General features: G+C 43.8%; 1 protein-coding gene across 1 annotated transcript; it reads right to left on the bottom strand.

The window, feature by feature from the left end:
• Positions 1-24199: 24199 nt before the first annotated feature.
• LOC136996621 (double-stranded RNA-specific editase 1-like) lies at positions 24200-53663 on the bottom strand. The gene is made up of 6 exons (XM_067317508.1): positions 53593-53663; positions 43854-44788; positions 29799-29913; positions 25483-25651; positions 24984-25132; positions 24200-24372 (listed from the first exon to the last, which is right to left on the bottom strand). The coding sequence occupies exons 1-6, from the start codon at positions 53618-53620 to the stop codon at positions 24200-24202; spliced, it is 1569 nt and encodes a 522-aa protein (XP_067173609.1). The 5' UTR covers positions 53621-53663.
• Positions 53664-72089: the final 18426 nt, after the last annotated feature.

Genomic DNA, 72089 nt, shown 5'->3' with positions numbered 1-72089 from the left:
ACGGAAGATGAAATTCATTCTAGATAAATATAAGGTAATACACAAGGTAAAAAACAATCAATTTTACATAAAAAGTGCTGGACTTGGAGCTGGTTATTAGCATTCAGGAACCAGGCTTTGGTTTCTAATACTCAGTTCTATCAAAATGTCAGGTCAAAAATCAACAGCAATCAAAAAAGGCAAAGAAAATGTTAGGAATAATTATTAAAGGAATACAGAACGGAACAGAACATCACGATGTCACCATAGAAATCAGTACTGCTGCCTTATCTCGATTATCAGGTGCTCTCTAGCTCAAAAAGACTACAGAGAAATGGAAAGGATGATCCTTATGTGGAATGGTTTCCATACAAGGAACAAAAAAGTGCAAGAAGACTCTATCTGGGAAAAAAGATGACTAAGTTGGAACATCATAGAGGTCTAGAAAACTGAGTGGCATGATGAAAGTGATATGGAAAAACTGCTTATTGCCTATTTTGAGCAAAGAACTAAGAAGCATCTAATTATATTAGCAGAAAGTAAATTCCATTGCACAAATCTTTACACATCCTATGGACTGCCTTACTGAAGATGCTTGGATGCTAAAAAGTTTACACTAATCCAACAAGCAAATACAGGAGTCGATGAGTGAAAGATCCATTAAGAATTTTTAAATACAAAGACTCTTCACCCCTGACTCGGAAAGTCCCTGAGCCACAGATTACTACTGCTGTTCTCTGGAAGCATCTCTACGGGCTTACCATTTACTCCTACTTTTCGCTGCGTAATTACCAGTGGGAGAATAGTACTAGGCTAGACGGACCTTACCCTAAGACCTCAGTCTTATTTAAAACCGTTTTTATGCTGGTGACAGGTAATTGGAAGATGTGACACTGCTCCAGGATGTTTTATCCAAGAAACAAAACAGAGGAAGACCATGTCAGTACCATGAGGAATTGGTCAAAACCCCCAACAACTTCATTTCTGACAATACGCTGGTAAAAAACAGGAGACCATACACAAACTAAAGCGTAACACTAGACGTCAAAACAGGGAGAAGGTAGGCTGTGTTAAATGTTTTATTCAAAGTTAAGAAAAAATGCACTGTCCAGAAAAGCAGAGACTACTGCAGGGTTTGGCTTAGTAGCCCTCACAGAAAGAAGGGAATGACGGACACCAGCAATGGGAACCATAAAGACAGATGTTTAATGAACTTCTCTTCATACTAATTGCCTCTGCTAAAGAAGAGCTTGCCTTTTATATGTAATGCCTTCTCTTTTATATTTAATGACTTCTTCTAACAAGGATTTTCAAGGACTGTTTTTCTAAATGGCATATTTGCTGAGTTTTTGTTACTCTGCTTTTTGCACTCGGTAACTCCTTCATGCTAATCTCCATCAATGACTCCAGAAAGAATCTGTGCAGATTCCCTTGCACACTGGCAGTCTGTTATCTGCTCCCACTCTCAAAGCTTGATCGAGAAATTGGTCCCTTTTCAGATTACTCTAGAAATTCACAACCTCTCTTCTCTCAAACTGAAAAGCCCAATTTTTTTGTGAGAGCTCATGGTCCCTCCGTGCCATGGCGCTAACGGCATGCTGAAAGGTTGGCTCCTTGAATCAAGAATCCCGGGAGCTGATATTGGGTGGGAGTATTCTACCAACATATGGGTTTCTTGCACTCACTGACTGCAAAGCAGCTGCTCTGATATGCATGTTTGCATTTAACTAGCTTAAAAAAAAAAGGAAGTATAAGCAGAAAATCTTTTATGGAGAAAGAAAGAACATTTGATGCAAAGACAGTTTTGAACGGTACAGTAGATAACAATAACTCAGTCTGACTTCAACTTAATGCAACTGTCCCTGCAGACAAAAAAAATCATCTTATAAGAGGAAAAAAACCTCAGTGTTTAGTGCTTTCTCAGATAAATAGGTGAGACAGTGGGGAAATACGGAATGCCATAACTCAACAGATGTTATTTTATTTCATATCCCGGTTAGAAATGAGCAATCATTATAGAATTGCATATGCAGGATCAGGAGGAACATAGAATTGGGGACAGTTATTTCTGTCGTGCTTCAGCAGTATTTCCAAATAGGAATCCACTGTAAAAGGCGTGAATCAAAGAATAAATCTGTAGCTACAAAAGTGCCCCAGCTGAATCCAATAGCATGGATCAAAACACAGGCTTTGAAGACTAATCCTCTCAGTTAAAAAAAATAATAATAATAAGAAGAATTTTCCTCCTTTCTCCCTCCCAAACAAGCTTCTTGTACATTCTGAGATGTGTGTATTTTCACAAAAACTTAACAGTTGAGAACATTTCTGAATTCTCTCTACTGCTCAGTGAGTTCTGGCTGAACTCGTAAAACAGATGGTGCTATTTCCTACCAAATAGATGAACACAATATTTCAGCTTTTGGCTTTTAAGAAGCCAAGGTGCTGTCACACGTTCTGAAAATAACAACACAAAAACTGTCCCCCCCGCAACCTGCTGTTTTGAAGAATTGATAAAAATCCCCAGAAATCAGGCAGCAACAGTCCATGCATCTGCTACTATGCTCATAAACCAGTTATATATTTGGAATTATGAGTGCTATAACTCTTACTTACATGCTAATACATGGACAAATCCATCACTTAACATTTTAGTATGTCCTGGTTCAGGGAATCCTTACTAATTAGCTTTCTTTTCTAAAGAATTGCTGGTTGTTTGATACACCTTCTCCCCATTCCCTACATCTATTTGTAAAATTCATGTCATACTTTAAACATGCTTTAAAATACTGATCTTTCTTTCCTGGAAAATAAACAGACACATGCCAGAAGCCAAGCTCTACAGAACAAAGCAGTGCACACAATGATAGGGAGGATAAGAGATTTCACTTTTAAAACTTTCACCACATTACCGTAACTAGCAGTTTAAGTTTTTTTGGGGGGGGGGTGTTTGTTTTTTGGTTTTTTTAGTATTTTAGAACTTTCCTTTAAGTCACGGCTCAATCAGAAGTTAAGACCTGTTAATTCAAACGCTGCCATTCCTCTTAGCACCACTAGATTCTAAGATCAACACAAAACTAAAGAACAGGACTTAAAGGTTCAATAGCAGCTGCAGAAGACAACCGCTCACTGCGCCTGCTGGGGATTGCTGTATTGCTGTCTGTCAGAGGTATCTAATACTCTACAAGAACATTCCTAAAGGACGTGCCACCAGGCTCTGAATGCAGCATTAAACTACAAAGTGGAAATGAAAGTATTATGATAATCGGATCATGCAAACAAGTTGGGTGCCATGCTAATTAAAGCCAATGCTGCATCCAACAGAGATTGATGACAGAAAGAAAATACAACCAATGGCAGCTGAGAAGTTCTCTCCATCCATTTTTAGGTGGTTATTGATCTAGAAATTGTGACCCAAATGTGTGTATCTTGGCACACTGCTAAAAGATGCAGCCGTTCAACACATATCTGCAATGGCAAGAGAAGTAACAGTGAGATCTAACGCTATTGTAAGGATGGGAAGAGATTTTACCAAGCCCAGGCTTTCAACTTGCCTCACGTATCGCTAGGGCACATTCCAGACAGCAATTGCGTGAAACCACATTAAAAGGATCACACCCCATTTCTTACTGGGACCTTTTAACTCATGAAGGCTCCTTGCTCTGGTATTTCTGACTGAATATCTGATTTAGGTTTAGACTGGAACTTCTGTGTTGTAACCACAAAGCAATTTACTCACAGTACATAATTCACAAGGTTTTTGAGAATTGCAAAATCACAATGCTACTGGAACAGACTTAGTTACCGGTACAGCCTTCTCCATTAGATACTTGCCACTAAGTAAAGGTCTGTTGAGTGTATAAAGAGGTGGCAGATCTTCTATCTCTGCTACCCTCTGGTATACGGCTCTGGATAGATGATCCCCATGATATAAACTCCCCAAGATGATGCTAGAGAAGTAAATTGGCTCCACAAAGAGGCTAAGTAAGGCTCCTTGAATACCCAATACGTTCCACCTAAGAGGGAGGGAAAAACAAAACAAAAAAACAAAAAAACCACTTTCTTTTTAATGGAACAAGTAACATCTGCCAGACATAATAGCAGTCAATCACAATGGACTAGACTTCAAACTCTTCCTCATGCCTAGAGTGTGACTATGGTAGCATAGCTGTGACACCTGAGAGAATTTTAGAGATCAGCTTATGGGATGCTCAATGGTATCCTGAGTAAGATGACCCTTACCAACAGGTCTACAGTCAGCATCAATATCAGGAGCAGATTCCATAACTTCACCTCCCCACTAATGTATCTGGTGATGCATTTTCGAAGCCTCCTAGGGTCAGACATGGACGGGATCACTCAGTCAGAGAAAGAGCCAAACTGCAAGATCCTCAGCCAGAAACAGCAGCTAATGCCTCCAAAACACACCTGGCAGTGGGCAAACTGTCTTTCCCAGAATACAAGAAGGATTGGGTCTGCAAGGCCTCATCATCACAAGAGAATGTTTTTCCTTTACATCCTAGCCAAGCGGTCCACATGCTGCTGCCGCCAAAAAAGATATTTGTCATTGCTTGCAATATCCACAGGCAGAGAGAAAACTGAATCTCCAGAAATCCAGGTGCATATATTCTTTGCTCACTTTAGCCATTTCATAGATTCCAACCATAAATCCCTGCCTGCACCGTTACAGCCTACACTGGTACAGGTTCAGTGTAGGCACCTAGCCTGTACAGGAGCAAAATGATGAATGGGTTTAGTAGCTCTGCTCATTTGATCGAGTTTCAACTCTTAATCTGTACGTGACGATCATGAAACACTTTGTTGAACCTCAAAGCCTACTGCAGGGTATTTCCACTGTCCTCTTTTTTGAGGTATACTTGCAAACAGTTTTGCACAATTAACACAGCATATCTGAGTATAACTGCAACACCTAGACAACTGGGTGCACAAGCAGCAGGAAAATGTCTTTTGGTGCTTGAAAAAAAGAAAAATTAGCACAATGGAAGATCTTGTACTCATACGAAATGGTCATCATTAGCAAAAGCCCCATCCTAATACGGATGCAAAGTTCCCCTACAAAAAGAGAGGGAAATCCGACCCTTGCTAACAGTGTTTCTCGGAGCTTGGGCAGGGATGACACAGCTCCACCTCACCATCAGCTCAGGCTAGAAACTGTGTAGCACAACTGCTTAGCTACTGCTAGAAACTGGACTACATATTTTGACCGGCTACAAGATTTGAAAAAGGTTTAAAAAAAAATTGCAGCCCAAGTAAACAACTTATTTGCAAACCTTTACTGAGTATGAAAATGGAGGCAATGTGCATTAGCTTACTCACCTGTCATTAAAAAAGTTGGGTTTAATGAACGAGTAGAAATTCTGTACTAATAAAATTTAAGGCATAGTTTACATTGAATAAAGGCATATTTTGTATAACACTGAAAATGCAATCAACAGCCAAACAATAAGAAACCATCAGATTAAAAGTATCAGGTGAAAAATTATTGCTTACCAGGGCCTAGATGCCTTTCTAAGGACTTTATCATGACTAGAATTTTGTAAGCACAGTCACGTATTTCAAGTGCCAAATAAATCTCAATGGTATTTTCTTGTTATTTGCAGTATTACCTACATCAAGAATAGAGAAGCATATGGACTACTACAGTTACAGATAATATTACGGAAGAAACATCTGGAAAGAATTCAAGTCTAAGCATTGCAAATTGTGGTCTTACAACCGTATCTGAAACTTGCAGACACACAAATTAAGCTTCCTCAAGTTAAGCCTATTTCATTTTACTTTTCAGGAACAGTACTTGAGCGATGGACAGATATTTTACAGAAGGCCAAAGTGCTCCTCCGGCAACCCCTAGTTCCCCAAAGAAAACCTTTGTAAGCTTTGCAGGGCCTTTTTATTGATACCAATTGCAATATTTCTAGAGCTTGTGTTTTGCTGGTTTTCCCACACACACCTCCCAAACTTGGTACCCTTCCCTGGCACAGAAAATGAAAGATGAAGCTTGTCCTGGTAAAATTATATTGATTAACTCAAAAAGAAGAGCTTGGACAGCTGAATAAGCATCTGCAGGACAAACTGTAGGAGCTTGCATTACAACATCACCACTCTGCAGTAACTGCCCAACACGTGCTGGTTTTGCCAAGGTCACTTGTGTCGCATTCACCATTTGAAGGACATGCTCGTGGGCACTGGGTTCGGAGCAGCTGGCTCTCTGCAAGCACAGGGTTTGCAGAATCCATTTACATGACCAAAACCTCACGCTCTTAAAATTGCTTAGGCAGGGTCGGATGGTTGTTAGGCTTTTAAAATCAGGTTTAAATTTCAAATGCTACAATAAGATTACATACAGTTATCCACAGGAAAATATACCTATATCAGAAATCACCTGCAGACGTACTGCAAAGTTAAGTTAGTTTTGTATCATAATGTTTTGCAGTAACTCAGAGAGAAACATAAAACCCAGTGAAGATCTGTAGATTGTAACTGAGTCAGAGAGGCAGGATTACACAGAGACTTTTCTTGTTGTTCCTTTCTACACTATACTTCCTCCTGGCTAAACGACAGTTTCTCACCTCCATTAGCACAAGTACTAGAAATCAGGCTGATGGATATGAACTGAAAAGAAACTATATCAACACCATGTATCAATTTTCAAAAGGCCAAAAACATTGTTTAGTGAAATCACAACCTATTTTGAAGTTAGCGGGCCAAGTTCTGTATAGGTTCACTACAAACTGAGGTGCACAGCAGGGAGCAAAATTTATTCCAGAAAATTTTAATAAAGTCTGTGCTGCCTTTTGAGTCAAGCCAGTGAAAAAAACTGAGTAAAAGCTTTTTTCTTCACATTAATACATAAAGTAATAGCAGAAAGGGTTAAGTAACTGAAGTGACTTAAGTCTAGTACAAATTCCAATCTCCCAGTTCTCAGACTGAGTTTATAACACAGAAATGAACCTTTCCACTGCAATGCCACGCTGTAGCAGAGCATGCAGACTCCAGCCAAGGTGTAACACTTATTTCGGAGCACTTGATGTCCCAAGAAAGCGATAATGGAAGACAACTCTGTCATCTCCAATTCAGCAATTAAAACCTTTCACCCCTGTGGAGGAAAAAGGATGAGCAGGGAGGCACTGCGGGGCGGAACATGGGAAGGTCGTAACGGGCGGAGCACTGCTGCCGGAGAAGAAGGCGGGGCTTTACAGCATTATAAAAGAGCAGGACACGCTTCATTAAACGCCATTTTGCCACTCCTCATATTGGTGTCTGTGTGGTGATGGTCCGGGGTCTGGGGAGAAGGCCCCGTGCCTCCTCAGTAAGAACGAGAACGGTAACAAGTGGTGACCCCGACGTGATACCGAGGAGGCGGCTCGGCCGGCGCAGGCGCTGGGAGCGTGAGGAAGGGATCCGGATCCGGAACCATGGAGGCCATATGTAAGGTAGTGATGGCCTGCGCCAAGGAATGGCGGGCGCCGCTGAAGGCGAGCGCGATACGAGCGTGTGTAGAGAGGCTCGTAAAGGAGGGAGCGATTACTTCTCCTATGGAGATTCTGCGGGAGGAACTGTGGCTGCAATGCACAGCAGCGCTGGCGGAGTTCCCGATGGACGGGGGATCCGCGAGGGAGTTAAAGGTGTGGGGGCTGATAAGAATGCTCCTGCGGAGCACGAGGGAGGCCCCGGCGAAAGAACGGGAGAGTGGGGGCGGGGAGGTTCCAGTGATCCTACCAGTGGAATCCCAGGAGCCGCCTCCGGTGTATCCCTGGCAAGATCTCGCACAAGACAGAGAGGGATGGGGGGTCGACAGGACCGAACCCGAGGATTGCGTGCCTGGCGCAGTTTTGAGGAAGACGCTTAGTGCGGAAGATAGGACCCTGCTGCCGTGGGCCCCGGCAGAGGAGGGTGCTGTAGGCGGGGAGAGTCAGGCACTGCAGCGAGGGAGGAAGGGTAACGGCCAGTCAGAGCGGAGAGACCAGAGTTCGACCTTGAAAGGAGGGAGGAAGGTTCAGGTGAGATTGCCGGTTGAGGAGGAGAGCGGAGAAGATAGCAGCGACGAGGAAGGCGGGGGCTTGCGAGAAGTTACGCGCAGGCTGCGGGGGTGTGCAATAGGAGAGACACAGCCGAAAGGGAAGCCGAAGGGCGGAGAAGAAGTAACAACATCCCCGGTCGACACCCTATTGCGTGCATTAGAGGAAATAAGGCGGGAGGTCGAAAAACAGAGGGACCTGCTCAGCGGAGCAAAAAGGGGAGCGGCCCCTGCCAAGTCCATACCACTCACTGACTGGCAGCTAATAGCCGACCAGATGAGAAAGGGACCACAGCGTTGCTTCTCTTGTGGATATCACAGGGAAGAGGGTATGCTGCGGAAAAACGGGAGGAGCAGATAAGATGGGTTCCAATGAAATGCATAAAACCTGACCTAAATGCACGTACGGGAGGGTCTGGGGTGTAACTAATCATTCTTGGTGAGATTCCATCCTGAACAGGGCGACGCCAGACGGGATGCTGCTGCATGGCTGCATTGATGTTTATCGCCGGCTTCATGATTCCGGGGACCGCAGAGTTATACTGGAGGAGATGAGCACAGAGCAGCTCACTACTGCATCCCTAGAAATGGCTTATAACACTAGGCTTGATAGCACTCACAGTAGTAATAGCGATATGCTGCGGCTTGCTAATTCTGAACTATTGCTTACGGCATGTACGGCTTAACTGCTTGATAGACATGAGCATAGAGTATATCAATTAATAGTACAGGAAAAAGAGGTTCTAGACAAGATATTTGCATGAGAAGCAGTAGACTAGGCGTAGCGGAAGATCACGCGGTGTGACGCGCAGCCTAGGGGTGGAAACGAAGTGCACCTGTATGTAAGCTTGCACGCAGCCCACAATAAACGCCATTAGACGAATGGCTAACTAACCTGTTTGGCAATCTACCACAGTGGCTAACAGGACTGCTCGCTGAAGGCTTGCGCATTGTGCTAATCCTCATAATTATAGGCTTATGCTTGTGTGTAATACTGAGCTGCGTTAAGAAAGCCTTGCTGAAAGTAGCGGGCCAAGTCTGGATTGCTCGAAAACAAGAAGGAGAACTTCTGGAGGAATGGCTGGGCTTTGGGGGGGGGCTATAGTCTGTTGGAACTGAGCAATCCCGCCTATGGCCGCTGAACCGATGAAGACAAGGACACCGCCTGCGTTAAGAAGCGGAAGAAGGGGAGGCAGCACACAGCTCCGCTCACGAAGCTACTAATGCAAGGAACCACCCGATGGCGGTCCCGTCGAGACACACTGCACTTCCGCGTGTTTTGTTGCGTCCCGCTCGATATAACGAAACAACATTGATGGGAGAGGGGGAGATGTGGAGGAAAAAGGATGAGCAGGGAGGCACTGCGGGGCGGAACATGGGAAGGTCGTAACGGGCGGAGCACTGCTGCCGGAGAAGAAGGCAGGGCTTTACAGCATTATAAAAGAGCAGGACACGCTTCATTAAACGCCATTTTGCCACTCCTCATATTGGTGTCTGTGTGGTGATGGTCCGGGGCCTGGGGAGAAGGCCCCGTGCCTCCTCGGTAAGAACGAGAACGGTAACACACCCCAGCCATAGGCAAAAATCCAGAACTCCCATGTACGACCTCGTGGCAGGTCCGACCATAATGGGCAGCCCACCAAAGCACGGAACAGACTGGACCCATGCAACACCTTTTCTCACTGTCAAAACAGGAAAACGGCATTGAGTTTGCATCGGAGAAAAGCGCTATACCACAAGCTTAAGCAGAACACAGGACCGGTGCATTCATGCCAATGGGAATATTCAAATGCCTCAAGGAAGACGCATAGTCAAGAGCTTTGCTGCAGAGGAGAAGAGCTTCCACAGGTAGGGAGAAATCCTCCAACGTGAAACTTTTCACCGGAAAAAAATGACACACTAGTCTAGCAGAGCATAAAACCGATGCCTCTTATCACTGTTTTACTTATCCTCAGCGTTCGGGTTTTAAGTTACTGCAAGAATCAAGCGATTTCCTTTCACAACCACTTGTAAAACTTCAAACTAAAGCTGCCATTTTAAATATGACCTTTCATGGTGATACTAAGCACCAGGCGCAGGACCTAGTTCCAGACTGCTGACCCTTAAATACATGTCCCTGCATTTGAGTTGTGTGTCCAGGCCCAATTCCAGTTAACGGTGATTTACTCAGGATGCCTAGTCTGAAGATGACCATGTTTTTTCAGCTGAAGAGCTCTCATCAACGAGACGACCGTCTAACGTAACGGAAGCTTCGACTCCTCGTGCGGGTGGGAATACCTGCAGCCGAGTCCCTGCCGGCGAGCTCTCCTCCCGTGGCTTCAACTTCGCAGCTCTGTGAGCCACGTGCCAGCAAGGAAAGGTGCTCCAAAGCGATGCTAGAAAGCTCTGCCTTCAGACAGTGGCTTATTGACTTGCCCTGAAAGGATTCAGAACCAATTTTCTTAACCTCAGAGCAGCCTTTCATGGTACAGAAGCTCAGTCAGCCAGGAGTCCTCGAGCAGGTTCTTCCTGGGGCTCATCAAGGTTATGTTTAAGCACAACTCCGAGGAGGCGACAGAATTTCTAAAGCTCTTTAGTAGCCATTAGAAAAGTACTTAAGCAAGGGAAGGGAAACAGAAGCAGCTACTAAATCAAAACTACAGCCCTCCTTTTTTCTCAAGGCAGCAGACATACCACAATGGCCCTTACTAGCAACTGTGTTAAGGTTTTCAGTGTTATTATTATTATTACCTGTATTAGCTACTGCTGCTTTTCTTGGACAAGGAACTAGAAATGATAAATTTAGCCACTATCTGGCTACTGTTGCAACAGTTAACAAACACTAGGAGGGCTCCAGGCAAAGGATACTGTAACCTGCTGCTGTTACTCAGTGTGAAGTTGCACCCTGTCATTTCCTCAAGACGAAGCCTGACATAAGAGGACGCATCTACTGCAGCTCACCGCCTTGATCCTCCTCAGTCCACTAATTCAATTGCTTGTATGGCTCTCTGTAAAGTCAGATCAGTGAAATGATCCAAATTAAAAAATAATAAAAAATTGAAAAAGGGGCAAGGAGGAGGAGATGCTCGCCGCTGGAAATACCGTGATACAAAAAGCACCATCAGGTCCTGCCCCTGCATGCTGGCTTGCCCCAGCTGTGCTGCAAATCACGTCAGTGAAATCATCAAGGTTTTGTGTTTTAAAATGGCAGTTTTGCTGGTCCACACTGGCTCAGAGCTCCCCAACCAGCTGCATCGTCACAGCTGAGAGGCAGGGAACTGCAGTGTGCAGGCAGCAGCTGGGCACGGGCGACAGCAGTCTCCTAAAACAGTTTTGCCATCAGAGAATAAACTACTGGAAGCACATTTGCCAGCCCAGCTTAAGGTTAGCTTGCTTTTAGAAATGAAGTAAGCAGTGAAAAAACGATACTTTTTCCTGTGGATAATTTCACTGAGTTCAGTGGGACCACCCTGCTGAGCAAAATGATGTAGGATGGAGCAAACTGTAAGAGGAGCAACAAATTAGATCTGATCTGATCTGATCATGTATAAAATGCATCCTTTTCATTAACCCCGTTATTATTTATCTCTAGACTCTTGATTATTTTATAAATTCATATATTCATTGTTTGCTATGAAGAAGAAATCATGTATGATTACATACAGTCTCTCACTGGGTATCAGGTTTATAATTTTTTTTTTGAAGATTTTCCATCAAAACTGTACCAACAGATCTTCTTTTCTGATGAAGTATTTTTTGCATAAAATTCTGCTTTCCATGGAGTGTTTTTCATGAAAAACTCAAGCACTTGAAAAAAATGCAGGTGCAACCCCAAAACTACTCTGATTCAGAAATGCTGCTGAGATGTCTCACTAGGGGTGAGGCTCAGAGTGCCTTGTGTCCCTGCTTACTTACCAGACTTAGCTACAGTCAGACCAAATATTTTCCCTGTCACCAAGACTCTGCCATATCTGCCACCTCCTCTGAAAAGTAATCTTGTGTTCAAGGGTCCGGAGAAACTTTCCTTTCCGCTGCTACATCTCACCGCCTTTAAGGACACCCTTTAGACACCAATGAGAGCCACTGTCCATCTGCACATTTCCAATTTAAGTCTCAGCATCACTTCACTTAATATTTGCTACACAACTGCCTGTTCCTTGTGGTGGATCTTGGGAAACTGCATAGACAAGATATTTGCATGAGAAGCGGTAGACTAGGCGTAGCGGAAGATCACGTGGTGTGACGCGCAGCCTAGGGGTGGAAACGAAGTGCACCTGTATGTAAGCTTGCACGCAGCCCACAATAAACGCCATTTTAGCATCTCTCACATTGAGGTCTGTGCTTTGTGACCCTGCAGTAGAGGAGGCTGCAGCGCTCCCCTGGTGGCACCGTGGGTCCGGGCGAGAGCACGGCAACAAATGGTGACCCCAACGTGATTCGGCAGGACCGACACGTCTCGCCGTGAGACCCAGGGGGTGCGGGCCGTCTCCAGAGGGAGAGCGGCGGCTGCGACGGCGAGCAGCGGGCGATAGCTGAGAGTCCGGACGATATGGAGGCATTGATAAAGGTAGTTGTGTTCCTAGCTAAGACATGGGGAGCTTCTGTGAAGCCAAAAGATATTACACTATGTGTAGAGCGGCTCCAGAAAGAAGGAGTCATAAATAAGCCGGGGGACTGCTTGCAGCCGGAATTCTGGCCGCGATGCACTACGGTGCTGGCGGAGCGAGCTATGTCCACAAACAAGGCTAAAGATCTCAAGACGTGGGGAGTTATACTCCGTCTTTTGAAGCGGTCGCGGGAGGAATTACAGACTTGGAAGGCCGCCCGCGACGCGTTGCTTCATCAGGAGAAGGCTGAGACGGAAACGGAGGAGAAGCCTAGTGATGGGGGCGGGGAGGCCCCGGTGAAAGAACAGGAGAGCGGGGGCGGGGAGGCCCCGGCGAAAGAACGGGAGAGCGGGGGCGGGGAGGTTCCAGTGATCCTACCGGTGGAATCCCAGGAGCCGCCTCCGGTGTATCCCTGGCAAGATCTCGCACAAGACAGAGAGGGATGGGGGGTCGACGGGACCGAACCCGAGGATTGCGTGCCTGGCGCAGTTTTGAGGAAGACGCTTAGCGAGGAAGATAGGACCCTGCTGCCGTGGGCCCCGGCAGAGGAGGGTGCTGTAGGTGGGGAGAGTCAGGCAGTGCAGCGAGGGAGGAAGGGTAACGGCCAATCAGAGCGGAGAGACCAGAGTTCGACCTTGAAAGGAGGGAGGAAGGTTCAGGTGAGATTGCCGGTTGAGGAGGAGAGCGGAGAAGATAGCAGCGACGAGGAAGGCGGGGGCTTGCGAGAAGTTACGCGCAGGCTGCGGGGGTGTGCAATAGGAGAGACACAGCCGAAAGGGAAGCCGAAGGGCGGAGAAGAAGTAACAACATCCCCAGTCGACACCCTATTGCGTGCATTAGAGGAAATAAGGCGGGAGGTCGAAAAACAGAGGGACCTGCTCAGCGGAGCAAAAAGGGGAGCGGCCCCTGCCAAGTCCATACCACTCACTGACTGGCAGCTAATAGCCGATTCATGTGCCCTTCAGGGCTTACGGTTCGAGCAAGTGCCGCAAGTCTGCCCCGTAAGGGCAGTGCCGGGAGGAGGAGTCCAGTGGGTGGTGCTCGAGCCCAAGATAGTACAGAGTCTGATGACCTCGGTGAAAGAGAACGGGCTGAAACATCAGCAAACCCAGATGTTGTTGGATAGTGAGCATGCCCAGGCGTGTACGCCTTATGACCTACGGCAGCTGGCGAGGGCGATACTGTCACCCACGCATTGGATGCTGTGGAAGGAGGCATGGCAAGGCCGTTGTGCCGCCCTCGCTGCAGCTGCCGCCGGGAACCCGAACCACCACCTAGCAGGTACCACACTGGATCGCTTGGTGGGGCGAGGTGCAAACCTCGCACCCCCAAACCAGCAAGCGACAGCGCTCAGAGGCCGGGAGGTCATGGCCACAACAGAGGCTTCGCGGGCCGCGTATGAAGAACTCGGGAAGCTAGTAAAGGTAGAGCCACCCTGGACAAAGATAAAACAGACACACGCAGAGAGCTTCACTGAATTCTGTGACAGGCTCCAACGGGCCATTGCAGAGTCAGACTTGCCCCCTGAGGCCCAGGGTCCGGTCATGATGGAGTGCCTCTGGCAGCAGAGTAATGCCATGACGCAGGACATCCTGAAAACGATCCCTAAAGGAGCACCACTTTCGGTTGTCATCTGCACGGTACTGCAAAAACAGGATCAGGGAACAGCAGCAGCGCAGGCTCTTGTCTCGGCGGTGGACCAGATGAGAAAGGGACCACAGCGTTGCTTCTCTTGTGGCAGATTAGGGCATATTAGCGCACACTGTCAGTGGCAGGGCCGGCCGATCTCGTGGCAAGGCCGAGGGTCATGCTGGGCTTGTGGGCAGTACGGGCATGTAGCCCGAGAGTGTCCCCAAAATCAACAGCGGAAACTGCCGGGAAACGGGGGGCGGGGGGGACATCGCAAAGGGGCGTCCCTCCCGAAGATCTTGGCCCCGCGCAGGAGTGTGACCGGAGTTGGCCCGACAGTGGCAGAGGTCCAAGAGGAAGACGTCCCAACGTGGCTCTGGCAGTAAAATTAGGTGACCGCCCGGTGGTGCGGGCGACGCTGAGCTTGGGAGGATGTAGTGACGAGGGGAGGAGGATAATAACCATGCTGGCGGACTCCGGAGCGGACGTGACGTGCATAGCACACGCCCAGTGGCCTGAGAGCTGGCCCTTGATGGATGCTGGTTACATAACCGGAGTTGGAGGAATGGCTAGTACGTACAGGAGTATGATGCCGGTGGAGATCCGCGTGCAGGACGACGACGGCGACGAGCTGATAGCTCGGGTCCGGCCGTACGTCACGCACATCCCTGACTCACTGTTAGGCCGAGATGCCATGGCGCAAATGAGGCTCAAGCTCACAAATTTAGTATGAGGGCCACTGCTGGAGGCGGCGTGAAGATCACTTGGAAAACGGAAGAACCTGTGTGGATAGAGCAGTGGCCCCTTACGGAAGAAAAATTGAAAGCCGCCAGAGAAATAGTAGACCATGAGCTACAAGCAGGACACTTACAAGAGAGCTATAGCCCCTGGAACACTCCCATATTCGTGATTAAGAAGAAGGCGTCTGGGAAGTTTCGACTTCTTCATGATCTCAGAGCCGCTAATAGCCAAATGATGGGCATGGGATCATTCCAGCCCGGACTTGCACTGATCTCCACGATTCCGAGAGGATGGCCAGCAGTGGCATTGGACATTAAGGACTGTTTTTTCTCGATTCCTCTGCACCCGGACGATTGCCGTAGATTTGCGTTCACCGTACCACATACCAATCTGGATGCCCCTGCAAAGCGGTACCAATGGACAGTCTTACCGCAGGGCATGAAGAACTCGCCCGCCTTATGCCAAACTTATGTTGCCAGAGCCCTGCAGCCGGTGCGTGACCACTGGCCGGACATGAAAATTATTCACTACATGGATGATATACTCCTGGCGGCAGAAGAGGACAAGCATTTAGAACAAGCCCTCCAAGAGGTCAAACAGAATTTGGAGGAGGCAGGACTGCAACTGTCAGAAGCGAAGCTCCAACGAGGAAGCGACATCAAGTACTTGGGGTGCTGCATCAGCCCCACGGAGGTGCGGCCCCTGAGAATAGAATTGAACCCGAAGGTGACTACCCTACACGATGTACAAAAATTAGTAGGTGCGTTGCAGTGGCTGAGGCCTATCATTGGCATAATGCCGCAGGAGATGAGCCCCCTCCACGATCTGTTAAAGGGGAAGGCACCCTGGGAGCCCAGACACCTTACGCCAGAGGCCCAGAAGAGTCTTCGCAACATAGAGCAACGAATGGCCACAGCTGGATTGGGAAGGTGGGATCCGCAGGCCCCTATCACCGCTATGCTGAAGGTAACCAAGGCAGGCCTTATAGGGGCCCTTGCGCAGAACGAAGCAGCTAAAGTGAGGATACTACTGTGGCTATTCTCCAACCAAGTCGGTACAGCGTTCTTACCCATCACTGCGGCAACCGCTAAGGTAATCACCAAAGCACGGAAGGCTTGCTGTCGGCATTTCGGTAAGGACCCGGACGTCATCGCGACATCTATACCTAAGGCAACCTGGAATGCTTATTTTGCCCAAGACGAGGAGATTGTCTTGGCACTACATACCTTCGGAGGAGTGCTTCAGCACGGAAAAACCCCTGCGCTGTTAGAGAGCCTTCAGCATTGCTTTCCAGAGATTAAGCCGAGGGTACTTCCACAGCCCCAGCCGGGTCCGACGTTCTTCACGGATGCCTCGTCGCGAACCTCTACAGCAGCAGTAGTTTGGTATAAGGATGAGCAGTGGCACAAGGCTACGTGGCAGCAGGAAGCCAGCGTTCAGTGGCTGGAAGCGAAAGCGGTCTGCATGGCCCTGGCGCTAGGACCAAATAGCCATGCAAACATCACCACGGATTCCGTCTTCGTTCACAATCTGGTAAACAGGATGGCCCAGCCTGGATTCGTAGGAAGCGATATCTGCATGATGTTAGAAGAGGCGCTGCAGAGCCGGACTGCGCCCTGCACTATAATGCATGTCAACAGCCATCAATCGCTACCTGGGTTCTTCTACGAAGGAAACAGCCTTGCCGACGGGGCCGCCAAGGGAATATGGACGATGACCGAGGCGAAGGAGGTGCACGACTTCCTTCATTTGGGGCCTCGCGCGCTGGCAAAGCACTCAGGCATTCCTCTGGCCAGAGCACGCGAAATTGTCGCGGCATGCCCATATTGTCAGAAAACACCGCTGTGGGAGGCGGGGGTGAACCCCCGGGGTCTAAAAGGGAATGAGATATGGCAGACGGACTTTACCTACTTCCCGGAGTTCAAGCCACAGCCTTGGCTGGCGGTAACAATAGACACCTGTAGCAATGTGATCATCGCAACACAGCATCAGAAGCAGACGGCCCGAGCGGCACAGAGCCACTGGAACCTAGCCATTGCGTGGCTAGGGGTGCCAGCGAAGATAAAGACGGACAACGGGCCCTGTTTTATCTCTCAGAGCACAGCCGAATGGGCACAGCTATGGGGAATTGTTCTACTCAGAGGCCTGCCCTATAACTCCACAGGCCAGGCAATCGTAGAACGGGCCAATCAAACACTGAAAAGTAAAATAAAATCCCTAGCTGAGGCGGAAGGCTGTGGGGGAGGCATCCCTCCTGAGAAACAGGCGATGCTACTGCATCGCGCGCTCTATGTGCTGAACCATCACAGCAGAGGGGATTGCCACATGGAGCCAGTGAGGAGACATTGGGGGCACCTACCGCCCTCGACGGGTCCAGGTGTGAAGGTCTGCTTCCCAGGGGAAGGGGAGTGGGAGACAGGATGGGAACTGATATCACAGGGAAGAGGGTATGCCGCGATAAAACGGGAGGAGCAGATAAGGTGGGTTCCAATGAAATGCATAAAACCTGACTTAAATGCACGTACGAAAGGGTCTGGGGTGTAACTAATCATTCTTGGTGAGATTCCATCCTGAACAGGGCAACGCCAGACGGGATGCTGCTGCATGGCTGCATTGATGTTTATCGCCGGCTTCATGATTCCGGGGACCGCAGAGTCATACTGGAGGAGATGAGCACAGGCGCACGGAGCAGCTCACTACTGCATCCCGTTCAACCCCGAGGCGGGGCCGACAGAGACTTTCCTGACAGGGAACAAGTCAACACAGGGGCGTGGATCTTGTCATGGTTTGATTAGAAATGGCTTATAACACTAGGCTTGATAGCACTCACAGTAGTAATAGTGATATGCTGCGGCTTGCTAATTCTGAATTATTGCTTACGGCATGTACGGCTTAACTGCTTGATAGACATGAGTGTAGAGTATATCAATTAATAGTACAGGAAAAAGAGGTTCTAGAAAGGGGGGGAGATGTGGTGGATCTTGGGAAACTGCATAGACAAGATATTTGCATGAGAAGTGGTAGACTAGGCGTAGCGGAAGATCACGTGGTGTGACGCGCAGCCTAGGGGTGGAAACGAAGTGCACCTGTATGTAAGCTTGCACGCAGCCCAGAATAAACGCCATTTTAGCATCTCTCACATTGAGGCCTGTGCTTTGTGACCCTGCAGTAGAGGAGGCTGCAGCGCTCCCCTGGTGGCACCGTGGGTCCGGGCGAGAGCACGGCAACAGTTCCTACAGATGTAACCAGTTTCAGGTTCTGCCACACCTGCACTTAAGTATCCATAAATTCACATACAGCTTTTGGTTTGGCAATGAAGTTGCACGTGAATTGTGTTCAAAATCTGAAATTTATAGAGAGAACATTCTCTGTGCAGCGGGCTCACCTGAGAGCTACAATTTTACAGATGAGCACCACGTCAGGGAAATCTGATTTTTCCAGAATTATCATACCTACTGGTTTCCTTAATCTATATTCACTGCTTAGATGCTAACAAGCTGGAGGCTAATGCACACCTTTTAAGCTTTTTGCAGTTTTCAGTTATGCTACATTAAAAAAGAGGACAAAGAAACTCAACACTGACTTTAAATCAAGAGGAGTCCTGTTTTCCTTTCTATGTTGTCAGACTTCTGCTTTGGACTAATACGTGCTCAGAGGCAAGGACATCTATGGTGAACACCTATAAGGATGCCTATTGGTCTGTTAATGTCTTCATGATGTACAGCTCATTTTACAACTCTGAATACATGGGGAAAAAAAAACATAAAATTTAACTCTGCAGCAATACCTTAGCACAGACTTTGCTAGTGCACTTCTTGCTGAAAATACAGGCTGCAGTTAAAAACTCACCTCTGAACTTTCCAAACCCAAATTGCATATAAATTTCATTATTTATACTGTTTTAGAGAGATCACAGAAGTGAAGGGAGCCTAACAGCAGTAAGCGATAAAGCATGACGTTGATACCAGTGTCTCAGCACCACTCATTTATTTTTATGCAAACGGAAGTATGCAAGAGCTGAGTCATTACTCATTGCATTTTAAACAGTGCATATGGAATTGGTGTCAGAACTTATCACAGAAAAATGAATACTGAATCCTCTGCAACTACCAAAATGAATTGTCTGTTGAAAAATGAAACTATATTTATGATAGACTGCAAATCCTGAGAAAAAACAAGTTACAGTTCAAAGAGCTACTCTTATTAATATCATTTATAAACAGCAATAAATATGGGAAAAGGAAAATGATTTAGTAGACATTTTGTTTATGTCAAGCTTTTACTTGCACCCAAAGGCAAGGGACTAAGGATGGAAATTTTATATAATGCAAAGTAACAACTATATTTTCATGCAATTTAATTTCTGTTTTCACAGGCCTCAGTCAAATCTCCTTTCTTCAAAAAAAGACAAAAAGCACAATGAAAGGACAAGTAAGAGGCATGTTGTATCTTCTGGGGCACTCCTCTCTGGGAGGGGTTGGGGCAAGCTGCAAGATGTGAGAAGATGTCAGACCATCCCTGGAAAGTGTTTTCCCTTGTCATATGAATCTTCTGCCCTCCTCCACGACAAAGGCTTGCAGCCCAGATGGCAGCTCTCTCAGGCCATAATCTCAAAGGTAGGCTTTGCCTACTGTGATACCAACAAGATTTTGAGGCCTTCTGAATTGCCCTGTGAACCAGGAGCCCCTCCTGATGATCGTGCATCCAAGGTGTGAGAGGACTTGCTTCCTACCTTGCAAACTTAGGAACCTAAAGATTGTGTTTCTAGCTATCTCTGAACAGAAGGTGCTCGTGTTTGCACTAGCTATGTTCATGGTTTTTCTGCTTATTTCTACTTTCTGTGACTGCTACGATCAGCCTGCCAAGTTTAAGGCGGGCATCATCCCCAGAGATGCTTGCAGAACCCTCTGTGTTAGTCTTCACCTCTGTGTCTCCGAAGTGGATCTGACTGAATATCCCAGCATTTGGCTCTTAGTGCGCTCATTTGTTGCCTCATCATAACGGACGTGTTCACCATTCACTGTGGTTCATCATTCACGCACAGGGACACTCCTGCTCTTCAAGTCAAATCCAGACTCACGCTGCATAGGTCATGATCTGCTTGCTGTGGGCACCTGTCTAGCTGGACTTCGCTTTCATTACCTGGCAGAAGGAACAGCCAGAGCGGACTGTAGCAGACTTCACTGATCGAATCACCTTTTCATTTCTCTTTCGGTCAAATCTAAACTCCTGATTTCTCTTTGCTTCCTTGTCTAAGAGATTATTTGAATCTCTACGATCAGTGCTTTCCTTCCATGAGCCGCAGCACAAACAGGCAGCAACATCTGCATGTGGAGTGCAGTCAGAGTTTCTTTTCTTTTCCAGTTCAAGTGGGTCAGGTAGCAGCCCACACTATAAATCAACTAATGCCAGAAGTCCATGTTCTTTGACGGTAGGATTCCTTGCAAAGATCTTTTTATTCATGCTGCGGTCACATTTTCAGTTAGCTAAATCGGAAAGCTGCAGCTGAATCTAGGCTGGCAACCACAATGCTCTGACTTGTCCCATCTTTTCTGCTGTTGCCTGGGTTTGCTGCATGCTGCCAAGCCTGAGCCAGGACTCAGGTCACTGGTCTTACTGGTTAGGACTTAGATACCTCATCTTGGGTAGTTGTTTCCTTCCACTTTCCCTGAGGTGGTTTTTTTTTTTTTTTTTTTTTTTTTAATCTAGGTGCCACACAGTCACCACATATCAAAATTAATACATTCAAATAGACCACTGTTATTTTGATTGAGAATTGATGAGAAGATTGTTCTTTCTACTGCTATTCAGAGATCATACTAACTCAGCTGTGAAGCTCTCCTTTTGGAAATCACTTTCGAACCAGAAAAATACTGGACGAGAATGAATATAACTGCAGAATACACAGCCTTTGGTGAGCAAAGCCATTCAAGAGATGGACATAAAGACTGAGTTAGGAACTTCCATTCGGATCTTCTACTCTGAATAAACACAAGACAAGAAAAGGCCAATGTGTAGGCAGGCGGTGTTCTTTCACTCAACAGATTATCAGAAATAATTATTTTTCCCCTTTTGGACAAAAAGGGAACAAGCGACTTCCCCCTTAGTAACTGGATCTAACGTTAAACCACTTCTCAATTCCTGGATCATTCCTAGGAATAAAACACGGAGAAAAACATTCTGTTCTTCTCAGCAAGACAATAAAACATACTCCATCTATGACTGGAATGTTTTATGAGAACTTCAAGCAATTATCTGAAGCCAAAATACACATATATGGAACAAATTCAGGATTTAAAACAAATCTATGAATACTAATGTTCCAAACCAATTATTCTGGTCATAGAAATCACCGTAACACTGCCCTCGAATGACATCACGTGCTAAACACATTAGGAATAATCCAGTTCGAATGCTTCTGATCCAAGGTGGGCTTACATCTACTGTTACATATACAGACCTTTTGCTGTTCTCCAGGTTTACACCACATGATATCACTACAGGTTAGAGTTTGGTGCCCTGGCAGGGACCCCCCACCACTCCTTCCTCCCTAAAGCAGAACTTTCAGATTTCTTGATCGTTTTTGTCTTTTCTCCCCTACCTCTCCAGCATTCTCCCAACACAAGCACGAGGTGAAAGAAGGTTACAAAAGCAAGAACAGAAGGAGATGAGCAGTCAGAGTAAAGCGAGGACTTTCTGAGGCAAAATCTACAGGGCTGTTTCACAACTTCTTGCTCTCTCACTTCCCAGGTGACTGGGAAGGGAGCTAAACCACCACCTTGCCTTTACCACTGCGATAATGAGAGAAGACTGGCAGAGAACAGCAGGACTGTCCCTTCAGGAGGATGTTTTGGTGGCGTAAGGAGTGCTGAGTATCCGCCACTGGAGAAGCCAGGGAAGAAAAGGCGAGCTGAGCTCTCGGGGAAAACAGCAGACCAACATCATTCTACACCCAAAGCCCATTTCATGAGTCCTATCCCAGGCCATGGCAGAATCCAACCCAGAGCTTCGTGAATTTAAGTTTGCCAACATGCAGTCAGAACGTAAAGAGAAACCAGAGGGAGCCCACAGATGAGTATCAAAGCTCATCCCCTTACTACCGGTGGGCTTGGCACTCCACCGCAGTGGAAAGCAGCCGCTGGAGAGCCTGTACTTGTCAGCAACTCTTCACTGGAACGGAGAAGTATAACAGAAAGGTTGCAAGTTCCTTAGATACTCCTAACCGGCTCAGGATGGGGTAGACAACAGGCTGCAACAAAGCACTCAGAGGCTTGAAGTAATAGGTTGGATTATACAAGGGAGCTGTTCAGAAATCAATAATTTTAATACACTGGATTCCCCACGTAATCCTGCACAAAGAGAATTTACCCCTATATTGTCTAGGCTGGAAGATTTATTGTGCAAAGAAATGCAATCTTTAGCAAAATAAAGCTTTGGTTTGACCGTGAGTTTGACTTAAGAGGTACTTAGTAGGTTTTTATTAAAGAAATTATTTCTGTGCCATAGGAGCAACTTAGCCTGATTGAAAATTTAGTGACACCTGAAAGGGCTAAATTGTTCTGCAGTACTGAATATTGGAAACTACATAGCAATGCATTCTTTCAAATTTAAATGGACAAAACATGATCATAAGTGTCAGGGAAATTAAAAAAAAAAAAGCAGAAGAAGATGAAGAAGGAGGAGATGGAAAAAAAAAAGAAAAAAGAATATGAAAATTTGGGCCTCCTTACCTGTCATATAGTCTTTGCTCTGTGTCAAAGGATTCTATTTGCTTCCTTCACTGGCACAAACAAAATTATTCCCATTAGCCCCAAGGAGAGGTGACAGCTAGCTAGGCAAGCGTGAGATGGATTCTGTTCTGCATCACACAAAATCAACAAAATAGTCAAATGTGTTCTAGCTCAAGAACTCGCTTCATTTTTTATTTTCACTAATAGCAATGATGACGTGATAAAAGAAGTCAAATGAATGCAGCATGATTACCATATTGGACGGCTGAAAGAAGTCACTGATGTGAAGCTGGCAAACCTGCTTGGTGAGTTATTGATAAAATTCTAAAAGAAACTTAAATGCCATTTTTATAGAATTATTTTTCAACAACCCACTGTCCTCACTTCAAAAAGGCCCTGGCCATTTATGTCAGAGGGATTTAAAAATAACAAAGAAAAATGTCTTTATTCAGTAGAGATGTTGATTGCTTGAGACAAGACTAGAGGAAAAAAACAATTACATAACCTTCACCCTGTATCGTTAATTTGGTATACACAGTGTACAACAAATAAGTTCTGACTTATTTTCTGTGTTAAAATATGCTCAATAAATTTTGAATCAAACTAACCGTGACTTGACAAAAATGCATAGCTATTTTTATTAAAAATTAAGCTAAAAACATCAGCTGAAAAACTTGGCATTTCTCTTACACATTTTATGAAAGCATAGAGAGGCTGAAAACATACAGACTCATTTTGAAAAATCATGCTACAATTTTCTAGAAAGTCTCCCATGCTTCTGATACTATTTAAAGGACACTTGCTAAATTGTAGGTGAATCTTTTGTCTATGCCCAATTAAAAAGAAAACTGAAAAATTAAATAATAAAAGAAAAAAGAATAAATCAGATAAATGTACATAAAAGAACTAATGTTAGAAAACATATTATTTTAATTACAGTTCAACCATTTAAGTAAAAACATTTCAAATAAAATTTAAATCATTTTCAAGTTACAATTTAAAAGTGCCCATCAATTAACATGTTTTTAACTGAAACATTTCTTCCTTGTATGAAACAATACAATTCTAAATCCATCCATGGAACACACATGTATCTCTAATATACAAAGATGTAAATACATCAGAGGCAGTTATCCAATATGACTTGTGTAATGTACTTATTGCACTGTTTTGCTAATGCCGTATTATGTTAGGCCAAAAAAAACCCAAAAACATTCCTCTGATATTTTCCAGTGATATAAACACAAAACAAAGCTGTCCTGACTTTAAGTGGCTGGAATGACAGATAATTTTTCCGCCCCACCTATGAAGCCAGCAGAAGGTCTGACACCAATCGCAGGTGAAGAATCAGAGCTTTATTAATGGTTATAGCCCCCCTCGCACTACACTTAAGCAGTGAAACCCATTGATAACCTGCACATTCATTGCACGTCATGCACACCTGCCTTTTTTATTCAGCAATAAAAAAAACAATACTACAGAGACCAATTACTAATATCTCACCTAGCTATCTTGTCGCTGCATGACATGGTAAGTAGCCTTTCTCCTTGCAATACTCCATCCCACGTCTGGATAGTGGTAGTAGATCTCACAGGAATTGTCCCTTCCCCAGATTCGATTTTTGTCCGTAGCTGTCCTCTTGCTTTGCGGTTTGGATGTCTGTCCCCTTGATCTATATGACAAAAAGTGCTCACCATCAACTCAGAAATACTCTCAACATACTTTATATATGGCATTAAAATAAGAACAGTCAATTAAAGACACTTGCCTGCATAATTGTTAACTTGCGTAACAATTTCTATTGCTCCTTTCAATTTAGCTACAGCATCAAACATCTCTCTTGTACACCGTGTCTCCTAAAATGCATTCGCAATTAAACCAGCTTTCCATGAAGGAACAATTAATATGTAGCAGGTAGTTCTTAAATTCTGTTCTGCACATTATAGTATTAGAATGAAGTCAAGCAGCAGATCAAGAAATGAGCAGGCAGACAACAACCATTAAGAGACAGCAATATTAAAATGGCCTGGTTAGTTCTGTAAGGATACTTGCTGACACGCTGGCTTATCTTTACTAATTTTCAGCCTCTTCAAGCCCAGGTGGTTGATCTGCCTATACTTAACTTCTGTGATACAGGAAGAATTACTCGGATTTTCTGGAGAGACCTTTTTCTAACACACATCTACACAAAAAGGAAAGAAGACACCTAAGCTCTAACTGTGCCACTTGTATGTGATCAAATACGCTTTAGACTCCACAGCTTTAATATGATTGCTGTCATACCCTCTTGTGCTGCTTCATGGGGTGAGAAAATCCTAGCATCGCCACAAGGAGACGTACTGATATAGAGATGAAACTGCACATTCTCCTTCAGTTTAAACCCGCCGCGTTCAGATTTGATAAAAATGGATTTTTGCTGATCTTCTTTATTGCTGAAATAGAGAAGAAAGCTATAGTCAAAACTGAAATAAACACATAAGTAATGTAAACTGCTCAGTCTCAATAGACATTAAAATGATTACAGTATGTCTAGACATGGTTATAACTCTAACAGTTATTAGAAATAACAAAATGAAGAGACACTAGAGACAAGAAAGAGAGAGCCCTCGATGTTCCCAGTGAACTTTTAGAGACTTATCAGGAAATGAAACATCACATATTTGCTAGCCCAGATTATTTTGATTTACATGTTTATAGCTTACAAAAAGATTCCCAAATACTTTTTTCCACGCTTCCCTCCCCAGGTTCACACCTAGTTGAATACACGTTTTGTTAAGCTTACCTTAGATAAAGCTCAAGTTGAGTATATAGAAATTTAAGCAGGCACCGGCGAGATACAATTTCTGCATGGCAATCATTTAATGCAAGACCACGATCGCTCATATATTCACCATTGATGCATTTTGTTCCTGTAGAAACACTTATTACCAGAGCGTCTTTCACATCTGTACCTGCAAAACAAAATTTCAAAATTTTAATTTCGGCAATTAAAAATCACAGTCATTCTAGCAAGAGATTTCTTCCCGCAAAATTCAAACAATGCTTCTTTCTGCGTTTTCCTTTCAAAAAAATTGGTTCTTTTTCCAATACTTTCTTTATAGCAAAAGCTTCAGTCAGACCTATCCTCCCTGCGCCTATACCAGCATGGTCTATGGTTCACGTGAGTTCTTCATTTCGGAGTTCAGACTAGTTAGAAATTGAAAACTTGCAAGGAAAACATTGCTGCTTCAGGAAGAGATATTAAAGTCTGAACTCCAAAGACACTGCTTTTTTCTGAGACACGGTTGGCCCGCTAGCTTGCAGCACATACCTCTTGGCTACATATGCAGATATCCACTGTGATTTTAGAAATTTGTCTTATTAAAAGGCACTGATTTATTAAAAAACAACACATTTTGATTGGGTATTAAGCCAAGAACAGGAAAGGTAGAACTACAGTAGGAAGAAAGATTAAATGCTTAAACCGCTGCAAAGCTTATCAGCAGTATAATATTTCTAGAGATACAGTCCTTGATGTTAAATAATTCTGCACAGAACAACTAGATGTGAAATCTTTAAAAATATTTTGTGTTTTATAGTCAGAAAACTGTCTCTGTCACAAAAAATAGAGGTCAGCTGTATGAAGAATTCAGAAAGGCAGGTCCAAAATGTTACATCCCTCTAGCAAAACAGAGCAAAAAGCCCCAACAAGCCACACGCTAATTCCTTCGAAGTTCACAATGCTTGATCAGCAGAGGCAGAAAGCGGCCAGCCCTGCCAAATGCCCTCTGCTATCTTCCTGCTGCAGAATAGTTATTAGAGTAAGTAAAAGCCGAGAAACCACATTCTACACACCGACCCCAAAACAGATTTAACCGGACTTTAGGCACCTAAGGCTTAGGATCCTCCCCTTAATATGAGCTCAGTTCCTAGGGGTGCCTATACAGAGGGAGCCTGCTACAGTGTAGAGCCAGATGTGATGCACGTCCCATCCACAGCTGTGCCAGCTCTGGCTCTGGAGCGGCTTGTTCGCACTCCTGTACTGCTGGCACACCTCTGGGCAAACATGCGGTGAGCTGGATGGGGAAGATAGCCGTTGTTTTGAATGCAATTCAGGGCCCTAGTACTGTTCACCACCTGATTGCCCTATGGCAGTGCCAATATACGGGGCAGAACAAGTAATTAGTAAGGGGATGAGTGGCACGGAACAGGACGGGTTGTTTGAGCTGTCACTGTTGATGAAATAAATCCTAACCGAAGTACAGCCTTCACAAAAATGAATACGAGCCCAGCTTGCCCTCCTATGGGGCTGAGATAAAACCAAGGAGGAGAGATGGGGAGGTGCTTCACCACCTCAAAATCAGTAGAAATAAAGCTTAACGTGTGGAAGGGGCCATGGTTAGTCACTTGAGAATCAAGAAGCCATAACCAGCTCCCTGGTGGGACTCGTCCGTGATATGTACCAGCTCCAGGGGAGAGTCTGGTCCCAGATATTGTAGCGAAACATACAGCCTTTGTATTTTCTAAGCATATATTTCTGCCAAATACTTACTAGAGTCACTATCTAGAGAAACGTAGCTTAGTTAGCTCAAGGTTCATTTTAGTCAGCTGGCATTTTGATAGAATTTACTTTTTTGTTATTTACCAAACAGCCAAGAGAAGAAATGTTCAAATAAAACACGCAGCAGATCAAAAACTTGGCACTTTCAAATGAAAAGAAAGGGGCCGAGCGAAATGAAAGTATCGGACAAAGTCTTCAGCCCAAGTCATCCTGATGCCCCCGTGTAGCGACAGGTACCTCTCTTCTCTGTGTGTTCACTGTGGCTTTGCAGAGGCTATTTTTAATCTGAAAACCTTGAACTCGTGCAGAAATTTCCTAGCGTTTTTCTGAGGTCTAACACAGGGAACAGAACAAATCCAGGTGGAGATTTATGAAGGGAACAGTGACATTACGAGAACTTCAGCAGTTGCCCTGCTGGCCCTCGGCAGCACAAGCTGGTACAGGCTCCCCTGCTACGAGCCATCATGGCCAACGGCATTCCTGTTCGGGATATTCAGTGTCTCATGTCAGGGGAAGCTGTTCTCTAAGGCTGGGCGTCAGGGTCACCTAATTCTAGGGATTCCCCAGACACTTAACACATCCATACAAAGCCGTTTTCTAATAATGTGCAAAGCTATTTCTTCAGTTAATCAAAATGTAGTCACATGTTAATTAAGGCTTTTGGTTCTTTGGGCACATGGCTCCTCTGGGAATCTTGGACACAGGGCTGTAATTACAGTAACAACTTTTTCAACATTATACAATAATCTAAAATAAAACTACAGCATGTTCTTCACAGATAGATCATCAGGATGAGGGACTAGCAATGTCTCACTGGACAGACTTTGGGGAACAGTTTTACCCCACTTATACTTTGTATTTACTTGGAGCACAAAGTATGTGCGTAGAAGGGATCTTTGGTGAGCTTATGTTTAAGCACCTGTACTAAAACCGAACCCCTTACTTTCTGGATCACATAATACTTCATGAGAATTTGGGACATCATAAAGGTTAGGGCAGAATGATCTCTTCTGGCACTAAAGATAATTCAGTGTTTTTTAAATTAATTTTAGAAATGGTCAAACCCATCAAGTTTCCTTCTCTTAGACTTGCCAGGCTTTCAAGCAGTTTCTTGCATTTACCAGTGTAGTCTCCGAGGCTTATGGTTAGGATGCAGAATACCAGACCGAAAACGTCATAGCCACGTGAGGCAAAGCAGCTGAACCAGTACAAAATAACTTTACTGGCAGCAATCTGTACAAAACCTTCACTCTGACAGAAGCAATGCCCAATTTGCTAACACACGCGCACCGCTCTCCATTAGGTTCTGCACAGTGAAGCCATCAGCCCTTCTGCCGGTTCCACGTGCTTGTCAGGTGGATTCACAAATGCAGCCCATTGAGATGCCAGCAGGAGTACTGGACCTGCTCAGGTCCTGGGGAAACCCAGATAAGAGGTGTCAGCACTGAGAGCCCAAGGAGCACTGCCTTCACAGCAGCAGCCTCCTGAATGCACACAAGTGTGAATCCCAGAGGCCTGAAAAAGACTATGATGAGCCTACAAAGAGGACAAGAATAACCACGAATGAACTGCCCCAACTGCAAGAAGTCTTAGTGCATCCTAAATGGGGATGCGGCCAAAGCTCCCGGATACCTCAAAAATTCTGTGAAGCAGTCTGTGGGACTATCCTTTGTTATAAAGCAATCTCATTTCTTCCAAGAAGGAGGAGAAGAATAAAAATGACAATTCAAACATGGTGGGAGAGGAGATCTTGCTCTGACTTGTGCAGCTAATAGGGTATTTCATGACAGGTCCAAAATGAACTTGAGTCCAATCAAGTGACCAACTGGACTAAAGGCAAGGATAAATCTTAACATAAGGAAAATTCAGCAGCAGCACGGATGCAGATCAGCTTATGGTGGAATTTCACTTTTGATCCAAGTGATCTGGCAGAGCACAGATCTCATGTGAGCAATCACAAAAGCATAACCTTGCTGCTGGTTGTACGTGCACACTAGTGTCAGCTGCTGAAACAGAAGCTGCTTTCAGCAAGTATTTTTACTAAAATGACCGAGACACTAAGCACCAAGAAAGAAATATTGCAAGAATAACTAAATAAAGCGCAAAGTCCTAAGGACTTGGAAAGCAAGCATAATTTATAACATTATATGCCAAAACAGAAGATACTGTCTATGTGACTAATGTGGTGATTGTTATGTTTACATTTATTTCCAAAAAGGTGCATAATTCATTTCAAAAGATACATGTGTTTTATAGAATACGATTTATCTCAGAAGTCTCAATTAGAAGTCTCAAATATCTCAGAAGTCTCAGACATCTCTACCTGTACAGAATATAGGAACTTTGTTGAAATAGAAGTATTCGCAGGTAGAATTTTCTTGTAATCACATTTAACCAAGATCCAAGTGCCTTAAATACAACAGTTTGAAGATTAAATAGTAATATATTTCAACACTGGTTGAGTGAAGAAAAGATACGGTTTCTTAGAATACATCCAGAGTTCTGGTATTTAAGCAGTTAAAATGGTGTGGGTGGGTGTGTGGGTTTTTTTTTTTTGCCTGTTGTCATCACAATTCCAGCAAGGACTTTCCTCCGTGCACGTGGAGATGTGAAATTTTCTGTCAAATCACTGAATTTATCTACAACCAAGCGTGCAACAGCATCAGCTAAAACCTGTAAAATCACAGAAATGCACGTTAGGAAATTAAACAAATAATAAAACCATTAGGTTATAAAGATCTGCACTTGTACTGATTTGACATAATAGATTAGAAGAGTTTGCATCGTTCATTTTTAGAAGATTGATGGGACAAAGATTTTCAAGTTCTGCAGTGCGTCCAGGAGCTATCTAGGGTCCAATTTTCAGTTATACTGAACTCTCATAGCTCTCTGTAGGCTAAACTGGAGCTCTGTGTGTCTGCATCTATAAAAACAGGGTCACACAGCCTTAAGCCAAGAATCAAAACAGCTAATGTTCATGATTGTTATGAACATTTGAGGCTTATGAGAACAACTGAATAGACAGTTGAGTCAATATTTTCATGCTCAAACCTCAAAACACATCAGTTCAGTATCCTAAACATTGGACCTGACAAGAGGATTGAAGTGCAAAAACCAGCCTCTTCAAACCATCATATAAACCTTCTATAACCATGGAATTAATTATGCAGTTATTACATAAATAAGAATGAATCCATTTTCAACAGTAGTTAAATTTTATATTTTTATTTTTACAAGACATATGCAAATTTAGGAATGGAAAATGTCAACATATAACCCAAAACAAGCCATCCAAAATTAGGAAGATTCATCTCTCTCACCTTCGGGAAAACTTGAATAATAGATACATCCTTATAATTTGCCAACAGGGTTGGCAAGCAACATAGGTCATACTGTAAGGGTGAATAATTTCTAATATTAAGGGAAACTTCAAAATACCAGTCCTGCTTTTGTTGAACTCTGCCGATGGTTCAGTTCAACACTGCAGCTAATCTCACCTGATGTTCTTAAGGCGGTTGGAACCATAACAGCTAGAGGAAATGAGTCAAAATCAAAATCTTGAATTTTCACCTGAAAAGAAACTGAAAACCAGGGCAAACCATGCAACAACATTGCCTTTGAGGAAAAACACTGGTTAATGACTGTACTTGGTACTGGCTAAGTGGTTTTCACATGCACTCCATGAAGCGCAATACCCCAGCAGTGTGCATGGCAGCACAGTTATTTATTCCAAAAGAAATGGCTGAGTATGGCAAGTTACATGTTCAAAAAGAAACAGCTGTAATCTAGATACATAAAGAAAGAGAAAAACCTTCTTAGGCGTCTTCCTCTTATTTAGAGGAAGTAGGAATGCCCATTAAAACAGGCTCTTTAAGGCTGATTGGGCTGTTTCAGACACCATCACACCACCCAGGCACGAAGAAAGAAGCCCAAAGCTAGTACGGGAGATGTGGCAGCTCATTCTCACCTGTCTCCCACCAGGATCAGCATCAGGATCCAAAGAGAGAGGGAGAACTGAGAGCTGGGGAAGGAACCCAGTCCAGACCACGGACCCCTGCAGATGGGTGTCCAGCTGTAAGCTGCTAGCTAAGCTCTTGTTACAGTCAACAGAGATGCAGTCACCATGGTGGACCATTCAGCTCTCCCTCAACAGACTGCCTGTATTTGATCAGCTGAGCCACCCTCCAGACTTCACTGATCAGCTCTCCATTGACTATAACGGCAGCTCGGACACTCATGAACACAGAAACACCTAGGCTTAATATTTTTGACTACGTGTAGCAGTCTATAGTTTGGAGCCAAATCCCATCGCTGGAGTCCCAGGTATAAAGAGCTCAGTTCGGTTGTCCATGTGTTGCCCCCAGCGGTACCCGAGATGCTGTGCGGTAACCACCTGGCCCACGATGCTCTAGAAGAACACAGGTCCTGTGTCTTATCTGCCAGTGCTATGCAGATGTCTTTGGTATCCAAGAGCATCGAATGTGGTGCTAAACACATGCGTGGGCAAGTAAATCAAGCCCAAAAGGACTCTTGAGACTGAGAAGATTCTGCTTACTAACTACCTTTGGGCCCCTTCAGTAATGGAAGAAAATCACCGTTCTCCTTCCTCCTAGATAGGGTCCAAGGCAAACCAACAGTGCTGATGGGCAACAGTACACAGATCTGTGTGGAGGGATCCAGTTGAATCTAAACAAAAACTTAAACATAATCGTATCTAAAAACACATTGCCAGGGTCAAAAAAACCAGAGGGCTGCAAGACTGTCAGCTCGATTCTCCACCATCATCTTTGCAAAGCCCGTAAGAGCTGACAGCCCAGAAACAACGTGAAGGAATTCTCAATGTTAACTCCCTTCTGGGAGAGCTTTAGCAGCCAAGGAAGAAATAGCTACAGCCTGTGTGTCATAATTTCCGAGCTCTACGGCTTTTTCCAGAAGCCTACTGGAAACAAAGACTAGTAGTCAGCGGTGACAGAGGTCGCATTTATCTTAAGCTTCAGTCAATGTTTTGCATTGCACAGTTTGCAGGTTTTAAGAGCCCCAACACTCCAACTACGAATTTTCATGATGCATTTGAATAGACTACAACTCAGAAACTCTTATCTCACTAATGCAAAAAAAGTATTTCTGACGCTGGACCCAAAATTCTGTCATAATCTGTGCTACGATAGCATCATGATCAAATGACACAAAATTTAATTGTGCCAGTCCCGGCACTTATATAATGCAGTAAATAAGAGTGAAACTTTGCAGGATGAAAGACTATAAGGTAAATAAATATACAAGAAGCAAAACAGTAAATGCCAACAGTTCTATACTCATCTTGGTATTAGAAATGGAAAATTAAGACACACGTAGCTTAAATAATTAACCTGCCTACAGCTACATGGCAGACCACCGCGGGGAAAAGAACTGAACAAAGATCAGAGTCCCATTCCAACACTTTAGCCACAAACCCGCTGCGTAGCTTGCTGATAATGCTTCCTAGTTGCAAGTTTCATGCTCTCATTTCTAAAAAATCATACCTAATTTTCTACTGTGCTTTACATCAGACATACTGAGCTTCCAGGAGAATATGGCTGGTAGCTGACCAGCTATCAAGCAACGCATAACCATGCAGATCAATGTTACGAGAGAACATATTATTGCAGAAGTAGTGAAAAACTTCTCCGAATACTGATGTACCCTAACCACAAACAGAACAGATGCTTCAGGGGCAGCATGTTGAACCAAAGCATCAGCATGCCAGAAAGGCTTGCTGTTCAGGTAACAAAAAATATGGATTATTCCTTCTTTGTAAAAATTAAGCGTGGTCTGAAAGAGTCTTCTCAAACACTTGCCTACATAAAAATGCCGCGTATCAGAAATGGTGCTCACAAAACCTTGAGCCAAAAACCACCGGTAGTAAAAGGGAAAGGTACAGAAATGCTTCTTTCAGGATCTCTGAACATTGCTTCCTTATGTAGCTCCTCAGTCCAGATGGCTAAATGGAGGTTGATCTGCAGAGGCCTGTAATCTCCCCATTTCATAGGGAACCAGCACCGCTTGATGAGGCTTTTTGTCATGGGGCAGGAACTCAAACTTCTAGGCATTTCTGGGAATATACCCATGGACAAGTTATCTGCCAGTACTGCTGATAAAAGGGTATTACAGGCTCCGATAGCTACTTGACAAGTAATTGAGTGGAATGCTCATATATAGGGTTTATATATATATATGTGTGTGTGTATGTATGTGTATATATATATATATATGTATATATAGCTTTTTCTGACAAGATTATTTCTTACATAATTGGTGAAGTAGATATAACCACAGTGTTAGTATACAAATGAGAACACAGTGAGTCTTTCTGGGAAAATGTAAGCTTATGCAGAAGGATGGGGCTGCATCTCAAACAACGTGGAACTAAGCTGCTGGCAAAGAAACCTAAAAACGCTTGAATGAATTATAAAATAAGACCCTGGAGAGCGTTGATAAGAAGAACTAAGCAGAAGTCAAGCTAGACAAAAATGTCCACTAGAGATGTGAACAACACAGAAGAAACTGTGAGGGAGGGAAAAAAGAAAAGAATTTTACTGATAGAAACAGGTTAATATATAAAAGATGTTATTGATCTGATATCCAAGTTGCATAAAAACAGGTGCATGGTGAGAAATAAGCACTATTAAATGTCTACAGATTAAGTTGTCAAGATTTTGGTCTTGTATAGGTTTGAAACTGCGGAATACTTACCCACTAAACTAGATATGAACTATCTTTTTCTCTCAAGCAGTCTATTCCATTAAAATAGTAGATTCTTTAAGAGCACTTGTGTCTATTTATGCATTTCATGTGGCTTGCTATGGCTCAGTAAGTCAATAAAGGGAATCGGTGCACAAAATTCATGCATTTTTTCCAATCACCTCAACAAAGATACCACCTCACCTACAAACATGTTTCCCCTAGATCTCCTGGACATACCTCAGGTGGGCAGAAGAGCAGCAGGACGACAAAGAACAAGTCCTGCAAAGTTGCAGTACTTTGTATTTCAGATTTGTCTCACCACTCTAGACACGCCACTTCCTCACAGCACCGCAAAGCCTTTTCCCACCTGACTTCCACCGGAAAAGATGGAGTGTTTATCTGCTTTAGGTTACATTTGACAATTAGAGAATCAGACTTTTTAGCCTGAATAGACATGCTTTTATCAATAAATTATCTTCTCATTAGATGAGGACTCAAGTCTGGCAATAACTGCTGGGACTTGCCTATTTGTCTGCCCTTCAAAATATTAAAAATAGTAATAAAAGTCCACTGACTGAGATTTTACTGAAACTATAATGGTCACGGCAACAAAAATCTCACCGTTTCTCATAACACTGTAAGTCAAAAACTCTTTATTTATGACACAACCAATCTGATTCATCTGGAACTTTTGCTGCCTGTTTTCTTACCATCATCTTCATGTCTCAAAAACATGTAAACTACAGGGACACAGCTGGCTGAGCAGCTCAAGGAGACAGCCTCTGCTACTGATGAGCAGTAACTTTCCTCAGAAGAGCTTAGAAATGTGCTGCCTCACTAGCTCTGCAGAGTCAAGGAATAGCGATAGATCATCACAGAATCACAGAATGGTTGAGGTTGGAAGGGACCTCTGGAGATCATCTAGTCCAAGCCCCCTGCTCAAGCAGGGTCACCTAGAGCACGTTGCCCAGGATTGCGTCCAGGCAGGTTCTGAATATCTCCAGAGAAGGAGACTCCACAACCTCTCTGGGCAACCTGTGCCAGTGCTCTGTCACCCTCACGGTGAAGAAGTTTTTTCTCATGTTCAGATGGACCTGCCTGTGTTTCAGTTTGGGCCCGTTGCCTCGCGTCCTGTCGCTGGGCACCACTGAAAAGAGTCTGGCTCCGTCCTCTTGACACCCTCCCTTCAGATACTTGTACACGTTGATAAGATCTCCTCTCAGTCTTCTCTTCTCCAGGCTAAACAGGCCCAGCTCTCTCAGCCTTTCCTCATAAGAGAGATGCTCCAGTGACCTTGAAATCAAGGAGGAAGTAAACCAGGACAAGCACTTCCTTCATGCTAAACACAAGATAAAAACCAGATGTCGTGTTTTTATTGCCTATCGCTCGCTTTTTCTCTGCAGGCACTTTTGCTGATGCTGGGGCAGGGGAGGAGGGCTCCTAAAGAATAAAGAAAAAGAATCAACGGTGTTTTCTTTCTGTTTATCTATCTGTCATAGGGGCCATGTTGTCAAGAGTGGAGTACCCTACTAGAGATACTTCAAACTCACTTCTGTCACAGAAGAGATTAGAAAGGAGAAGCTCATTTATGGGACTGTGTGTAAATATGAGCTGATGTGATAGGGAACTTGAAGGATTAGTTGCCATAGTCATATACTTCTAATCACGAGCTCCCAATAAAAGAAGATTCTTTTTTTTAATCAGTAAGTATTATTACTTCAGAATATCTTTGCTGCATATTAATGCTTGCAAGAGACTGGTAAACTTTCAGGAAAGTGTGATTTTTACTAAACGACATTGCTCAACTGTCCCCAGCAAAATGTCACATTGAAGAAAGAGTGCTTTGTAAATATGCAATTGTGGAATGGGACCACCCATAGTTTCCCTCAAGCTTCTCCGCAAAAATAAATAAATAAATAAATAAATAAATAAATAAAATAAAAATCTGCCTGGATACAAAATGCAACCCTCATGGACACACACCACAGGAAATGGAACTCCTCTGGACTAATTATCAAAGCCTAGACATTCCCCCCATAGTCTTCTACATCCCATGCCCCCACATCCAACTGAACCACAAAAACATCACGGCACCTAAGATATGCAAGTAGTGTTCCCATAGTGAAACAATGTCCTGGAAAGGGAAACTACAAGTCTAGTGGTTTGATTTCGATTAAAGGTCGATGCTGCTTTTGGAAAATATTTTAGATAAAGATGTTTGCCTCTGTGGATCATAAGGCGTGGAGGGAAGGGAAGAATCAACCTTTAATACTTGCAAATTCATTCATCTAACAAAGATAGCTGGAAAAAAGTCTGCCTTTACTGTCAGGTATCCAAGAACGCTCTACTCCAAGCTGCAGTATTTCCTGGTACACTTGGTTGGGGGTAACCTGAGATACCCCAACAGGATAGTTTTGTGATGAAAAAACTTTGACCAACCTCTGTATTTCAAAATGGTGAGATAGCTGCTCCCCTAAAAACACTGTGCAGACAGTTGGGCTCTCCTCCATGGCAATCAAGATTGACAGATTCAGGTACAACAGTTTAAAGCTGTCGTTTCAAAAGGTACCTTCTTTGGGAACAACACTGGGTTAAGCTCTTCCTACCTTCTTACAGTCCACTTCAGCTCCTGGGTTTTGGGGAATAAACTTTCTAGGTGATACCAGCACGAGTGTTTACCCTATGAGCTACATTATGATCAGGGAATAGATCCAGATTAGACAATAATTTTTTGTTATCTTATTTTCAGCTCAAACAAGCATGGAAAATCCTCAGGCCATCACCATTTATCGCTAGCAGTTTCAACCTGGGCAAAACCAGTTTCGGACAGATGCTATGGCAGTACAGCAGAGACAGAAGAGACAACGCTACATGTGGGAAAACATTTTCTGTTCTCCTTAATTTAAGGCTACTATAGCCTCGAAGCTGATCTCTGGGCAAACACTAGAGAAGCTTTTTGCATATATATTTGCAGACTTAGGGACAGAAAATCTTTTCAGCGATTCTTAAAAGTTTTGAAGAAAGCAAGCTTGTACTAGCCAATCAATTTTATGGTTTTTCGTATGTTTCCTAGAACCTGAATACACTTATTATATTGGGTGCACACTCTAAAATAGTCTCACAAAAGCAGAGTAAAAACAGTAACAGTTGAAGTCTATATGTAACATATGAGCTTACTGAGGTTAACTGTTCCATTTTCTCAAATCCATAGTAATATTTTTAAACTGCTAGTCTCCTGAATTAAAAAAAAGAAAAAAGAAGAAGAAGAAAAGGAAACTCTTTCCTCAGTGACCCTTTTTATGGCTTCTACAATTAATAAGGATATACTCTGAATTCAATTTTATAAAAGGGATTCTGAGAAAGGAGGTGGAAGGAGAGACAGAAGAGAGCAGAAGGGAAGGAGCCTGACAGAGCTGAACCTTACTATTGCAAAGGAATTATCAAAGGTAACAAGGGGCGCAAACTGAAGAAAATGGTGCAGGATGTCTCTGAAATGAAGGCTGGAGGTGGGTGAGGAAAGGCGCAGCGGAAGCCTGCCAAGGAGCCCGGCCGCTGGAAGCAAAGAGGCCACAACGCTCAACTTTTCCTCCTCCGACCGCTTTGGATCGCCTCCAGAAACAACCATGAAGATTTTTCTCTTTCCAAAGAGATATTCCCTCTTGTTTTATTACCTCGTTTAACAGGTCAGTTTAAAGACAAGGACACCAGATGAAAATCACTTCATTAAATGAAATATACTTTAAAGGCTGTAATCCTCAACGCCTGTTATTCTTGATAAGCCTAAGGAAGAAGTAAAAATGAGATACAAAACAGCTGCTTAACAATAACTGCTTAATAAGTAGTTATGCGGGCATTCCCAATGCACCCATAAATACACTGCGTTAGAAATCTCTGAACTTCTCTAACTGACCAGACAACTTCAGAGTTGCCTTCATACTTAAACTTAATAGTTTGCAGACCTCAAATTTGTTTTGGGGCTGATAAAAATGTCAGGTTCTGGAAGAAAAAAATCCAAGGACTTGAAGCTCTGCCTCCCCATCAAGCCCAGACCACTGACCTGTCTGGGGGGTGGATCTGTCATATCTCTTTCGGGATCTATTCCATCTCATATAAATAAACATTAATTGAAGCAGAATTTGAACTTTTCTCTCCCATTCTCAGGAAGTGCCCTAACATGAGACACATACAGTTTCTCTACCACCCTCTCCTGTATTAACTCATTTATTCAAAGTTGGACAATTCAAACAAGGAAAGACCCAAAATAGATGACAGTTTGCTCATTGAGGCATGTGAGCTCAAAGCTATTTTGGGTGCATCGTTCCTTTCTCTGGTGGAAGTTACAGTGAAACCAGTTCTTTTCCACATATACAAAACAATTTCAGTTAATAAATATTTTACAGCAATGTTTCAGAAAAAGAAAAAAAAACCTGAAAATCTATGTTTTAAAATATTCTGAACCTTAAAATGTTCAGGTCTGTCTGGATCTGAAGGAAGATCTCAGCAGGAGATCACTCCTACCAAAAACAGCTGTTCCATCTAGATAAATGCTGGTAAGTACTGAAGCGGTGGTAGACCAAGGGCGCTTCAGGGGTTGACAGCACTCTTGGATCTGAGCGGGGAACTGACCCAAAACTTCCCAAACTTCTGGGCACTCTTTGGAGCACTAGGGATCTTTCCTCTTCCTCTCAAGCACAAATGTTCTCCCTCAGGTTTATTTCTTCTTACCTTTACAGTTTAGGGCTCATGTGAACTTTCTCACAAGCTGATGAGCACTGGCAGTGTCCACAGTAGGCAAAATCGGGGTCAGCCTGGCACATTCTCTCTCCTCTGACAGTGATCAGCATACACAACTCAGAGAAGGTGCAAACATATCTATGCTAATAAAACACGGTAGTTATTTTCTAGTTCTCCATGACAAAAAAGTTTCTTATATTTATTTAAAGAAACTCCAATCAGGCAGTAAATTCTCTCATTACTTACACAAATGTATCTTTTTATCTCTTTTAATTCCACCACAATTAATTCAAGACATTACTCACTAATTCCTATGAACATATTCAGTATGATCTTTCTACCAGGTCTGAATTTCTTACATTCTTATTCAACTTTATACATTGAACATATTTCACTAAACACTCTAGGTGTCTTCAGCATCTCTCCAGAGGAAGTCTTCCCAGACCTTTGATCCCTTGCATCACTTACTTGTACATTGTTTCTGTTTTTTAATACTTCTTTTTTATTCCCTGCCTGCCCCAAATTAGACCAGGATTAAATATTGTACCTCAAGTGAAAATACCCATCACACTATTGGATCTCACTCAATTTTTTCCGTGTAACATTTTGTTTGCACGTATGTCCATAATGATACACAAGCTCTTTTTGCCCTAAGTTGAATTTGCAATAAATGAGGTGAATAATTAAAAGTATTCCCTCTAGTGGATGTTTTAATTATTTTCATCTGCAATTATGCTGCTTATTTATTTAGTTTGTTGCCTTCTCTCACAACTTCTCCAGCTTTCACTAATCTAAATAACTCTTTCCGTAAGATTCAATATTTACAATTTCAATTCCCTCATTCCTATCTCTTCAGTTGTTTCCAGACCCAGCAGTGCTTCCCCTTTGCATCACAACTCATTAGCTATCTTTTTAAGTCAACAGTTTGAGGAAATCTGGGAAATATCATGATAAGCTTCTATGAAGGTTTTCCCAACCCCAGCCACCAGTGGCCCCGAGAGGATACCTATCCTGGCAGAACAGTTTCCATCACAACCACTGGCAGCAGGTGTTGCCTGGACCAGCAGACTTTACTAGAAGTCACAAAGTGCACAATATGCACTGGAAACACTGCAGGAAAAAGTACCAAGCGCCTGGAAAAGTGCATTACTAGGAGGCAGCAGAATTACTGGGGCACACCAGAATGCATTGCAGCAGGTTCAAAACCAACAAGCTGAGATGCTTCTTCCCATAATCCGCATCTAAACTGCAGAACTTAATACTACAAGGTGCTGTGGAAGCTAAAAGTTTACAAAAGTTCAAGAAAGAACTGAAATTCTTGCGGGGGGAGGGAGGGTGTCCTAATCCATCAAGGGCTCTTAAATGGAAAAATGCCGTTTTTGGCTAAGAAAATTCTTGAGTTTGGAAGAATATGCTGGGGGAGTGTTGCTAGAGATATGCCCTGTTCTCAGTTTTCTCAAGGCATTTGGTATTGGCCACCGTCCATGCTTGATTTTGCTTTTAGTGACAGCATCAGCCCACCTCTTTCAAACCCTTGCAGCCCTCTTGGGAAGCAGGGAATGTCTAAGGGAAAAGAAAAAAAAAGTAGAGAAAACAAGTGATCTCTGGGACAGCAAAGGACGATTTGGCACCAGGGATAGGCCGATGGGCGAGAAGAAGCTTTGGTCCGGCTCACTATGGCTCTTCCTGGGGTTCAGTGCCTCCAAAATACTCCTTTCTTCAGTAACCTGATTTGGACTTTACGTGGACAATTTGCAAACACCTGGTTGCAATAGCTACCACACTTCATCTATAGACACATGACACATTTGTCTTCAGAGCAGATTTTAAAATACTGTTCACCTTTCTCTGTCTTCTCTATTCAGTTCCCATCAACCTTAAGTGCCTACAGACTCTATAGATCCATGATAAGCCTTAAACATGGATCTTAAACATTTTAACAACATTAACCTAGATGTGTTGAAACATTTAATTTTCTTCCACGGCAAGGAGTGGAAGAGCGCACATTTTGGAGTCCTTGGTATATGCTTTCTGTTACTGCTAATACAGAAGGTTTCACCGGATTGATTTCTTTGTTTTGGAAAAGTAAAGCCCTGTATGCAAGACTGATGAAATCTCTTCCACGTTAACACATTGGATGCCAAGGCAATACATACACGAGGCCTGATTTTCGTCAGGACTTCTTCATCTGTTCTGAGGCACATTATATTAAGCGACTTACTGGTTTTAAGGCACTTTCTCAGCAAAGAGATTCTCCACACCACTGGCAACCTTGCTTCATCCCTCACAAAAGGTCAAGCTGGAAATAAGCAGATATGCTTGCTTTGCACAGACTGATTTTAAATGTATTAAGCCACTGGATTAGCACTTTGATAATCCACTCCACGGCCCAAAAGACTATACCAATGTCCTTTTTATAAGCTCATTTCCAATGTAAACTTTCCTTGTTTCATTTGATAACTTACGCATGTATCTCCAAATTTAACTTCCTCCACAGTGTCTGCAGCTATCAGGTGTGTAATAACTGATATGCATTTCATCTAATATTTACAATCAGCTCCAGAGTAATAATAATCTTTTCTCTCCTCTAAATTCTTTGCACTCTATCAGTTTTTCTCATGAGGCACCACAAATTAACCATAACGTATTAACTATGTATATAGCTAATCTACAGCGTATTAGAGATGTCTTAGACTTGTGCAGAGGATGACCACTGACTCTCAGATCCATAATGTAATGCTGTCTCAGACTATGCATCTTGAATTGTCCTGTCCTTTTTACCGCACAGCTCTGAACTGAAAATTCATTTTGAACCTGCCACTCAGACAGTAAATTCCAACATCTTTATTGGCATGACTACATCATACCTTTACTCTTTCCATTGAACATTTGGTATCTTGGATTTTTCTCCCCTTGCATGCATCGAGCTTCCGATTTTTCCAACCCAGTTACCATTTTATTTGGTCTAAGGGTTATAACACATCCTATCCCTTTGACGTCACTTCTGTGCTCTCCAGTGTTTGCAGCTTTGCTCATTTTAGGATTATCTCCAAATTTATCATCTTTACACATACTGAATAAGCACTGTGTAAAAAAAGAACAACCCACAAAGAGTATAAAGAAGATAAATAAAGCAAGACCTAATACAAACCCTTAAAAAGTCCCACAAATGCTGAAGTCCCTTATTAACTACTAACTACTAACAGACTGAATTCTTCCTTGATACAATTCCAATAACTTGACAGCTAATTCCAATTGTAATTAAAAGCACATTAGCACAACACACCAAAGTGAAGAAAGGACAATAAATTCCTGACTACAAGCTGATCAAAAGACTTCTGAACTACTTCTAAAGCCTGCTGGGCGCTCTTGAGTTTATGCCATGCTCTGTGTCAGGGTAATTCCACAGCCGAGTAGCCTATTCCTTTGCACACCTGTAACAGATGTAAAACGCAATCTGGTCCTAAAGGACCCTTTGTTCTATACAATATAGATATGAAGGTCAGCATAGGAGCACTGCAAAAAAAATGATTGTATGTGTTGCTGTTTTGTTATTTAAAAACGCAGCCCAAGGCTCGAATGTCCTGGCCATCTCCTGCATAAGGGCAAGCGTACCCATAGCAATAGTCGGTTTTACGGTGCAGTAGGCTAAGACAGCTGATAGTGATTCACAACATCAGGAATGAAGATTAAAACCTATCCGAAGCTACTCTGAATAATTCTTCCCCACTTCTTATGGCAGTTCCAATTTTGACCATTTTACTGATTCAAGAACTAATACTGTGCAAATCACTAGAGTGAACTACTTTAGAGGCTGGTGCCACAGGCTTTTTAAAAAGCTCTACAAAGAATGTGGTCTGAATTAACTGAAACTACTGAGAAATCATAAACAGAAATAACTAGATGAAATATCACAGTCCTAGATTTGAAAATGCAGGAAACGTTCATCGATAATGCAATAATTGTGCAACATAAAAAGACAGCATATATGAGTTTCCAAATGATGCAAATTGTCCAAGCATTTTGAGGGAAAAATGTACCTAAAATATTCACAACCTCAAATTATGTTCTTTAATCCCACTTTCTTGAATGATGCATTGATTTAGACAATAATATTTTATATTTTTAACAAATTCTAAAACCATCCTTGGGGATAGCAAAGGTCAAAGCCTTGAAAGTCTCATTAAAAAAAGCATATAGAAAGGTGCAAGAAAATAATAGGCAAGTATTGGAATTGAGATAAGCATATGTAATGTTAATATAAAAAGGCCAATGGATGCACTAGAAAGAGGTCATTTGAAAAATGATTACTGGTGTCTGACTGGGGAAAAACAAAAGTACATAAATAAGGGGGAATTTTTCTTGATTAAAAATTTACTCCATTCTAGCTACTTTACATTTCTTGTCTATGTCTGGTATGTTCAATACTTTGCCTAATTCATCTATTATTTGATTTAAACTATTTCTTACCAGATTTACTTGCCAAAGTAATTTTCACATATTAGTCGACTAAAATAATTGTAAATTTCAATTAACTGATTTGATTAGTGCATCATCCTTTAGCTGACAGTTATTTAAAACTCTTCACACATTTCTTGGATACACGCACTGAAAGTCTGGCTTTTATTCAAGTACTGGGTACAAGGGACCACTGCGCTGGCCTCACTTAACCTGTCCTTGACATTCGCTGTTCAGCACCGTTCATGCCAACAATTTCGGTTTGCAGGAGAGAATGATTTTCTTCTCTAGTAAAAACTGTTGTATCAGATAATCAAATTATTTAAAGCAGTAAAATCCTGACTTGAACTCCATCTGTGCACAGCTGCCTCACACGAGAAAGCCATGATTCAATTTTTCCCCTGATAAAAACTGTAATTTAAGCGGGCACTAAGCTATGCTTTGCATTTTATTACGTGATGTGATTAAGGCTGAAAGGATCAACAAACAAAACCTCTTTGCTGTCCAACGGAACAGAAGGATTTCAGAATACAATGATTTCACGTCGCTGACAGAAGCCGTAAGTGGATAAATCACCCAACAAAACACGCAAGCGGTGTAAACATCAGAAATACGCTTTAAGCTGATTCAAAACAAATGACTCGGATACTCTTGGCAGTCACCGAAATATATGAACAAAAAGCAAATGGGCTCCTCACCTGCGGTAAATGTAATTGGAGCCCCTCGCTAGGGATGGGTTGTTGAGATGGAGTCTGGTCCAGCTGCATGTTAAATAAGGATGCCAGAGCTGACTGAGCAGCCCGAGCTTTTGCGAGCTTTTTATTCCTTCCTGATCCTTCAAAAGTCTGACCATCCACCGCCACTGCCATGACAAAGTTTTTAGCATGGCTTTCCCCACTTTCTGAGAGAAACTCGTACTTCAGCCCTGGCTGCAGCTCGTTCAAGATCATTACAGGGTTCTTTCCACTTGTGGATGGATACGGTGATGGTGCAGGGAGAGGTGACTGCATAAGACTACTAGTTACAGTAGACGTCGACAAACCGTAGTCCCCACTAGAGCTAAAGGATCCATCGCCATTGGACCCTAAATAAAAGGAAGCATCGGAAGGAACTGGAGTTTCAAATCCATTGAAAAGCATGTCTGGAAAGTCTGCTTGGTCAGACGTAAAGTCTGTGTTCACGGACAGAGTCCTCCCCATTGCTAGATGTGCTTCAGAGGCGTTTGGAAACTGCACGAAAGACCGCAGAGCCTTCTCAGCGGCGTGGAGCTTTGCTTTCTTTTTCGTAGGGCCGGACCCCTCAAAGACCTGTCCGTTAACTTCGACCGCCATCACAAACATGGGCGCATGAACCGGACCCGTCTGGGACAGAAGTTTGTACTGTAAACCAGGTTTTATCTCATTAAGCTGCATCAGGGCATTCTTTGGCAAAACGGGGCCCGGTGCTTTCTTCCTCTTCTTCGGGCGAAATTTGGAGTGGCCATTGTTGCCCTCCTCCAAAGGACGCTTTCTGCTGCTGCTGCTGCTACCACCGTTGGAGAGCTGAGTCCCCTCCCCGGGGCCTTGCACACTGCCATCCTTAGGGGGAACGTTGTCCATGTTGCGGTTTTCTTTAACATCAGTGCTGCTTGAACCTGTGGTGCCCAGAAAGAGTAACTTACAATGCCTTCGTTGCAGGATCTTGTAAATGCAAAATTTATAGATTCCTTTATCTATCTTTGTAACTGGTTAAGTGATGTGTGCTCACAGGCTAATGTTTCTGCAGTACAAACGGAGAGCTAGATCTCCTAATAATTCAAGGAATAACATTCAAGAGCGATTTCTGAACTATGCATTTGGTATCTTCCTACAGCAATAAAACACCGAAGCTTTTATTTTGCATTCAAATCACACTGGAACAAAACTTTTACTCATAAATTACATTTGGCCTGAAAAAGGCTTTAGACCAGAAATACAGTTTATACTATTTGCAATATACACCTATAAAACAAAAAACTACCACAAGTAAAATAAAAACAGATGCTGAAGGCCAAAATCAGGAAATTGATATTAAATTCTTTTATTTTATTCCGGCTACAGTTTTTCTTCAGTGATTTTATTTGCTCAAATTGAGAAATGACATAAATAAAGTCTGAGTCAAGAAAAGTTAAGCTCTTTTGTAGGCACCTTGACCAGAAGGTGCACCAATATTCTTATATTTCTCTTTAGCTACTACAGATTCTGCATTCAATTCTTTTCGACATTCTTCCTCAATGTTCAACCGCACCATAATTTGCTAAGGAGCTACGGCTGCCCGCTTTCTCAGTAGCAGCTGACTTCCCGCCACGCGGCAGCAACAAGAACAGTTTAATTCCGGCAGAATGCCCAACAGAGCAGAATCCTTCTCCCAGAAAATCTGACCTTGGAACAGCCCGAGCTCATCTGCACTGAACCCAAACACATACTCATCCTTTCTGTGCATCAAAAAGGCTCTTAAATAAGGCTGCAAGGATGCAGTGCAATGCAGAGTAGAGCGCGCTAAACTTAGCTTCAGCTTCTCTCTGGATAGATGGTCTTAGATTTTGAACTAAAATTTGCCACAGATATATTCCATCTTTCCTCAGAAAAACAGCTGTAAAAAATGCTTAAGTTCTATGCTTAAGTTCAGCTGTGCCACAAGACTATATGTCTGCACAAAGCCAGCTATTGAGAAACATTGTATTTGTTATTTACATGCAATTTTGCAATTCCTTGCAAAGTAAAAATCAACTGGTATTCCAGAGTGATAAAACCAAAGATCATAATGATAAAGATCCTTCATTAAGGCTATACAGAACACAAGACGTGTGACAAATGTTGCATAATCACAATGATGATATCTTTAATGGAAAAGCAATGTGACATCGTTATATTAATTTAATGATTTACTTCCTAAAGTAGAAAGCTTGAGTAATGATGTCACACGTATATTCTAAGAATTATTTTTGCTACAACTGCAAAGACCTCGGTTTTACCCTGTAAAGAAACTGCTTAAATGAATTATTTGTGCTTTATATTGGCATACACAAGTGAAAAGGCAAATTTAGTAGGTCAAGTGTTTCCAACTTCTCTGTTCCAGGACTTCAAAATATCTAGTACTATAATACATCCACACAGTTCACAGGTGATAAATATTAATCAAACTTAGAGCAAACCAAGGTGGAAATTCTTTTTCACAGCGATGAATTTCCAACACACTATAACCTTTCCCTAAGAATAGCTAAAGTGCACACACCACTTCGCCCAGGTTACAAAGCTGATGGAATGGTTACTAAATTTTCATTTATAACATCCTCCAGCAAAAGCTCGATAGGTCACTCCTTTCGGTGCTCAAAGAGAGAGAGAGGGAGGGAGGGAGGAAAAAAAAAAAAAAAGACGATCAAAAGAAAAAGCCAAAGTAGGAACACATTTTGTTACGTCGCGATGGTATAGCAAAGAATTGTACAGTACTGAATGCTAAATTCAAATCAATATAACAGTGAAACACTAAATACTCTTAAGTGCTTCATCACTAGAAATGTCCTTAATTTAGTAATCATTTGTAGTGTTCAATCGCAAATTATATTGTCCGCAAAATGAATACTATAGGACCGCAACAGTCAACACAGAGTGTTCATGCATGAATATTCTTCATTGTACTACGTTGAAGGAATTTAAGTAAAATAAAACAAAACATTAAAATTTGGCTTAGAGTGAGTTTCTTACCTGAAGCTGTGATCTCTAAAAATTATATCTTATCTAAGCCCACAATTTTGGAACATTGTTCTTATTAGCAGCATCAGGAGTCTGCTAGCAAACAATGCAACTTCTACGCTAAAATGGAAGTCATTTAATTAACATTACACCATAGCCTCCATTTGTATCTTTCTTTTTTTTTAATTAAGACTGCTAACAATAGGACCAACATCTGTGGAAAACAGAAGAGGAAAACATGAATTGAATATATGCCAACTGAACATTAAAAACAGAAATTTGTACAGAGTACAGCAGTCGGAGGAACTATTAAATCCACTTCTTTACCTACACATGGGAAACAATGTCTTGTCAAAGAGGTGGGATTTGTAGGGAGCAGGAAAGAAACTTGCATGCTTCCCTTGTCTCAGGAAAAAAAACAAAAGGAAGGGAAGAAAACTACTCCTTGCCTTTGAGTTATGGGGCACATTAGCTTTGGAGAACCTGCAGGATGGAAGAAACTAGGAGAGAAAGCAAGCTAGCAGCCTGAGGCAAAGCTGGGAGACTATGAGAGTAGGCAAACTCGTACAACACAAAGGAGATCCAAATCCAAGCCTCGGATGTGATGGAAAGGACAAGACTTCCCTCGAGAAGCAGAAGGGACTCTGATCTGTTTCAACCCACAAAGTCACCAAAAATCATGGGACCGGAAGAAAGGACAGCTGCTTCCCAGGATGAGGGTGAAGATTTGCTTTCAGTCCTCCTTAGCCTGTCTTGCCCAGCAGTTGCGAGTTCCCCTGATTATCTTAGAACTGAAGAACAGCTGACAGACTAGTCAAAAAGTAAGATTTACTACCACCACCTGTTAGGGAGAAAGTCAGAGAGAAGTCATCTTGTTCAACCCTCTTCCATATTCCAATGTCTAATAACTCCTCCAACCCAGCCCTTCCCCACCATTCAGAAATGGCTCTTTTCAAGGCCTCTCAACCCAGCGCAGAGCTGAAGAACGGCCTTGCTAGCTCATGCTCACCCAGCCCAATATCCCATGTCTGACAAGGGCCAAAAGCAGACACCAAGAGAAGGGTATGAAAGCAGAGCAAGGACATAGCGATACTTCCCCAGAACAACCTCTCAGCCTGCAGTGAGCTGCAGCTTTGGGGTGTCCTGAGAGAGAGTGATAGTGTGCCTCTGATGGGTTGTTCTTCCATTAATTTTTCTAATCGCTTTTCAAGACCATGTAAACCACTTCAGCATCCTCCAAGTCTTGGGCAATGAGTTCCTTGGGTTCATTACATGTTGCATGAAAACATCTCCCCGTGCTTGTTTTGAACCCACCATCTGCAGCATCAATACTAGATGAACACCCCATGCTGCTCATGATTTTACAGATCTCTGTAATACTGCAACCTTGTCAGGCCTTCTCATACTGAAAAACTCTAACCTGTACTTATTCATTCTGTTCTCCCTTTAGTTCTTCTCTCAGTATCCCTTTATTTCCACTGTGCACTTCTGGACACGGGAGAAGCAGCCCCACAGACAGTAGTAAAGAACCAGATGCACTGTGGATGTACCCTTGCAATTTTTTTTTTTTTTGGTTTTGGTAACATTGTTTTAGAGACCAGAAGCCTTCAGGAGTCTTTTGCTCACTTCAGAGAAAATGAGAAGGGGCAGCCTGACCCCTGAAAGCTCTCGCTGATTGAGAATCCCATCGTGACTCTAGTTAGGAACAGCAGTACTCAAAGGGAATAAAATTTCACTGCTCCAAAGCAGAACTCATGGAAGATGTGGACTGCTCCATGTACGTTCTAAAAGCCAGCTTCGCTCTTTTCAAGTTCTGTCCATCTGATTCGAAGCCCAGTATTAACGCCTTTGCTGCTGGTATCATAGCTTTCAACAAAATAACAGGTAAAATAAGGCAAGAAACTTAGAACTGTAAATGCTAAAACACTATTAGCAATGCATAGGAGAGAGCTGGCAGGAGAAAAATTTACAGTCTGAACTATTAAAAAAATCTCTGCATTCAGTAATGGATGCTTTTCATTATCCATTTTCTTTCTTTTTTTTCTTTTTTTTTTTAACTTTTATTGTGGTTGACAAGTGACCATATGCTATCTTCATATGTCTTGCCCTTGTAAGGTCATACAGCTTTCAGTGGGAAACAAACACAAAAGTCAAGAATTTCAGAGACCAATACTAGTTTTTAAATAAGTTTTCAAATCTTTAAAAGTAATGAATACTTTGGAGAATCCTTTGAGGTCCATCACAGCTGTTGTGTATCCAGCATTTTAAAGTGGTCTAAATAGAGATATAAGCACTTGACAACAGGATCCAGCTTTTTAAAACGTTAACACTACCTTTAACTTAAGAATAAGACATTCTTTATAAGACTAGTTTATTCTCCAGACACTAAAAACAGTTGGCAGTTTGAACTAGAGGTTTCACTGATGTCTATGGAAGGTGCCTTGGCAAAAATCATTTCTGACAGTATCACATGCCGACATCTCCAGTGGAAAAAATAAATTCTGCCACGAAAACATTTTGTTTCCAGATATTTACTAAGCTGAGAACCTTCTAAAAGGGAAAGATGGATAAAAACTTTTATGCTAGTAAAGAAACATTCTGGCTGAGTGTGTTGGTTTTTGGTTTTGGTCTTTTTTTTTTCCCCCCTGTAATTAAAAAGTGCCTTTAAGTAAGATGCTTTATCCACTGGGGAACTTCCCTTACTTGCTGAGAGGTAACATTCTCCCCACTCTGTCTGTCTGATATGGAGCACACTTAATTAAATTTAGATGACTCTTAGCTGAACCACAGTGGGAAGGATGTTTCTATCCACCCTGTATACTGCTGCTCTCATTTACTGGCCTGGGGAAATTCTATAAAAGTCAGTTTTTCCAGATAAAACAGAGGTAGAGCAAAATCACGGCATTTCTTGCGAGAATCTTTTTAGAGAAAAAATATGGGAAACATAATCAAAGAAAAAGGTTAATTCAGTCACTCACTAGTATCCCAAGCGTTCTGCAAAATCCACCACTTCTCCCTTCCCCATAAGGTAATGGATAAGAACAGGCCAAAATGTGAATTTATGTCAAGCAGATTACTTACTTCTGTTGTACTGAAGCGACTGCAGGGGTATCTGATTTGACACTGAGATAATATCTGGAGACACTCTTGAAAAAGATTCTAGGACACTCAGAATGCTGCAAAAATACCTTTAATGCCAAGCAACAGAATCACAGAATCACAGAATCACTGAGGTTGGAAGGGACCTCTGGAGATCATCTAGTCCAACCCCCCTGCTCCACCAGGGTCACCTAGAGCACATTGCACAGGATTGCATCCAGGCGGCTTTTGAATATCTCCAGAGAAGGAGACTCCACCACCTCTCGGGGCAACCTGTTCCAGTGCTCTGTCACCCTCACAGTGAAAAAGTTTTTCCTCATGTTAAGATGGAAGTGTCTGTGTTTCAGTTTGTGCCCATTGCCTCGCGTCCTGTCGCTCGGCACCACTGAAAAGAGTCTGGCCCCATCCTCTCGACACCCTCCCTTCAGATACTTGTACACATTGATAAGATCTCCTCTCAGCCTTCTCTTCTCCAAGCTAAACAGGCCAAGCTCTCTCAGCCTTTCCTCATAAGAGAGATGCTCCAGTCCCCTAATCATCTTTGTGGCCCTTCGCTGGACTTGCTCCAGTAGTGCCACATCCCTCTTGTACTGGGGAGCCCAGAACTGGACGCAGGACTCCAGATGTGGCCTCAGCAGGGCTGAGTAGAGGGGGAGAATCACTTCCCTCGACCTGCTGGCAACACTCTTTCTGATGCAGCCCAGGATACCATTGGCCTTCTTGGCCACAAGGGCACATTGCTGCCTCATACTTAACTTGGTGTCCATCAGCACTCCCAGGTCCTTCTCAGCAGAGCTGCTTTCCAGCAGGTCAACCCCCAACCTGTACTGCTGCATGGGGTTATTCCTCCCCAGGTGGAATAAACAGAAAACCCTAAATCTCTTGCCACATCTTCTCTGTGTTCAACAGGAAAAGGAGAAGGTACTTAAAACCCGTGGTCTGAAAAATTGTATTTTCTCAAGGGAGTTAATGTAACATCGTCATTGCCTTAAATTTCTGCAGAATGAATACAATTTGAATTCTAGCTTCTGCAGAGAAATTCTAACTTTATAACTACAATCTACAAATATTGCTTATGTCTACCTTCTTTTCCTTATGATACTTCCCCCAAAAAGGAGCTACATAAAACAATACAAGTTTTAACAGCCAGCTTCTGATACCACACTCTGCAATCTCAAAGGATATAAAAATATAAAAAGATACAAAGTAGAAAAATCTTTGCAAAAATCAAGGGTGACAAACTTAAGAATTTGGATTTCTCCCATAAATTTGATAACATTTCAAATTCATGTTATTTGTGTGGACATACAGATGCATGAGAGCCTTCTTATACCTTCTATTATATGGGTTCATCCAAGTATATGTTGTTATTTTAGCTTCCCTTAGAAAATACAGTACAGAAAAGGCATCTGAAAATGTGCTTCTGGGAGACAACTAAATTTTCACAACTGCATGGCCCAAACCTGCAACCAACTCCATGGAGGCAGACTCCTGACAAGATAAAAAGCTCAATAAATCCAAACAGTTTCTTATCTGAATGCACTAACATTAAAAAAAAACAAAAACACACAGAAGCAGACAAAAACTGAATATTTTTTAAGAAGACATTTACAGAATGTCACTGTTGAAGAGATTGTATTTTCTTCAGCTCAGCAAGGCACCTTTTGTTCATGCTCAGATTTACTCCTTACTGGAATATAGCATGTTTTATCTGACAATTATCTTCAAATTATGTGAATTCCCCAATTACATCTCTTACCTCTCTAAAGTCCTCCTTAGGGAGGCCACTTAAACAAACAGCTAACGTGTTCTTAGCGTCCACCTGAAGAAATTTCTTTTATACCAAAAAGAAAGTGGTAGCAGACCCATTCCAGGCAAGTTCACTCTTTCAGCTGAAGAAAAATGACGCATTCGAAACCAATTAAGGTTTTTAGTTTTCTTTTCATGATAATCCAACATTTCCCAAGAAAAAGGTGTTGTAACTTCTTCAAACTGAATTTCACCTGTTCTCTTCTAAAGCCTCCTATAGTGCTGGGCTTCAAAAACATTGCGAGAGATGTAGCATTTAGCCACTGTCATTCAGAGGGAATAAGCACATGTTTGTTATTACATTTTCTATAATAAATTACAGTCAAGCATGGCACATAAGCATAGCAGCAACAAAACATTTCTCTCATTCACACACCAAAAATAAATCAATAGTTGAAAGGCCAAAAATCTTTAAAATATTTTTTAACAATATTTTAGTGAGAACGCTTTTCTCCATAAGTTATTGGATCTTAAATTCTACCACAGGATTAGCAGCCTCACAGCACTTCACCAACGTATTCATTAAGATGGTCACTATATTTGACTCTTTTTGTGCTTAAACATATATTTAAACACTTCACTAGGCCAGGGTTGGAACAATTAGCTGTCTAATGAGAACAATCAGGCATCCAAGATACGTGGTGAGCTGAGCACTGTGATTTTTTTCAGCTCCTCCTTTTGCTTTTCCTTCTTCCAGCTTCTGCTCTCCCCCACTTACTTTATGTATGTTGATTCAGCCTCCTTCATTTCTCCCTTCTCCCCCTGAGTCTGCCCATCCTGACCTCTAACTGCACCCTAATGCTTATCATCTGCACTTCCAGCGTTTCTCCCTCTTCCAGATTGTTTTTCTTCTTCCAGTGGTCTCTTCTTACCTCTCTGCCAGCATGAAAGCTGTGATGGCAGAACGCGGAGGTATCTTGCATTGCATAACTAACACCCCTGGCAAGAAGCAAACCACAAACACTGCAGCCATTCTAAGTGAAAAAGCCCAAGAAGCCCAGAACGATGCTGGCCACCATTAGCATGGTTTGTGCACTACGGACTACAGAAATGGTCCTGTCTTCAACATCTTTGCTTGAGGCACTGTACACACTTGGGGCAGGCCTTTGACCTTTCAAATCAGTACTCTTCCCTCACCATCTCATGTAATCACGATCTTTATTTCCAGGAAGCCTCCTAATGACCTGCCTACTAAAACTGCACAAAAGGCTCTCACCTGGATTGGAAACCTCGCACAAAATCTGCTCTTGAACTAATCTCACCTAGCTCAAGGACAAGGCGACCTGCAACCCTACCTGCGGGTCTTTTGGGAGGTGAGGAATTTGCAGAAGAGCAGCCGGAAAGCCGGGACACACAGTACAGAGCCAGGGCACAGAAAGGGTTTTCTGTGCTACCTACACTAGCACAGCGGGATGCGTCAGTCCCATATGTGGGATATCGCTGCAGTGTACCAAACTGTTTAATCAATGTGAGAAAACTGTCATCATTATTTCATTGCCAGTTCAAAGTAGGAAGAGTCATGTTACAAAACTACGGACTATTTTGAAATATAAATATTTTGCATGATTAGCCAAGTGTTGGAAGAGAAATATGAAACACACATAGGGTAACTAGATTAGTATATAGCCATATGTATTTAAAAGTTCTTTTAGTGCAAAAGCTCTGATTCATTCTTCTATAGCATATTTAAAACATTCAAAGAAACCGTTTTAATTTGTGCTTACAAAATTTCTTCATAGTCACCCGCTGTGCTAGGGAGAGAAAGTCACCTTCAGAAGCGATTACATCATTTATTACTGTGTAAATAAACACGTCTTACTCATGTTTTCTTCATCGTCTACGTCCATTGTGAAATATTTTTGCTGGTTTCTTGGCTGGCGGAGACTGCTTCTGTCTGGAAAACAGAGAATGGGGTTTTTAAGCTTTAATGTGCCAACATACAAGCTAAAGTGATCCATCTCCTTCAGCATCCGCCGGCCTGGGCACTGGCTTTGCTCTGGGCTGCCCATACGCTTTTCCCCAGTGATCATGGACAGCTCATTCTTCGCATAACCTTTTTCGGTCATTCCTATTTCTGCAGCTGAGGGGCAGCCTGCAGAACTGCCAATTCTGCAACTTAGGCAAGCATTTTTGCTTTTTCTATGGCAGGCCACAACATTTTTAATCTGAAGATATAGACACGTATCAGAAGTACAACCATACATAAACCCCATCATCTCACTGCAAACACAACTTTTCTTCACCAACTATTGCGGGTAACTTCTAGAGTCAGCAGTTTTTGACAGCAACTTCAGACCTGGTTAAGTGAAGAAATGCTCTTCCCGCAGTGAACCAGCAGGACGTCTCAAGGTAAAAACAATGTCAAACCCACTCTGCACGTGAAAGCACAGTTCAAGCAGTCGATACACTGAAGATGCAGTCATTTACCCAGCACCGTTCTGATGAAGGTCTGTTTGGTACCTACCACATGCTGCTCTTTAGGTATTGCTCACAAGTCCAGTAGTCAACAGGGAGCACTGAACCCAGAACCACACGTGAAAGACGTAGAGATGCACACTTCTACCAAAAGATCTGTTGTTACGGTGAGGAGAGTAAAGCGGAGAATTAACCTCTTGGCATCCTTAACTGCAGTGGATCAAACCATGGGAAACCCTCATTTGTTTTGTACTTGCTGATCTGTTGAATTTTGTGTTCGCCTGCCTCTCAGCATTCCTAAAGTATTAGTAGCTAAATCCTGTGCTCTCTATGCTCTGCATTGCGTTATTGCTCTTTTTATGATGCATTTATTTTCTGCTGATTCCTTACCGTAACTGTTTGGAAAGCGTTTGAAGAGAGAATTGTACTGTGCAAATGCAAAACAGTTCTGTGATAATCTAGCCATTCTCTGAAAATTGTCAAGGCCTGTCTTTCAAAGATATTTCTGCAAGAACAGGAATTTCTAGGCAAATTTAAACTAAATTCTTCACCCCATCACAGACAGGCATGTTGCTGGCAAATCGCTCTGCCTCTCTGTTTCTGTTTCCCACTAATAAAAACGGAGAATAAAAAAATGGATGCCGTAAGATGGGCAGAGGGAAAGGGTCCCCCTGAATTTTCCCATTGCTTTTAGGACCAAATATTAACATATAAAATATGTTCCAAAGCTTTATTACACAACATGAGCAACACTATCACTATCTGGCAGCAGCTTCAGCTGTTTGAAGGAGACCACGTAATTCCAGTTGCTGCCCCTTATTCTGCTATTTAATCATGCTGTGGTCCCCCGGCCCTCTCTCGAGGCCTTTTGAACAGGCAGTGTGCATTCATCTCATCTCCAAAATCACAAACTGAAATAGTCTACACATCACCTGCAAAGGTCCTACTTTTCCTAGCACCCCCTTAGCAAGTCTCCCCATTTCTACGTAGTTCTTCTCTTTGAAATCAGGCACTACTGCAGTGGATTTGGGGAGGGCTTTGGTCACTCCTGCAAGGATGTGCTTCGAGCTATATTATGATCTCTGTTGTACAACAGCTCTGATCATTACATTTTGCAGGAGACTCTTGGAGCTGTTCAGGACCAAGCTGAGAACTGCTTCCCCTCTTGCCTCCTTCTTTATTAGCTGCTCCATGATAAAGCAACCTCTAAATCCAGTCTTGATACGAGTCCTGACGTGACATTCATCCAGTTTACATGGGAGGGATGCAAGTCTACCATCATTATCAGGTTTCCCACCATGCTGCACCTCTGATCTCCCTTAGCGCACCACAGTTGCTGTCATTACCCTCCCTAAACAGTCAATAATACATTCTTAGTAATGCTTCTCCTACAAAGATCAATCCCTAGCAATCCCATGTTATTCTTTAACATAATTAATTATTCTACTACATTTCAAATTTCCTTTTAGTAACTATCAAAAATGCTAATATGCCAACATGACTTTGATTGCTTTTGCTGACAGTCAGATTAAATTAAGATTCAACACCCACTTTTGTTAAGGGCATCTTTCATCTGGTCCGTCAAAACGAAGAGTCCACAGAAATCACAAGGCAAACTTTAGCACTCTTTTATTATTGCCAACAACACGGTTGTTTCCTGTCAGAGTTTCAGCCTTTTACTTAGTTTACTTTTAACGCAGAAAGAGGGAACAGGGCTTTAAAGCTCCTGGAGCTTTCTCATTCCCAGTGCTGCAACACGTATCCTGAGGCCGTTAAGAACCTTGTTCTTTTCTTCCCTTCAAAAAAATATTTGACATGTCATATTTTCAGAAGCTGCAAGAATTTTAGGATCTGGATGAACCCAGATGCTGAAGTTCTGGGGCATCATTTCTAATTACCCATGGAAATTTTACCTACAAAGTACATATCTTCCTAAAAATTAATGATTACACGGACACACTTTCAGGATAGGTGTTCAGGATATTCAGGACTCAGCAGAACAAGCGACAACCAATTCAGACCAAGGCTGCAGTCACATATGCTGTCTTCAGTGGGGATTAAGACACCGGTCTTATCACTCCTTCACCAGGGCATGTTCTCTCTTCATCTCTGTTGACAGCTATTGCACAGCCAGGCTGTGCAGGGGACGAAGAAATGCTTGTGCCAGATCAGACCAGGGAGCCGATTCTCAGCATGGATACACAACTGGTGGCACTAGCAAAACTACCAGAGAGTTCTGCAGCACTACAACAAATGGTTCCTGGGCAAGGAAGAGGAGAGACACTGGCGATATCTTAAGATCGTACCGCCAGGAAAGACAACACATGGTGAAACCGTGGACTGAGGCTGCAACTGGAAGGGACAGCGAGAAACAGTCAGGAAGCAGAGGTTGCCTGTGCCTCCAAAAAAGGAGGAATACTGGAAGGCACGTGGCATAAAAGACACAGCTTGGTTTTATGCCATTGTATGGGTTGGCACAACTGATAACTGCGCCCATTACAAAGATCATCAGAAGAAAGAGGCGGCTTAGGTGGAGACCCTAGCAAAGCATGTTATGGTAAGACACTGATCAAACGAGTAGCTCTGCGAGCAGCTGAACTCAGGAAACCTGGCTGCCTCCAGCTCCAACCCTCCTGGCATGATTGCCTCGCATCTCAGCAGCTTCACCTTGGCAGGACTGCCTCGTGCCGCATCAGCTTCAGCTGAAGTTCTCCCTGCAGCAGGACTTTCACAACACCTCTTTCCAACGTGAGCACTATGATGTCAAACAGCACAGCTGCACTCACTGCAGCCCCAGGGGTTTTCTGTTTATGTATTGTTCAATACCCAATTTATATTGAAGTATTCACTCGATTACGTTGTTTTGCTCTTATTACAGCCTCTCCCTCACTGGGGACACACATCTATATCTCTCTCTTCCATCTAGCTGTCAACTTTAATTAAATATTTAGCAATTCATACTCCCTTCAATGTCAACATTAGTGGAAATCAGACAACAGATTCAACACTTACTGAGAGGAGGGATCCATATAAATCAGTATGGTCACTTGGTAAGGATGATGTAAAAATAAAAAAAAAGTGGTTTAATATAACCAAATGGCTGCTTCATAACAATGAATTTTTTTCCAGTTCTTTTCCCACTTCCTGTGAGAAAATTTAGCTTCAGTTCCATTTTACATTAACATTAAAACAGTACTGAGCTTTAGCTAGTTAAAAAAAATGTAGAACTTTGCATTCAAGTTGTTCTTAAGTCAAAGATTGCCAGAAGTAACCAGACATTCCACTCATACTTATTATCTTAGTAGACATGTCATGCAGAGCACAGCAAATCCAGAGTCCAGATCTAAATGCCAAATATATTGAACCATTTTACAGGGGGGGAAAAAAAAAAAAAAAACTTTGCTAACATTAAAAAAAGAAAACAACCAAAGAAAACAAAAAAACCTTGCATCCAAGAATGAAATACAATATGCAGGGATACTGAAACAAGTAATACAGCTGACTGCTCAACAGCTGTATAACCCGCTGGGATGGGAGACATCAAGTCCTCCTCCAGCATTTCAGCCACAAAAGCACCACTAGTCACCTCTACAGTCCAAACAGTTGGTCGAGCCATGGATCTATAGATAAAACCCCCAAGCGTCATCACTGATCAACCCGAGAGGAGTTTGGGACAGGATAAGTGCATGACTTGCACAGTGAAATGGTCACTTCGAAAAACAGGTTTTGTAAACCCATAGCCACTGGCACATACGATTAAAATGCAAATTAAATGTGCATATCAAACATTTACAAACTTGTAACTCAGAAAGGAGTATCAGATACTGAGAAAGGGAATAAATGTCAATAAAATATACAGACAGTATATTTGTGATGTTAACACCTATGCTAAGTCAAAGATTGTTATTCAGTAATTAAAAATATTTAAAATTGCTATATCCTCAACTGAACAAATCCTTCAGCAAGCAAACTATTTGCAGTCTTTATGGCTTACTTTTCAAAGAAGGAGTTGAGCAGCACTTACTGAAAAAGCAAAATGCCTACTTAACAATCATTAGGCTAATTAATACTATGCTTTTAAAAGTTACATGAGAAAGAATAATACGTCATATCTTTGTCACCATTTCACTTGCTGTTTCAATAATAAAACACCCCATGCATGGGTGTTGAGAGCCTGTAATTATCCTAAATTTCCTATCAGCAATGTAAAATGTTTATGACCACTCAAGTTTGTGACCTGAAAATGCCTCTTCATTCCTGAGAGACAATTTCCATTTCACTGCTCAACCCAGTCTAGAAAAGATACCGATTTGAGAAATTAAGAGGATTCTCCATAAACAAGGAGAGGAAACGTAGTGCCAAAATGCACAAAACGCATTTCTGAACAATACGAAGCTGCCTAGATCTCCCACTAGCTAGACAGCACAGACTAAAGCAGATCTTCATCACGCATATAAGCACGACGCACAAGACAAAGAGTAAAATTTCCCAAGGACTATGTCACCTGCAGTCTGGAACTGCAAGGGGCACAGAGTTGAAACATTACATTCACACCTACTACTCCTGAGACTCCTAGGGGCACTTGAAACCAAATTACAGAACTTCCTCAGCTTTTAGCTTTAGCTAAATTGCAGGTTTCACAGTGATAATCTCTCGTCCTTACCCTCATCATCATGCACCTTGCATACTACAGCCTCTCCCCACTGGTCCTTAACAAATCCCATCCTGCCTTTCGTACATATTCAAAGAGTCTTTAAGACCATCACTTCAAACCTAGCTATAGATGCATGCTCACATCCATACACACTTTCTCTACAACCCTCTACAGCAATTTTGGTGTCTCCTGCTCCATCTGTTTCACTTCACACAAAACTGCAACACTTGACTTTCAGGGTTCCTCACGACAAGCCCAGCTCTATCACCACCTTTTATGCAGTAATGGGATACCTACCCAAACTTCATTCCACAAACACATCAACATTGATTGTTTCAGTGTGAGCACTATTAAACTCTCTTCTTTAGCAGGAAAACGGCAGGAATGAGTTCCCTGTAAGTATCCAGAAAGCTGTAATATTATTCTCTCAAATCCTGCCCTAGAGGTCTTTTCCGCTGCAGTGCCCACAGGTGTTTAGAAACTGTTGCAGCTGCTCTGTGAGCCCATGTCTCATCGTCAACCTTGCACTATCGTGTTTAACACGCCATTTATGTTTCCTCCTGTACCACTAAAACTAACAGGCTTCATCCCCTAAGATGCTGGCACTTTGGCTGACAAAACATGAAACAGCTCCACAATACAAATAGCTTCAGCATTTAGAGGACCACTGAAATACTTCAGGTTCTTAGGTACTTCAGATTTTGTAGGCCTGAGTTAAAATACTCCTGATAGCCCATGGGGGGATGCAGAGCTCCTGATCACGTCTTGTTTTAGCTGCAAGCTTCCAACAATCTTGGCTACTCCATTTCATTCTGGCTAGCAGAGTCCCCATTTCATGACAGCTTCCATCCTGGTGCAATTTGGGGGGGAAAAACAGATAACTGAAGTTGCCATAAACAAGCATGTTTTACTGAGCACAGTAAAACAAAACAATTATTATTTTAAACACACAGAAATCGAGAGAGCCTTCATTTAAATAAAGCTTAGGAATCAGAAAAGCCTTTCAAACATACAAATGGGAGCTGATCACAGTTTTATTTATTTCTGTCTTCAACAGCCTCTGGGTTACACCCATACACTGAAAAAAACCCACTGCATTAAATGGGATGGTAGCACATCTCCACTGCTTAATACTGAAAGAAGCATCAGCCTTTTTGCAGCAGATGAGTACACAAGAAATCACAAATTTGAATATTCTTTAATGTTGGTAGGTTTGAGGTTTTGGAGGGGGTTTTCCCCTCCTTTCTTGCAGTATCATATATCCTTAGAGCTACTTTCAGTATAGGCAGGAGCAGCGATTCTGCCGTCCATGACGCAGCTGGGCAGGCGACTCAGGACACATCACAACCTCCCTGTTCAGCCCTAGCTGCTGCTCATCTGAATTTGGCACAAAGTTCTCATCTCTCCAGAGTGAGGAGCCTGTTCTTTGCTCTTTGACTCTACAGCACCTCAGTGCCTAGAGATTGGAGACGACAGTTTTCAAATAACATGTGCATGCCCACGTGCAGAGTGGGAGAAAAGGAGGACAGGACAACCAGAAGCCTTTTGGGCTTTCTGTTGGAGCGCTACACAAATGAAGAGCCAGAGAGACCGAAGCGTGAGATTTCTCCGGTCTCAGCTAGGAAGCTAGAGACTTCAGAAAGGAGACACCTCTTCTGAGAGCCTGAGACATTTTTCTGATAGACAACCTGATACACGATCACAGTACACTGATCAGGACCTTTGCCACCAGGCAGGAAAGATCACACCCTGTGTTTAACCCAGGTGCTCTAAGAGCACAGTTGTTTGGCAGCAGCTGGCTCACCAATTTTTAATAACCGAGTGGGCCACTCTTGCACAACAGCAGCACTAGTTTGGGAGTGTCTCTTCTGTCTGATTGCCATCTTCACTAGAAGAGATGGGTAGAGAGATGGAAAGGATAACACAAATCACATAAGCCTTCCTCCCCTAAAGAGATTAAAAATCCTAGTAAAACTTTTGAGAACAGGCTACTTAAATTTGCTCCATAAAAGCTTCTCAAGTTTGCTTTCCAATACCACAAAAAGAGCCCAATTTTGTAAAAACTGCGTACAAAAATCTTTTTAGAATTATTTGTTTCAGTGTGTATAAAACAATAAAGTAAAAACGCTCTGAAAACAATAAAATGCTGGAAGTCTTTATGAGTCAAGGTATTCCTATGCTATGTATTTCTATAGTCTATAGGTAGGTTCACATCAATTAAAAAAAAAACAACAAAAAATGAACAACGATACACCACCACATACTTATAACTGAACGAAGCTTGCAAGCTTGAACAGCGGCCTGTGAAATTGTTATTTTTGACCAGAGTCAACTGCAATTATTACTTTTCCCAGCCAAGCCAGAAAGATTTCAGGAGAGGTAGAGAGCTGAGTCAAATAGAAGGTCTAAGTCTGAACAAGAGAAATACAGATGAACCTTCCTTTTCAATTATCACCCTCAGATGCCTGATGCCCAACTATGTTCATCTTTCAGAGCCTAGATGGGACGTCACCTCTGTGCCAAGAAACCCCAGGCAGATATTTTTTCAAAGTTCACATTTGCTGTTGCCTGAACTCACAAGAGCGGGTACAAAAACGCGAGCTAAGTCTGCAGCCCAAGTCAAACAGCTGGCACAGCCACGTTCTCCATCTGTGCTGTTATCTAGGCGTTGCTTATAGCTTAGATATTTATTAGGGTAAAGGTTTGTACAGTTGTGTTTGACTTTAAACACAAGTCTCTTGAGGGTTTGCTAGGTAGGTTCAGACTTGGCTAAATTTTTCCATTACTTTTGGCCTTGGTGACTTTTTCTGAAGTTAAGTATGAAGAGATGTTCTCCCCTCCTCTGTCTCAGAGCACCATGGATGTGAAGTCATACCAGCAGAAGCCCCTGGGAAGTGCACATGGCTGCGAGGAGGCACAACCAAGGGTGGTCTCCAGCTGGAGCGTATACACACGTTCCAGACCTAGTTTTTGCCCAGAGCACTAACTTGAGAGCGTATGAGGGAGAGTGAAGGGTTAAAGCCAATGAACTCACTGCTTCTTCCTGCTTCTTCAGAGATCATGGCCATAGACAATGCCAAGACAGCTTCTGTCGTACCATTGTTTCAGAAACTCCTCTTGGAGGCTGAGATGTAGACATTTTGGTGGCTCTAGGAGAAACTAGTGACATACATATCCCAGTCCTAGAAGCGTAAATCCATTGCCCTTTGATAGAGGCAATCCCAAAGTTAACTTTCTCACATACTACCACACTTTCTGCAGGCGTCACTGCAGTTGGTGGCTACAGCCACGGCAGGTACCTCTGTGCCTGTACAGAGAAGAAACGCTGACCCAGCACCCATCACGCCAGCTCTGAATGCAGCCCCTGCCTATCTGGCACGCACGACTCCTGTAGAGCTACCCGACACCTCCCGTCGCCACCGCCCGGGAACACTCGCAATATCCAAATGGTTCTCTGAAAGGATTTCCATGCAGTGGTACTTCCAAGAAGCTTGTCATGCTTGGGCTCCTTTGCTTTGCAGGACTAATGAGAAGCTTGCCGACCAAAGAGCAGGCCAGAGCAGCACCCTTGACACTGCAAAACAAGGACTGTAAGGCCCTCAGCTGTGGATGCACAGCAACAAGAGAGTGCCCATGGACTTACTATATGGACACGTTAGGGAAAAGGAAGGGCTGTGCTACCTGCAGGTCTGTATTGGGGAAAAAAAGGGGGGGGGGAGAAAACTCTCTCAACTCAATTCTCAGATTAAGCCATTCTTGGAAAAAGTAACAATAATCGGATAAATCAGAGAACAGAATGAGAGCTAGATCACTGCTACAAGCCATTACAATTGAAAAATGCGTTGTGGAATTTGTTGCAGCTATTCAACTAAAAGCTTAGAAAATTTCAGTATTCTCCTGCATAGCAATTTCCTATCACAAAATTGTTGTTAAGGTTTCTACAGAATGTACTTATTAAAGAAGTCCAAATAACATTTATTTTTCCTAGCAAAAAACATTCAAATAGTATGTATAACATAAAAGAGACAGTATTTGGCTAGGGCAGAAAGAATTAATATGTCCCAGCATTTTTTGTGCACATTTAATTAGGAGACTAATCTTCCTACCTTTTTCCACTGAACTCCACAGAAATTTTTTCAGCCAGCTTCTAGAGGTATAGGATTGGGCTACAAAGAAAATTTTAAAACGCCCTTCCATACAGAACAGGTCCCACCGAGAACAGTGCAATCACATGCTTTGAGAAATTGGGATGAGTGTTTTCAGGAAAAAAGCATCTGAACCCAAGCTTCTCACTACAGCAAACAGCTTCCTCTCCTGCCAAGGCACGCTCGATCAGTCCTCAAATCATTAATAACTCAGTTACGATTTCACTTTGAAGAAGGAACAGGCTTTCTGACTTCTTTGACCTTCCAAACTTGCATTACTGCACTATAAAATCTGCTGTGAAGCTGTAATAATAGATAAACTTACTTATTGCCCATAAATAACCTATTTAGCTACAGATGTTCAGAAATCTCTCGGATCCTGCAGGTATAAAATCTTTGCATTGCTTGAGAATTAACATTCAGTAATTTTTAGTGACATCTGACCAATGATAAATTCAGGATTCTACTGAAACTGTGCATTCACATCAAACAGCAGATACGATCAAAATCCTCAGTTTTATTCCTAATAACCTGTTCTAAAATAAGTAACAACTGGAGTAACAGCCTTCGAGAGCACTTGAAAAAACTCTAATTTTGGAATAAAAGATAAGAATAATGGAAAAAGGTTAATGGTTGCTCAGAGATTACCAAGCTTTGAAAAGAATAGCAGTAGTGAACAACTGACATAAATATTAATTACTCAGTTACTTAACTGATTTGGGTCCAGTCAGTGCATATACAGAACCTTTTTTGGGAAAAAGGACTGTTGAAAAAAATCTGACCTTTGGAACAAAAAAACACCCTATTTTCTCTCAGGTATGCTGTTAAAATAAATACAGGCTTTCACTCTGATGGTGTAGTAGAGGGGATTTTTGGTTTTTAACATGGTGTGGCAAATCAAAATCCAGCTGCTAACTAAAAACAATTACCAAAGCTAAGTGATTCTGTATAGCAACACATCCTGTAATATTTAGAATACAAGCAGTATTAAAAAAAAAAAAAAACCAAAAAACCTTCCTTTTCTAAATGCATTACACACCAGCTATGCCAAACACAGAAAAAAAAAAAAATCACATTTAAAAGTGCGCTGTATGCTAATTTAAATAGTCATAAAAAAGTACAGCAAGTTTACATTTTTAAGCCTTTTACTCCCGATTTCGGTGACAGAAGGAGCAGGAGCCCAGCTAAAGACAGGGTGGGTCAGCCCTCAGGACTTCTCGGCAGACAGATACAGTGATTTATTCCAGCAAGTCACAGCAGCAAGAACAGTTAACCCTGTGTTACATCCCCACTATATACTCTCTTCACCTATTCAAGGTCCATTCATCAAACTGCAGGATTAACGGCAGGGTACAATCAACACTGCAGTTGAGTCCTACCATCCACAAGAGGCACATGTGACAATTAACCCTTCGAGACATTTTTGAAAGTGAAAGCGGGCAAGGAAGGACCGTTTTCCTCAGACGATGATACCAAAGATGTCCTCACATGCCGTCTTGCATCACTACCAGACGTGGAAAGGCAAATTTGCTGTCAAAATAAACGGAAAAGGAGGGAAGCTCTTTGGCCTGGCATCAGCCTTTTACATTTCATAGAAACATGAGGCATATAAAAGGGGAACACATTATATATCCTAGCTGCACGCAAGAAATTAAGATTTCTTCAGGGTGCTTTATGATTGTTTCTCATTTCTCACACTCTTAGTTACGCATTTCACATAACACCTAGTAACGCACACAAGATATATTTCTGTATAACAGGTATACACAAACATGCAAATCTCAAACAGTAATGTTTTAGTCCCACATTTTTCATACGTGGGCATGCATGCCAAGTTTTGCTAACAGACTTCCCAAAGTCAACAGCCTTTTATTTTCCTGAAGTCTCTATTCCCTGCAGAGTATTTCCAAAGGCATGAAAACACTAGAAGTACTTCTAAATGTGTTAGCCAACTCAGCAGTATTTGACTTTGTTTCCCTGAGTGGCTCCTTGAAAGATTTTTAACTAAATGTTTGATAGAACAAATATGCACTACATGAGGACAAACACAGATATAATTCATGTATAATTCTGTATTGTCACTACATGAAAAAAAGTTGTAAAGGACCCTTTTAATATCTACCTTGGTCAAAACTTATCATTGAAGAAGAACTAGATACAAGTTATATGGAAAGTTCTGTATTTAGTGACTATCCAGTGTTATACATTAACATGTAACAGCATATATAGCTGTCAAATGTCATATAAAAAACATAACCTGGCAGATGAAACAACTATTATTGTAAAGATGACAGTAAAAAGCAGAAAGCTGCAGCTCAGAGAAGTTTCATATATTTTTTGAAAGACCTCTGTCGGGGAGCGACCATCAATTCCAAATCTTCTTCCTCCTCCCGTCCACACTTCAAACACCTTTTCCCAATACTCCAAGCGCAACAACGCCTTTTCAAATTTTGACCCGTTCCCTCTTTCTCTAGTGCTAGTACCATTGGATCCCTTGGAATCATCCCACAATCTTTCTGCCACTCACGGTGGTCCCTTAATGCAAAAAACAAATCTACATACATTACTTCACCCCATTTTCCCAGCCCTCTACAAAACAACATATTTCCTGCAATAGCAGCTGCTAGCAGAGAAGCTTGTCACCTTCGATCCTTCTGTTTCTCTTTCAGTTTTTCTCTCTTCTCTACTTCCTCCCTATTGTTAAGCTATTTCTATTAATTGTGAAATGGACATACCTCCTACGCCATCCACTTTCTGTAGCTTTCGCCTAATGTCTGGTGCTGACTGCCCGGTAAACAACATATTAAACATTTTCCTGTTGGCTTCATCCTCCGGATCCAAATCAGGCCATTTCCTAGCACTTTCAGAAAATCTTTCATAGAATGGTGAGGGGTTTTCATCCCCCCCTTGCCTTATTTCATACAACTTCTACTAACATTTGCACTTCCTCTGCTTCCTCAAACTGTTTAATACAACCTCTCCCAATATCACATGCAGAACAACATTCCGGTCTCCGTTTCTTCTGCACCTTATCAGCCAAGACATATATACCGTTAGAATCATTATCCATCAGTTTACATTTTTTTCTGGCTTCATGATCATTTTGTAAAGTGAAGAAGCAACCCACATATGGTACTTCATCCCATTTCCCCTCCCCCCGGCAAAACAGCATTAACTGTAACCACAGATCACAGAATGGTTGAGGTTGGAAGGGACCTCTGGAGATCATCTAGTCCAAGCCCCCTGCTCAAGCAGCGTCACCTAGAGCACATTGCCCAGGATCGCGTCCAGGCAGGTTTTGAACACCTCCAGAGAAGGAGACTCCACAACCTCTCTGGGAAACCTGTTTCAGTGCTCTGTCACCCTCACGGTGAAGAAGTTTTTTCTCACGTTCAGATGGAACTGCCTGTGTTTCAGTTTGGGCCCGTTGCCTCGCGTCCTGTCGCTCGGCACCACTGAAAAGAGTCTGGCCCCATCCTCTTGACACCCTCCCTTAAGATGCTTGTGCACATTAATAAGATCCCCTCTCAGCCTTCTCTTCTCCAGGCTAAAGAGGCCCAGCTCTCTTAGTCTTTCCTAATAAGAGAGATGCTCCAGTCCCCTATCACCTTTGTAGCCCTTCGCTGGACTTGCTCCAGTAGTGCCACATCCCTCTTGTACTGGGGAGCCCAGAACTGGACACAGTACTCTAGATGTGGCCTCACCAGGACTGAGGAGAGGGGGAGGATCACCTCCCTTGATCTGCTGGTGATTCATGGAGAAAGGGGAATGGGACAACCGCACATCACCAGTAGTGTTTCTCCTGTTGGGAATGGAGAGTGTCCCCTGGGTGAGAGAAAAAGGGGGAGCAAAAAAGAGGGGGACCAAAAGCAGGGGAGAAAAGGGGGGAGAAAAAAGGTGGGGAAAAATGGAGAGAAAAGAAAGGAGGGGAGAAAAAGAAGGGAGATAAAAGGTGGAGAAAAAAGGGAGGGAGGGAGGGAGGAGGGGGAGAGGAAAAGGCAGAGAAGAAAGGGTGAGAAAAGTGGGGAGAGAAAAAGGGGGAAGAAAAAGGGGGGAGAAAAAAGGAAGAAAATAAGCGAAGGCAGAAGAAAAATGGGAGACAGGGGAGGAAAATGGTGGGAAAGGGGGAGAAAAGAAAAGAGGGAAGAAAAGAGGGGAAGACGAAAGGGGAGGAAAAAGGGGGAGATAAGAAAGCAAGAGAAAAAAGGGGGAGAGAAAAAAGAGGTAGAAAAAATGGAGAAAAGAGTGGAGAAAAAGGGAGAGAGGAAAAAGGGGGAGAGCAATTGAGGAGAAAAAAGGGGGAGAAGAAAAAGGGGGAGGAAGGGGGAGAAAAGGGGGGAGAAGAAAAGGGGGAGAAAGAAGAAAGGGAGAAAAAAGGGAAGAAAGAAGGGGGAAGAAAGAAGGGGGAAAAGAGGGGGGGAGGAAGAGAAAAGGGGGAGAAAAGAAAGGCAGAGAAAAGGTGGGGGGGAAAGGGGGGCTGGAAAGGGGGAGATGAGAAAAGAGGGAAGAGCAAAGGGGAAGAGAAGGGAGGACAGGAATGGGAGAAAAAAGGGGGAGAAAAGGTGGAGAGGAAAGGGGGCAGGAAAGCAGGGGGAACAAAAAGGGAGGAGAAAAAGGTGAGGAAAAATGGGGAGAACATCAAAGAAGGGAGAAAAAAAAGGGAGCTAAAAGGGGGAGAAAAAAGGGGGGAAGGGGGAGAAAAGAGGGAAGAAAAGGGGAAGAAAAAGTGGGAAGAAGAGAAGGGGGACAAAGATGGGAGAAAAAAGGGGGAAGATGATAAAGGGGGGGAAGGGAGGAAAAGGGGTGAGAAAAAAAGGGAGGAGAAGGGAAGGGAAAAAAGGGGAAGAAAAAATGGAGAGAAGAACTGGTGAGAAAAGCGGGGAGAAAAGAAACGGGGAGATGAGCAAGGCGGATAAGGGGGGAGATTAGCAAGGGGGAGATAAGGAAGCAGGGAGAAAAAGGAGGGGAAGAGAAGGAGGGGAAGCAAAGGAAGGGGAAGAAAAGCGGGGGAAGAAAAGAAAGGGGCCAAAGAAGAAAGGGAAAAAAGGACAGGGAAAAGGGAAAGGAAAGAGAAAAAAGGAAAGACAAAAGGAAAGACAAAAGGGACGAAGGAAAGGAAAGGAAAAAGGAGAAGGTAAAAAGGAAGGAAAAAAAGGAAAGAACAAAAAGGAAAGGAACCCCTCCCCCCCCCCCAACCCCGCCTTTGGCGGCATCCTCATCCCCTTGTAACAGCGGGAAGCCTGCCGGGACGGGCAGTGTGCTTCTACCTGTGGGAACTTGTCTGTGGTTAGCACTGACCTCCCCGTTGAGGGCTCCGGGGAGCCTCGGACCAGGAGCAGGGGGACTTTGGATTTACGCCCCTGTAACTTCACTGCAATAAAGCCCTTTTCCGCAGGACGATTTGACGGCTCCTTGTCTCTCCCTGCAACACTCGGGCGCCAAATGTCCTCCACCGACTTTGGGATGGTTCTGCAGGTGCGGCGGGGCTGTTTGCATGCCCTGGCGTGCACACCGCCGTAGCAGCAGGGCAAGGCACTGAGCAGCGGTAGCACTGCTGCTGCTGCTGCTGCTGTTGTGGGAGAGGGCAAGGGAGATTTGGGGAAGCAATGCCTCTGTGCCAGGGAGTCAAGGGCCACCGCCGAGAGCAGCAGTCCCCAGGGAGGGCCAGAGAGAAGCTGCCGAGAGGTGATGCTGCTCCAGAAGGGGCGTGCGAGAGAAGGAGGCCACGGGCACGGCAGGGCTGCTGCTTCCCAGGTGCGGCTGTTGCCCGGACACCGAGGAAAGGGGCAGGAGAGCACCTGGCCTGGCAGGAGGCGCGAGCGGCAGAAGCTGCATGCTGGCAGGCTGCAGCTAGGGAAGGTGCCCCCTCCGTCGGCCCCTGTCGGCAGGGGCACTCTCCTCGCAAGGCAGCCGAAGGAGAGGGGCCCGCTGCCACTTGCAAAAGGCATTGGCCATTCTCGGCCATCTGCAGCTCTTCCGTCACGTGGCGTTCAGCTCTCCCTTGCAGAAACCAGAAGCATTTTGTCCTGCTGGCACGCGTGGGCAGGAAGAGACGGCCCATGCCGTTGGTGCAGAGGAAAGACCCAGAGGCCACAGAAGCCTCCAGCTGCCTCTAAGCAGAAACACAAGGATTTCTTTGGCAGGGGCTGACTCACTGCAGTATGGGACTGTGAGCAGCCTGGGGGTGCCAGGAAGAGGACGTGCCCGTTTCCTGGCCTCTAAGCAGCCCAGACAACCCAGGGAGGAGGAGCCCAGGCACTTGCCCAGAGAGGAAGGCGGTCTCTCTTTGGGCCCAAGGGGGTGGCCCAGGGCCAACGGGACAGCGATGCTCAGCAAGCTTAGCCGGCCTCCCAATACTCAGCACACATGGGCCTGAACCTTCCCACTTGCAGCTTCTGGCTAAGAAAAGAGGCCTTGGTCCTCTGGGAGCCTCTTTCCAGGCACTTGCAGCACGCCGAAGGAAAGCAAGAGAGGGGCACCAAACGCAGAGGAGCTCTACACATCGGTCACAAGCAAGGGCTAGGGGGAAGGAGTTGCCTAAAACTGTGCTCCAGCCCCTCTCAGCTTGCTCTTGCAAGTGCAAGAAGCACCACGATCGAACAAGACCTAAATGGAAACGCACCCCACAGGAGATGTAGCCCCTCCCTCCTCTCCAGAGAGCCTTTGTCTCCCTCCATCTCTTTCCTTAAGGACTTGCCCTGTCAGTCCACCTGTCCCTTTACACAGGTGACCTCCAGACACGCACTTGGCAGGCCTCCAAAGACTAGAAGCCCACAGAAAGCAGAGGGCTTTGCTTTAGTGCGCCACGTTCTGCCTTCAGCTCGGAAAACTGCTTTACCCAGCTACCAGAGCGCCCGACCACAAGCACGGGGCCAGCCCAGCCCTCCTGGCCTCCAAGGCTAAGGCCCCCGAACCACTGTAGCCAACAGGGGAATTCTCTGGGGGCCTTTGCCAAAGCTGCCTTTGGCTCCCTAGCCACAAAGACCAAAAGCCCTTTGACCAACAGCTGCATCAACGGGAGCTGCCTTTGGGCACAGGAGCCAAGTGATGTCGGCGAGGCCCCTCTGCTCCTTGGGCTACTCCATGACGACTATTGCACCCCATGCTTCGCACATCCCGTTTTCTGTTTAAGTGCCAGGAAGACACTCTAATCATACCAGCATGAGTAAAGCAGAAGAGCCAAGCATCGCCGTGGCAGACAATGCTGGAATTAAGCCTCCTGCTGGGGCCGCCTGAATGAAGCTCCTGGCGTCTGCATCCTGCGGCTGTTTTAAATCACACGATGCACTCTCTTCTTGCCAACCAAATGCACCTGCCCTGGGGAGGAAGCATGGCTGAGCTGCAAAGGGGAAAAGCTGAGCTCTGGCATTGCCCAGCTCAGCTCGCCCAGCACAGCAGCCTGCCTTTGAGCAGCATGGCACGTCTGGTTTTCTAGGCTTTGCAAGAGCAAAGAGAAGAACAAGGGAGTTCAGAGAATCGCAGAACGGTGGAGGCTGGAAGGCACCGTCAGAGACCATGCGCTCCTAGCGCCCTGCTCAAGCAGGCTCACCTAGAGCAGGCTGCCCAGGACCGTGTGCAGACAACTTCTGAATATCCCCAAGGATGGCGTCTCCACAAGCCCTCTGAGCAACCTGTGCCAGTGCTCAGGCACCCTCACCGCAAAAGAGTTTTGCGTAGCTTCAGACGGAATTGCCTGTGCAATTTCAGTTTGTGCCCGTTGCCTCTCGTCCTGTCGCTGGGCAACGCTGAAAGAATTCAAGCGCAGGGAGGCTTTGGCCTTCCCAGCCCTAGTGCTGCTTGCTCCAACAATGTCCCTGCGTTCCTCCCGGGTCACCTCTCCCTGCTTCCACCTTCTGCACACTTCCTTCTTCTGTCTGGCTTTTGCCAGCACCTCCTTGTTCGTCCAGGCAGGGTTCCCATGCCCTTTGCTCAGCTCCTGGCTCAATGGCATGGACTGTTCTGGAGCTTGGCAGAGGGGATGCTGGACTATCAAGCAGCTTTCTCGGAGCCCTCTTCCCTCTCGAGCCTTGTCCCGTGGGACACTTCCTCCTGGAGCAGCACACCCTCGTGCACCAGCGAGCTGCAATCTCTTGCTCTGCCACACACATCTCAGCCACTTGCTGAGAGGAGAGCAATTGCAGCAAAAGCACTTTGGCATCCCCTCGAGAGCCGAGCACCGGTGAAGGCTGAGAGAAGGACCATCGCTGCCACTTTCACAGCCATTGGGACTGGCACTCGCATGCAGACCGCACACATGGCTACCTCCACTTCCCTATCTGTATACAAGCATTTTCGTGAGCCTGCCTCATCTCCTGCGCAGTCTGCCTTTGAGTCTCTCTGCAGACTCCTGGGACGCACCTGAGTCGAGGTGGGATTCAGCTGCCCAAAAGCCCGTGTCTACAGGCATTTGGGTATGCCAGGGCACCGCCAGGAATTGCCAAAGGCATCACAAATGGATGCCGGTCCTGGAGCTTAGGCAGCTGAATCCTGCCCTAAACTCTTCTCTGACTGTGGCTGGAGCCGAGCTTCCCACTTCACATGGGGAGGCCACATGTTGGCACCTGGAGGGGAGGTCACTCTCATCGCCGGCTCACCACTACCGGGACTGAGTGCAGAGGAAGCGTGAAAGCTGGGAAAGTTGGGACACCGCCTGGGCCCTGATGTGATCTCCAGCGGGCACAGGCCCCCTTGCTTGCCCCCTCCACAGCTTGAGGCCTCCTGTCCCAGCAGCAACAGGGCATGTTGCAGCCGTGCGGGGAGGCGTGTGCATTGGGGGTTTTCACTGACACAGAGCCAGCTGCTGAAGCCGGCAGCTCCTGCAACACCAAGCCCGGAGACGCAGAGCAAAGGGGGCATGGCGGGAGCCAGCAGCGGTGCCCGGCCCCACCAGCTGCGCTCCCGCCCCGCAGACGGGACAATGCCGTGGCGGCGTCGGAGGTGCCGGGCAGCGGGGAGACTCCCCTTTGCGCCCGCGGCCCCCGGCCCACGCCCCGGCGCTGCCCCGCGACCCGGCCGCCGCATCACAATGTGCCACAGTGGCACCCGGGTGGCCACGGCCACCAGCGCCCGCCCGGCCCCAGTGCGGCGCTGTGCCAGTGCGGG

This window comes from Apteryx mantelli, unplaced genomic scaffold (genome assembly GCF_036417845.1).
Source record: "Apteryx mantelli isolate bAptMan1 unplaced genomic scaffold, bAptMan1.hap1 HAP1_SCAFFOLD_61, whole genome shotgun sequence".
NCBI classification, from domain to species: Eukaryota; Metazoa; Chordata; class Aves; order Apterygiformes; family Apterygidae; genus Apteryx; species Apteryx mantelli.
Note: the sequence above shows the minus strand (reverse complement) of the source record. Positions and strands in the feature narration are given on the sequence as shown.

Coding starts and splice junctions, on each gene's coding strand:
- LOC136996621 (XM_067317508.1), bottom strand. CDS start 53,620: ATGGACGTAGACGATGAAGAAAACATGA. Junction 29,914..43,853: donor TCCAATTACATTTACCGCAG/GTGAGGAGCCCA, acceptor GTGATTTTACAG/GTTTTAGCTGATGCTGTTGC. Junction 24,373..24,983: donor CCATGAAGCAGCACAAGAGG/GTATGACAGCAA, acceptor TTTGTCATATAG/ATCAAGGGGACAGACATCCA.